Here is a 72,089-nt window from a genome sequence, read left to right as displayed (position 1 = left end):
AAAGATCATTAACAAGCTCCACAAACAAGAAATAAACCCTTTTATGTTTTAAGGATGAGAACGAAAGACAGTCGAAATGTACACAAAGGAAGATAACAATGGCATCAGTTGAGCGCACATGTTCACTACTTCTCCTCTGAAAGATTTGGAGACCCAATCCAGCAAAATTGGTTGATGAGCTAAGAAGTTCCTCTCCCTGCATTGGCTATTATTATAGTTATCCCCTTGGCAAGTCTGCTATTTTATTCAGCAGTGCAAGCAGATTTGTTCCTATCCGTTCATCTTCCTACAATATGCATAACGAACAATTAACATAAGAACAGGAGGTTCAAACTGTGCACTATAGTTGTATCAGCACTCCAGAATAAGCCGTAGATTTATGAATATGTCAGCACTCGAGAATACACCTATGTCTAGCCACAACATTTGTCTCGTCTAGCCACAACAGAATACTCGGCCTCTGATTTAGCTGGATAACAGTAAAATCCTTTAAATTCTTGTACGTCACATGCATTAAACGACAGCTGTAACTTGACAGTAGAGAAGTTGTTGCTAGGTTTGGGATTGTGCAACCCAGATGACCAGTTTTACTTCTGCTCCACTTCACCTCGCACAATAGCTACAATAAAAAAGTCCTACAACAACTACTTTAATGAAGGCAAACGAAATTATCTACATTAATGACAACTCAAACACACAAAACGAAGTCCTACAGAGAAGCCTAGTGGGAAATGTTGATGGTTAATATCTTGGGGAATGTTTAAGCATAAATGGGCTGGAAAAAAATGAATAACAAGAAGGTAGTTACGTAATTCTGAAGAGCAGGAAAAGATAAACGGTAGGAATCAAAACTAGATCCCACAGGCACTATACCATGAGGTTAGAAAGTTAACAATTACAGGGTACAATTCAAAATAAAGCGTAGTTGCTTGGGAAGTGAAGTCCAATGATCATAAAGCATTAAAATGATATACACCCACCATACAACCTAATCTTACTCGTAAAGGCAATCAGAACATAAGTGAATCCAACCACCTATACTGCTTTTACTTTAGCTTACAGCCTTCCAGAACCATACTCTCACACATACACACATGTTCTTCTTGCTAGGTGCAAGAGCAATCTTTGCACAAGGGTAAAATGTATCAGGAAATCTTCACAAAAGACTCCAGAAAAACTAAAGAACCTTAACAAAATAGGAAAATGAAAAAAGAACAACAAGAACTTGAAGTTAATTGGCAAAGTTCCTTTTGAGGAAAAAGGATGAGACCTTTTTTTTATACGTTAGCAAAATAACCAGCTTTATACCAAACAATAAAGCAAATTGGGCGCAGGCATATACATTCTGCTTCAGAAATAATTCAGAAAAGGACGCATCTTTTAGACAAAAATTACACTCCAAGCAAGATAGTTCATGCGTGCATACCCACACAATACCTTTTCTACAGTCTGTAGATTTTGCATAGTGACTATACTCAGGAATCAGGACAACCTAATAGCAAGGGTAAAACATGTAGTGCTGGATATTCTAAGACAGGATAATCATATCGAATTGAGAGTCACAGACATACGAAAAGTTATATTTCTTCATAAAGCTTAGAACTGTCCAAAATACTAAGTCATAAATGTATGAAATGTGAAGAAAAGAAAAATATCTTGTGATGGCAAAACTGCAAGCCTTGTACAGCTTCTGCTTGGAATCTGATAATATATGCATATGACAGAACCTCATAAGCGACATTGCTTTCGACTTACAGCCATGAACCCCACAAGTATTACTGATAACCGCATTCCCGTTGTTCTCTCCAGTTTCTAGAGTACCAACATTATTACTCTTATCCTCATCTTCCTGAAAAACACTCATTCCAAACTTCCAGCAATACTCTTCTATGCTTGAGCTTTACTTCATCCATTAATGACCAGTAACAATCTCTGTATATACGATGGAGTTGCTTTGTCCGTCGATTCCTCCTTTTGAAAACTTCCACTCGATGCAAAAGCTTGGATCGGGACAGAAAAACATCCTCCTCCCATCCGTCAATTTTGATCGGCGTTAAGGCATTCGAAGAAGAGGGACGGCCGACAGCATTCCCAGTTGACCTATACTCCCAAAAATAAATAAAAAATCGTATCAACAAAGAGAAGAATATCAAAACCCTAAAGCTAAATATGAAACCACACGCAAGCAATAAACCCAAAACCCATAAATTTTGACTTTTAAAGATAAATTTTTTACCTGATAAACTCTATTCCAACAAAATCGTTTCAATGTGATGAATCTTCGAGAAATCATCTGCTTAACTGAAGCGTTTGCTATGTTATTGAAGAAAAAATCAAAAAATCATTAGGGATTTCTGAGATGAACAACAAATTTTGAAACCATTCTTCAATTCACTTTGACAAAAATTTGTAGACTATATTCATTGATGAAGCAATACCTGACAAAAATTTGTAGTTTTGCTTTGTGAAAAAAATCAGATTTGGAGCTTCAATGAGTTGAGCTGAGCGTTGTTTCTTCAAAAAATTTCAGATTTGGACCTTGGGATTTTATGTTTTATGACTTATTTTGCTTTCCCAAATAAAAATGTTAGCGGGATCTTGAAAATGTTGGAGGGAATATATTATTTTAGTGAAAAGTTTAAGGTCACACTTGTAATGTGTTGTTTTTACAATTATAAAAATAGCATATTTTAAAAGTGTTGCCATATATGTAAATACTTGTTGCTAATTCTATCATAATGTAACAACGCTTATAAAGTGTAGCTTATACCATTAAAGAGTACGCTTTACAAGTGTTGCCAATATTATCGAAGCCAAAAGTCAAAAACTTTAAAGCGTAGCCAAAAATATTTTAGGCAACACTTTACAAGCGTTGTCCAGAATTAGTGTGGTCGTAAGCCTAAAATGGTGTAGTGACTTCCGCTTTGCCTTTATAAAATGTTTTGGACTTGGACTATTATTTTACTCTTATTGTTCTATTTCTTATGTGATCAAAGTTAAGTGGCTTGTATGGAGTCCGTCGGGCTTCTATAAGGCATGTTACATCTAGGGCTACCCCTGGATCGTGACAATCAATCTATCAATCTATCCATCCATCCATCCATCCATCCATCAATCTATCCATCCATCCATCCATTTTAAAAACATGAACACCATTATCTATCTATCTAACTATTTTAAAAACATGAACACCATAACTTGAATGTTAAATTATTATGGTATCTTCAACTTAAAATATTCAATTTAGTATATCTTTTATATTTTATATCATATTACATTTATTTAAATATTTATATTATAAAATTTATTAAAAGCATACATCTTTTCTAATAAGACACACATGTTCGTACTACCATTGTTGGCTATAAATAGAGGGGCTCCCTCACATTTTTAAACTACTAATTTTAATACCTCATGTAGTACATATTTTATATTTATTTATATTATAATATAAAATATATTAAAAGAAGACACTTATTCAAATTCAAGGATTGTGACTTTTTCAAAGGGTTGTAACTTTTTCAAAGAGTTGTGATTTTTTCGATGGGTTGTTACTTTTCCAAAGAGTTGTGACTTTCTCGAAGGATTGTGACTTTTTCGAAGGATTGTGACTTTTCCAAAGAGTTGTGTCTTTTCTTATAAGACACAATAAGCACTTGTTGATACTACCCTTTGTTGGCTATAAGTAGAAGGGTTCTTTCACATTTTTAAACCATAATTTTTCTAATTTTTCTTTTCTTCATCTTCTTAACACCCAATTTAGTACATATTCTATATTTCATGCTATATTTTTTCTAAGAAGCTTTATGGACTAAAAGATAAAATCTTATAGATTATTGAATAAAACATTAACGTATGTTGTCGGACAAAGTGATGACAGAAGGGAAAAATCCGCAAAAAGAAGTAGGTACAAATCAAAAAATTATCATGGTTAAGATCAATTTTTTAAGAACTAAGCAGTTGAAATAGTTTTTCTTGACATGTTGAATGGAGGACAAAACTATATGGAAATTATAGTTTTGTTTCATTATTTTTTTCCAGTTAAGATCCAAAGTAGACTTCCAAGGAATTGGCGAAATTTCACAAAATTAGAGATGCAATTTGTCACGAAAAAGAAGATACAACAAGGTATGATTTGCCTAGTTTTTATATGTAGTTCTTGAAGAGACGCAACTAAAGGGATACAACAGTCTGAAGAAGCGGGTTTAAAGGTAAAAATAAAATAGGGGTAAAAAATCTAAATGTACAAAGAAAAACATAAAAGTAAATTCATGAATTCTAAAGGTGTCACGTAGGCTGGTTGAGGATTCTCTTTTATACATATATACGAATTCTAAAGGTGTCACGTAGGCTGGTTGAGGATTCTCTTTTATACATATATACGATTAAATAAGATTTACTAGTACAAATATAAAACATAAAATGAATAAATTAAGAAAAATTATTTGAGGGGTATTTTTATTTTTAAATAGATTAATCCCATAGTAATAAATCGTATGTGTTACTAATACCATCAAATGAAAGGTATTAGTAATACATGATATTATACCATGTAAGATAGGGTGCAAATTAGTTATACATAAACCCAAAATTTCTACTAAACATAGTACTAAATAATATCTTACATGATACATGGACTATTTTCCTTAATAATCCCTAGCTAGACCTCAATGCATTATTTTTTGTAACGTAGTCTACCAACTGACTCCTTTAAAATTAACTCGGGGAAATGGCCCGTGTCAGCACATGGGCCCAATATTATAAAAAATAAAATTACTAACTAATATATCTTTATCAAAATAATAATTATCAAAAAAAATATATATGTATAATTTATTTTTGATAACAAATTCATGAATTGTATATTGTCTATTAAGTAGTTAAATTATAAACTCTTAATTACTACTCTCTTCGTTCATATTTATATGTCATTTTTACTAAAAATAGATGGTCCTTAATATTTGTCATTTCACAAAATCAATGCATAAATGACATTATTCTTTCTATTTTATCCTTGAGAATTCTTAGCCTTGAAAGCATGAATTTGACCAACAAAGAAAAACTAAATGATTAATACATATTCAATGGTCAATTTAATTAATCAAAATATATTAATTTATGTTCATTTATTGAAAATTTGACTTCAAAAGATCACTAAATAAGGGTACAAAGGTAAACTTACCAAATTTCTTAAGGAACGCAAAATCTAAAATGGTGACAAATAAATAGGAACGGAGGAAATATTTTAGGACTATAATAAGCATTGATGTTTTTCAACCTTATAGTTAATTTTATCTGGGAGTAAGGGTCAAACCCCTCATTGAAGAAATCTGAATTATTATTTTTGTATGACATCATTTTCATTTATTTTTTTAAAACATTATTATGTTTAAAAATAGTTTTAACTTTAAATATTTTAATCTATCTATATATAATAGGAGAAGAAAAAGTGTCACGTGTCAGCACCACAAAAATAGTTTTTAAATTAATTAAAATTAATGATGTGTAATTAGTTTTAATAATAATCTACTATTTTATTTTTAAAAATTATTTTAAATCAATTCTTACATTTAAATTAGATAAAATTTTAAAACAATTTTAAAATTTAACGTTATGTAACTTTAATTTTTAATAATTAAATCTATTTATAAAATTAACCAAATAGCAAAAAAAAAAAAAAAGTAACCGACCAAATTATCAGTTTTGTGGATAGTTATCAATTTCTTTATATCAAATATTTAAAGTAACTATTTACCGTTACTCCTTCTTTATAATAATAAAAGGACAATGTAAATTGTTAAATAATATTTAATAATAATAATAATTTATCTATATCTATATATCTATATTTATAAAAAAATTTAATCTATATCTAAAATCAACCAAAAAGAAGAAAAAGTAACGAAATAAATAATTCCATGATCAATTTTTTATATATTAAATATTTGAAGTAACTTTTCATCGTTACTCCTTTATAACAAAAATAAAATGTAAATTTTTAAATAATAATAATAATAATAATAATAATAGTAAAATTAATAATATATATATCAGGAAATACAAAATATGCCAGAACCTTAAACTTAAAAATAAATATTTAATTATAAGTTTTTATTCAAGATTAACGTAAGTTGTAAGAAAAATAACCAATTTAAAAAATTATAAAGTTTTAACATTCAGTTATCAAAAAAAAAATTATGAATTATTAAATTAAAAATAAAAATAATCTAAAAACAAAAATAAAAATTGCAATCACTAAAAAAAATTGTGTTTTAACGTGTTTATTGGCTGGCTTTTAGTTTAAAAAAAACAAATTTGAAAGTTGGATTTGAGTTTATTCTTATTGGTTGAGATAAATTTAATTATCTATCTATATATAAAAGGAGAAGAAAAAATGACACATGTCAACACCACAAATTTTCAGAATTTTAAATAATCAATAATTAAATAAATATAGACACATGTCAATAGTTAGATTTAGAACGACACATGTCAACACCACAAATTTTTAAAATTTAACTAATTTTAAATAATTAATAATTAATAAAATAATATAGACACATGTCAATATTTACAATTAGACCCAATTAATTCTACCGTAGTTACACAAAATTTTAAATAAACAATATAAATTATTATTAAATAATGTTAATTAATCAAGAATTAATTAAATATATGGTCACATGGCAATACTTATATTTAGACCCATTTAATTCTACCGTAACTAATTATAGTTTTAAATAATTAATAATAAATCTATTTTCTCTCTCTCTCTCTCTCTCTCTCTATATATATATATATATATAATAGGAGAGGAAACAAGTGTCACGTGTCAGCACCATACAATTCCTAAAATTTATAAATTATAAATTATTAAAATCAATTTAAAATCTGAAAATAATAATAAATTTGCTAACAGTTAAAAAAAATGAAAAATACTAATTAATCGCATGCAACATAAATAATAAACACTTTTGTTGCTGCCCACTAATTTAAAAAAACGGTTATGAAGATATACTCTATTTTAAGAAAAGTAAAAGTGACTTTAAATTTAACTTTTTCAACTCACATAATATTATTATTTTTTATTTTAAAATGGCAAATTAGTTACTTTTTGTATTTGAATTTAAAGTGGTTATCTAAAATTGCTATACCCATTATCTTTTTCTCTCTTGCTATATATATACAATTAAAAAATTAAGAAAATCAAAGACATCAACATTTTTAGAAATACATGCACATTCATAATTTGGCACAATTGAATAAAGATACATTTATTGATATTACTTTTATCTCATTGTTGATTTAATGTTTAGTTTGATCTTCTTCTTTTTTTCAAATTTGTTGAGAACTTGACCATATTTTTACAGATTTTGAGAATTTATTCGATGTACAATTCTACAGTGTGATGATTTCTTTTTCCTTGCATTCTCTCAGCATATATTATGTAATCATTACAATTTTATTTGTTAGTTTGAAATTTAAGATATTTATATGATCTTTACCACAACTATATTTTGATATTTTATTTTAGACTTTCGGTCATTAAACTACATATATATATTCTTGGTCGATATCAACATAACTTCTTTTATGAATTTCAAGTTTTATATTATTGATTTTTATATGAATAACACCTATCAATGCCTTCAAGTATTAATTTAATTATTTTATTTTATTTGGTTGATAGATTTGCAGATTAGAACTTATGGAGTTTGATAATATTAATCACCAGGGGTTATCATAAATGAAGTTTAAATTATTTGTTGTGTTTTCTAAAAAAAAAAATGTTTTCTAACAATGTGTTAGATTTAAGGGAATAACTTAACGTTCAATATTAGTAAGCGGAGATTGAGAACTTGCTATGTTGTTGTTATTCTCAATGGACAATAGACTTTGAAATCAGTGAGTGAACTAAAGGTTAGACTTCTTTGTTTTATCTACTCCTTATTCAATAATATATATTTATGAAATGCTAATTTTTTTTATTAATAATATAAAAAAATACTATTTTTTTAATTTTACAAATGAAATAAATTATAACTATTTATTTTTTAAAAAAAATACACATGACAATGATATACACAAATGCACATTTAAAGTTATTAATGCACTACAAAAATACAGTAACTTTGTTTCCCCATGATGATATTTTGAATGAACATTTAATGTATAATAATTGTAGAATTTAATTAGAATATAATAATATTAATTTTTAAAATTTAACCTTTCTAACTAATTAAACTTCTGAATTTCATATTTGAATTAATATCAAATTGTTTGTAAATAACTTAAATTACAAAAGGGCAAACAAGGAGAGCATGTAGGCCTATGATAAAGTGGTAGGGTCAATCAATTTACATAAACGGATTGTGGAAAAGATGTTTATAGTTATCTATCTAGCTTAAAAATAATTGTAAATAAATTGTCTAAAATGTAAATAATAATAATTATTAATTGAATAAGTAGCGCCTACGTGTCAGCACCACAAAAAATATTTTTTTAAAATAATTAAAAATTATTAATTACATTAAATAGGGTTAAATAATCTTCTACTATATATAATAGGAGAAGTAAAAAGTGTCACATGTCAGCACCACAAAAATTCAACAATTTTAAAATTAAAAAACTAATTTAAAATTCTTTTAATGTAACTTAAATTGACCAAAAATCTTCTACTATATATAATAGGAGAAGTAAAAAGTGTCACATGTCAGCACCACAAAAATTCAACAATTTTAAAATTAAAAAACTAATTTAAAATTCTTTTAATGTAACTTAAATTGACCAAAAAGAAATTTTAAAAAACAACCAACTATATAATTCTACCTTTCTAAATAATTTAAAAATCGTTTGAACATGAATCTTAAATTAACCAAAAATAAAATAAAAAGAGTAATTAACTAAATAATTATATGTTTCTTTTTTTCCTAAAATAAAAAAAATTGTTACTGTGTTTTTAATTTGAATTTTAAAATTTCCTCTTTTGTAATACAATTAATGATTAATGATGATAATAATAATAATATAATATATAATATATAATAATAATGTAATAATAATTTGGATAATAATATATTTGAATTGCAAATCAGTTAAGTTTCCATGAAAACTGTTTTTCAATTTGTATTTTAAATTTTAAAATGGATAAATCCAAACTCACAAAAATGGATATAACTAAAATCGAATCAAGTTTATTTTTACCTTTTTAATAACAATTACAAGATTAGTTTTTCTCTCCTACGATTGTTAAAGTAATTAATTAATTTTTTTATTTGTTATTGTAATTATTTTTAAAAAAATTTAAATTAGTGTGGTTAGTTTTAAATATATGTAAATGCAATTATCTTTTTGAATTTTGAATAACTGGCAATGGTGAATTCCTAAATTTACATCAGAAAATGTTTCATCCAAAAAAATATATCCATTTGTGTATAATTCAAAGGATAGAAAAATGCATTTTCTGTAAGCCAAGTGACAATATATAATAAAAAAATATAAATGCAAATTTATTTGAATTTAAGATGAAACTGTTTTAAAAGTATCATGGTAAAAACTTTTTCAACAAATGCCAATTGACTAAAAAGAAGAAATATAAAATAAGAATGAGTCAGAATTATCAAAAGAAGATAAAGACTCAAAAAATTATCAACTACCCTAAACCACCCCTAAAATTCCGCAACGACTTTCTTTAACTTCTCAGTGTAACTAATTAAAGATCTATTAGTTTTTTGGAAAGAAAGTGCAGTAGAAATGAAACATCATGTGTAATTTCAATAATTACAATTATAAAATAAATATTATTTCAATTTGAATTAAAAATATTTTTTGAATTATAATCAAATAAATTATTTAATGGATACTACATTTTATTTGTTTCCTTTTCGATTTCATAAATAAAATTAGTGTAATTTCAATAATTACAATTATAAAATAAATATAGAAGTGTAACTAATTAAAGATCTATTAGTTTTTTGGAAAGAAAGTGCAGTAGAAATGAAACATCATGTGTAATTTCAATAATTACAATTATAAAATAAATATTATTTCAATTTGAATTAAAAATATTTTTTGAATTATAATCAAATAAATTATTTAATGGATACTACATTTTATTTGTTTCCTTTTCGATTTCATAAATAAAAATATCAAACGGGTTTGTTATTAAGAGACTTAATTATTTTTTAAAATAAAAATCAATCAAACTTAACTTTAAACATTAAAAAGACTAGATTTATTGGTATTATGAAATTAAAAACGATTACATCATATAGCATGTTATTTAAAATTCATGTGGTAATATAGCAACAACAATATCAAATAATAACAATAATAATGATAATATTATAAAAAAATAAATTAAAAGAATAAGATCTATTCAAATTTTTAAAAATTCCTTTTGTGTAAAAGGATCATAAATTATTTTTGTCATTATTATTGATAGAACATTAGAAGAATTATAGTATAAGTATTATTTTTCTATGATTAACCAAAACTAATAATAACTAGAGATTAAACATAGTATTAAAACAATATGTATAAGTACTAAAAATAATGAAAAACCTTATAATAGTCATAAACATAATTTACCCATTATTAACTATATTAGAATACTAAAAAATTGGTAAGTTTCCTCGACATTTAATCATTGTTAAAGATATAAACTATTATTTTCTTCTATGAAAAATTACATATCTGAATTGATAATTTAAAGATTATATAACAAGTAAATAATTCACTATTTATACTTAATTAATTTAATGATTAATAAGAAATTTATATAAATTAATTTTATGTATTGAAATTTGTGTACATGTTTGTATTGTTATTAAATTATTTATATCTACTGTATTTTAAATTATTTTTTAATTATAATTTTACACAAATTTAAGACTTTAAAAAATATTTGAACTTTTTGAATTCGAAAAAAACATATTTAAAATGAATCAGCATGTCGTTAATCTTATGATATTTAATATTTCATGTGGAAAGTAAGAATTGATAAATTGTTAACATGGAGAAAAAGTTAATTTATTAATACATCATAAAAGTAATAAAGGACAAATATGTAAAAATATTTGAACTATTTGATATTTTATGAAATAAAAATAATCATAAATTGAATTTTTCCGCGCAACGCGCGGGTACGTATACTAGTTTAAAAATTCTATAACTGAAAGTTACTGAGTGATAAAGTTAGTAACCGCAAATATTTATCTATCTATAAATAGTAAAAGCATAAACAACTTTTTGGTTCATCCGAATAGATACTTTTTGTTAACCATTTCAGTAAAAGAATTTCAAATTGAGACAACTATTAATGCCATTTTTATAGTAACTTCTTCAACAAAATTTCAATGGAAAAGCCAAAAAAAAATAGTTTATACTATTGCCAAAGTTTTTCACTATATACATCAATCTCAATAACACATATTATAATTATACATGGAATTTGTTGGATTTTTAATAGTGGCTATAAAGCTATGAAGAAGAGATGCAAGAAAAGGGCTGTAAGAGGTATGACCTTCTAATGGCAATTATGAGGGAACAAACATGGATGGTGATAATGAACTTCTGGATGACTCTGAATTCTACGAGCAATTGTTGGATGTGTTCTTAATTTGAGGCAGTAGATCATGCATTATTTGGTAAGATTTTCAACCCCCTCCACCCTCTTCACATGAGTTTTGCCTGCATGCTATCTTCACATGACCTGAGTGTCAAATCTATTGTTTTCATTGCATGTATGCAGCATGTAAAAGTTTCTAAAGATTACAGTTATAGATGAGCTTTTTCTCAGAATAGTATTAGTATGATTATAGTTCCTCTTTTTTGGCTGAGAATGCACTTAAAATAAGTCCATTCAAAAAGTCACAAATGGATATTAAATGTCGAGATAAATATACCAATGTTATTTTTAATATGTATAAAGAAAAACATAAATGTAGGGATAATCAAAAGCAAGACTTTTTATGAATTTAGAGATTAACTTTTGAATTTAGGTTATTGAGAATTCTAAAATTTGCTAATGAAATAACTTGACTGCTGAATTTATGAAATATCTTAAACTATTTGAATGATATAAATGATATATTAAAGTTTACTAATATTTTTTGACATAAAGCTGTCGCTACTAATTATCATGTAATCTATGTGATAAGTTATAAATCTTAATACATAATTTACATGAACTTTCTTTTCTTAGTAAAATAAAGGGATAATATTTTTTTTTATTTGAATAGGAGATAAGGAGTACTTTTTAATTAAAATTACAAAAGCACTATGTGGATTGTGACTGATATAAGTTTTTTTGGGCCTTTTTTTTCTACTGTTAGTTTGTTCAAAATGGATAGGAATTGTTTTAGAGGTCTAAAACTTACAATAGGTTCAGAAAATCATTTCATTTTGGTAATGAAAGAGAATAGTAACACAAAAAAATACATATTTTTGAAAAAAATTCTAACAATAAAAAATATTTGCATTTAATTTATTTTTTAAAAAACATTTGAAAATTTGAATTCTTGGAGATAAGTATAACATTGGAAGATATCAATGAAACTAAAGGTGATAACTCCAAAATAATTTTGCACTTCTCGACTGATTAATTTTGAATATTAATTAAATTACTAGCAATTGAACAATTTTTCTTAGTATTTTTATTAGAACAATTTTATTGGTTACATATGTTGAGCATTCTGATAGTTATTTAGTATGACTATATATCAATTAAATATAAATTTTGGCTTATTTAATTATTTTTTCTATTTTATATTTTATTATATTTATTTGATGGCTGCATTTTACACGTTGTGTTCGGTTTGTGACAAAAGTTCACATGATTACGTAAATAAGAAATTGATTAAAGGAATTGAAAGATACTAAATATCAAATTTTTACAATTACTTTAAATTTTTACATTTTTTTAAAACTCAAATTTTAATATTGTTAACTACATGAGATTTGTGTATGCATTAAATATATATTGATTAATAAATATAGTAAACTGTTAGTTGTGTTGATTTTTTTTAAAAAAAATGTAATGATTTTAAGTTTGTTTGTTTGTTTTTGCAGGTTTTGTGTATGAATTCGCTGGATTTTAATTTTAATTTTTTAGATATTATTAAAGTTGTTATTACTACACATATTTAAAGTGTAGCATTTGTTTGATAATAATGATATCTTATAAAATTATTGATAAAGTTATAACTACACATATTTAAAATTTAACATTTGTTTGGTAACAATGATATCCAAGTGATTATAATTTTTTTTGTTGTATGCTTAGCATTATGATAGGACTTTTCTTAGTTATATTTTGTTTTAATCTAACTATTAATTTTTTTTATATCTTTATTATTCTAACAAGAGGATAATATGGATAGGCAGATAGTCTTTATTATTATAAATATTTTTAAAATTTTTTTATCTATTTATAATAGGATAAGTGAAATAATCTATCTATATATGGTAGCTATTCTAATAAAGCTAATTAAAAAAAACTGTAAACACTAAAATAAGATGCGGTTTTGAAATAAATAAATAAATAAATAAAAATATAAATATAACATAACTACTTCTACGGTCTCCCTTTTTGAATTTATTTTTAAAAATGATAGTTATCCAAATAAATATCCAAACGTATAAGTTTTTGAAATTTGAATAATTACTTAAATTTTAAATTAAATTAAAAAATCATCAATATAATACTAAACGAATTCTTTTTAAAATTGGAAAGTTACCATAGTTAATATAAATCTTCCATATTCTTTTCATTTTAAAAAAAAGTAACGGATTTTATATATGGCTAATATTTATTTTTTGGACTCGTATTTTTATTCTAATTAGAATATTTACTTTTATTCCATGTATTTATGAGTAAGTGGGGTAATGTGGGTAAGTATCGTCTATTTAGTTTTCTTTAACTTATTCTTTTTTTTCTTTTTTTTATTACTGAATAGTATTTGTGAATAAGTGGGGGTAATGGGGTCATACCGTGTATTTTACTTTTCTTTAACTTATTATTTTTTCTTTTTTACTACTGAATATATGAAGCTTTGAATATTTAGTATTAATTATATTTTATTTTTAAAAATATAAAATCAAATCAAACTAATTAACATAAATTAAAACACGAGGAATATATGTTGTTTTAAAAAAAATTGAGGGCATGAATTATGTTGCACTTTGTTTTAAAGAACATATAGAAGTAACCATTGTTTCCCACAAAAAATAGTATTTATCATTAAAATAAAAATATATCTATATATAATATAAGAGAAAAAAATTATCGTGTGTGTGCACGTGTGTGCGCACGCTAAAAGTATCATGTGTCAACACCATAATTTTTTTCAATTTTCTGAACAATCAAAATTAATTATTTGTAATTATAAAATAATAGATTACAATTATAAAAGCAGATTTTAATTTTGTTAAATTACCATGAAAGCAGTTTTAAAAATTATCCATTTATATTTAAAGCAATTTTTACCGCACGTTTTTACACTATACACAACAAAATGCTCCTTATTTACAGCAACTAAAAATAAATATAAATTTTAATCTCCTTTTTCTCTTTATTTTATTAATATTATACTTCTCCAAAATCAAAATCAATATCAAAGTTTCAATTTTTTGTATAACTAAAATTAATTATTTGTAATTATATTATACAAATAAATAAATAAATAAATTACAATCTAAAAAACAAAACAGTTATTTTGAAACTGTTTTAAAATTAACGTGGAAACAGTTTTAAAATTTATCTATTTATAATTTAAAACATTTTAAAACAAAATTTCCTTATTTGTAGCAACTAAATACAAGTTCTTATTTCCTTTTTCACTCTATTTTTAAATTTTTAAATATTGTACTTATCCAAATCTATATCCTAAATAATTGAAGTTTTTGAATTTTATTGATAACGGGTCCACAAATTTAAAATTTGATCATTATCTTAATTGTTGATTTTAAGTGTTCGCTTTGTGTTTGCTTCATGATTTATTTATCTCTTTTATGTTTGTTTTCTATTTTATTTATCTATTTTATGTTTGTTTTCTATTTTATTTATCTGTTTTATGTTTGATTCTTTTAGTGTCTTTATGCTAAATGATTCAGAAAGGAACAATTATTCAGATGAATGAGTTTGTAAGTTAGTTCAAAATTGAATGGAACGAATCCTAATTTTCCTTTACTTCTTTTCAATTTTTTTATTTATATGCCTAATTATAAACTGTGGTGATTTTAAGTGGTTAATTAATGATAGAAAATTCATTGAATTTTTGGACTGCTAATTTTATGGCTGTGAAATATATTTCTTCCTTTTAGTTTTGATTTACACAAACTTTTTATGAACAATATTTTTGAGGTATCCAGAGAGTTGCTTATACGCATCTATATATTTAGTTTTGTTCTTTTATTGTTAGTTTTTTATTTTTCTTATATTTCAAAGTTCATATGCAAGAAACTTTACCACATTAAAATGCAAATAAATTGTTATTCTATTGGTAATGAAACTTTTTTTCTAATTTGTTCAGAAAGATTTTTCGATAAAAATATATTTTACTATTCATTCATAGTTGTGATACAATATGTGACGTTGTTGCTGACAAAATTACACTTATCTACTATTCCAATTTATGTTATGCTTATTTTTTGAGCTTTTACTCTTGAAGAACCTTCTTTTAGTTCTTAATAGCGTATCATAGTAGACAACACATAAGACATGTATAATAAGTGTTTGTTGCATTGTATTTTGATTAAGAGGCTCAATTGCTCTTTCTATTTCTTATTATGACAAACATGTTTAAACGAGTTATACATTTGTATTGGTTACCGTATTTAAATAATCAAATAAGTTATCTTTCAATTACTATTTTCTTATAAAATCAATATGAAATACTCATATTTGGGTATGCCCCATCTTTTTTTGTCATATATTAGTATATTACATAAATGTGTCAATATATTTTCTCAATGAAAAAAATACTTCAACAATTATTCATCAAATGTTGGAATTACAACTTTTTTTTGTCCTTTCGAATTTGATTAAATTGTCTCTAAGAAATATCTATTGTATTGTATTTTAATGGAATGTTATATTTGAATTTTGTGAAGTCTCTCTACGAAATCTCAAAAGATGAGTCTTTTAGTTTGTTTTGTAAGATTTTCTGTTGTAGTGTTGTTCATTCATTTTTTGAGAATTTTTTTATTGTTATTTATGTGTAGATGAGAGAACTCTTTAATTTCCACGCAACACGCGAATACGTATACTAGTTTATCAAAATCATGTAATTATGGACCCAAATATGTTGATATAGAGTTTTTTTCCCAAAGTAAAATTCCATAATATTTCAAAGAGTAAAATAAAGTATATCAATATTTAGTTAAATTACTTCATAAAAGATCAAACAAAAGAAGTATATTTTTGGTTAAATTATACCACATAATTTAAAAGAAAGAAGTTTTTTTTTTTTGCTCTTTCTTCCCATGATGTTATTTTAATAAAACAAAACAATTCGGTATTTTTCAATAAGAAAAACTTCTTATTGGTCTTGCAAAAGTATTGAAAGTTTAGTAAAAAAACTTTTGTTTTTAAAAAAATATTTGCTTGCAAAGAAAAACATGTTATGATTTCTTACCCTTTTATGTTGATAAATTGTGTGTAGAATATACACTCGAATAATTAAATATTGGTGAATTGTATTTACACCTCACAAAGATAAAATTTTATTTGAGTACTTACGTCGAGTTAATAAATATATTCCTGATTTAAATTAATTTGATTTTTTTTAATAAAATATTTATTAGGAGTTTATTTTTTAAAATTAATTATACTTTAAAAATATAAATATGACTATTAATAATCTTATATAGTTATCTAATGATATATATAATATTAAAAAATAAATTATTTTGAATATAAAAGTTAAATAGTAAATTTTCATTAAATTATTTAACTATATTAATTTTAAACAATTTAATATGTACATAATAAAAATGGAAATATATAGAAAAAACTCAGTAAAGTATCATTGCATACATGTCATTGTAAAATTAAATGGACCCTACTATACTCAATATATGGAATGATAGAAGGTATAATTTGTAATTTAGTAGAAAACTGTAGGTTTTTTTCTAAAGATGTTAGAAGGCTCAAACAATAAAGTTGATAGTACAATTTTTTATGCATGTTGAACTTGCAATATCTTTGAAGGACCATAATACCCCTTATCTTTTTACTTAATGTCTAGAAACAGACATGTTGAAAGTGTCTCTTCTACTTACTCAATATACGGAATGATAGAAGGTATAATTTGTAATTTAGTAGAAAAGTGTAGGTTTTTTTCTAAAGATGCTAGAAGGCCCAAACAATAAAGCCGATAGTACATTTTTTTTATGCATGTTGAACTTGCAATATCTTTGAAGGACTATAATACCCCTTATCTTTTTACTTAATGTCTAGAAACATACATGTTGAAAGTGTCTCTTCTACTATATAGGAAAACCTTCTTATTGATCTTGCAAAAGTATTGAAAGTTCAGTAAAAAAAACTTTTGTTTTTTAAAAAATATTTACTTGCAAAGAAAAACATTTTATGATTTCTTACCCTTTTATGTTGATAAATTGTGTGTAGAATATACACTCGAATAATTAAATATTGGCGAATTGTATTTACACCTCACAAAGATAAAATTTTATTTGCGTACTTACGTCGAGTTAATAAATATATTCCTGATTTAAATTAATTTGATGTTTTTTTAAATAAATTATTTATTAGGAGTTTATTTTTTAAAATTAATTATACTTTAAAAATATAAATATACGACTATTATTTAATGATATATATATTATTAAAAAATAAATTATTTTGAATATAAATCTAAATAATAAATTTTTATTAAATTATTTAACTATATTAATTTTAAACAATTTAATACGTAGATAATAAAAATGGAAATATATAGAAAAACCCAATAAAGTATCATTGCATACATGTCATTGTAAAATTAAATGGACCCTACTAAACTCAATATATGGAAGTGTAAATTTCATATATGACATATATTATATTAATATTTTTGAGTTATAGCAGTAGATTTAGACTTTCAAGTTATAACATTAAAAATTTCAGGTTCATACAAATTATAATTTATTTATTTTTAAATAATTGAAAAAAGTTGTTTAAAAAAATAAAAAAATAAAAGAAAAATTAAAAAAAACCCGTAATTGATGGTAAAAAGGTGAAAAAATTGAAATTGTGGTGTTAATTTAATTTGAATTTAGTGTAGATAATTAATAATTGGCATGAAATAAGGGATCCAAACTAATTAAGATTATTTAGTATCATTAATTCACTCAAATTAGTTAAAATCAAATAAAAATCAGATTTTATCTCCTTTTTTTTCAACATTTTCTCTCTTCATTGTTCTGCCAGAAAAAATTCCCAGTATCACGTAATTGAAGTTTTTTTTTATATTTGAAAAAAATTAATTTTGTTGTGATGGACAACAACGTATCAATATTAATTAAACATGGTGGAAGATGGGATCCTTCAGGTTAATATTTATTATTGTTTGTTTTTAAATTACAGTGAAATGAAAAAAAATGATAAAACTGTAAATCGTCAATATATTTAAGGTGATATCACTTTTTGTTAACTGTTGTGAAATATATAGTATTAGTGATTTTTTGTTTTTGTGGTTGTTTTGAATAATGTTTTTTTTTTCTTCTTAAAGTATAAATTAAATGTATATTTCTGAATGAATTTGATAGAATAAATGGAAAGAAATTTGTATGAAAGTGTGTTCAGTAATCTATTAAAAAAGTTATTTAGAATTTTGACGAATTGTATGAAAAGTGATTTAAGTTGATAATGAATTTGATAGAATAAATGAATTGAAATTTGAATGAAAGAGTGTTCAGTAATCTGTAAAAAAAGTTATTTGAAAGTTTGACGGATTATATGACAAATATTTTAAGTTGATATTAAATTTGTAATGTTAGTGTTTATATTAGTTTTGTCATTTCTGTATAAAGTTGTTTGATAGTAATGAAGTTTTTGGTACGAGCGAAATGTATATATTTAGAATGAATGATGATTGTTGTATGAAATGTGTATTAAGTGAGTATGAAATGTGTATTAAGTGAGTTTGAAATGTGTATTTAATGAGTATGAAAAGTGTTTTGTAATGTACCGTCTGAATGATATTTGTATGAAAAAATAAAGACAAGTGGTATAATTTTGTTGTTATTATAATTATTTTTATATATGAACCTATCCCTTGCGAGAGTCCAAAGAGAACGGTAGGAAGACCGCAACTTGAACGCTGGAAGGGGTTTGCTGAGTGAAATTCAAAAGATCTAAAGTTACCTGCAGTAGATGTCGTCAAGTTGGCCATAACAGGAAGACATGTTCAAATTATCATGTGCAAAACTAATGATTGTTTATTTTGTTGGTTATATTAATGTTTTGTTTTGATATGAAACATAATTGGTTTGAAGTGCACTATGGCTTAGTGTTTAATATACTGTTCATTCTTTATACACTGTTCATTCAGTAATCATACAGAATGCATACTGTTACAAATAAAATTTATTCTAGTTTAAACATATTGTATATATTAGTGATAATTATAAGAAGGTAATTATGGAGTTCATTTGGTATCCCTAGTATTTAATGTAAGTTATCATGAATATTAATTTGGTTTCCAACTGGTGGCATATTATAAATAAAATTATAACAAACTGCATGCCAATTGTATTCATGTTTCATTCCAACTCTAGCTTAAGTTATGGTCATACACATATTAATCAAATTTAATTCAGTTTTCATTCGAACAACATGTGTAGAATAGAAAATAATCAAATGTGAAAACACAATTTATAACATTTGTATATAAAAATCATATCACGATTCATACAATATCCAAGATTTAATGTTAAAGTCATAGTCATATACATATAAATTAGATTTCATACACGTTTCATCCAATGAGTGTACAACTTAGAAACACACTGATACTTTAAAATAGTGTATCCGAAATGTACGAAGTCTATATAATACTGGTTACACTACGTATATATAAAGATTGAAAGTTTCGAAGATCTCACCTGAAAGAGCAGTCACTCACTCTAAATCGACCCCGTTGAAAAAATTTCTCGCCTCCTTTTCTTACTATTCTAACTATTTACAGACTAATTATAAAAAAGTAAAAGTGACCCACTATTAATTTTAATGCTATCTTCTATAACCACCAACTAAGTGTATTATTAAAACTACTCCACTAATTTCATAATTGTAGTTATGAATAGTCCAAAATATCCATTTAGAATCTATCGGAAAGTATTTTTTGAAATAAAAATCTCTAGTACTCAAAATGACCAAATGGGTCGTTACAATGTGACATTTTAAAAAAAAAATCACTAGTTTGACAATTGATATCATTTTCATACCAATTTAATCATTCATACCATATGAAGATTCAAAAGAAAATCAGACAAATGTGAAAACACAATTCATAACATTTGTATATAAAATCATATCACGATTCATACAATACCCAACCCCTTATATTAAAATCATAGTCATATACGTATAAATCAATTTTCATACACGTTTCATCCAATGAGTTTACTACTAATTAGAAACACAATGATACTTTAAAATAGTGAATCCAATTTGTATGAAGTTTGTATAATACCAGTATTCTGAAATTATAATAGCCAAATATTAATTCATGTGTAGATGGTATCTGAATAGAAGATAACATATGGTATTATATATTATCAAATACTTAAACAAAAATTTTTTATCCAAAAGTTAAACAGAAAAATTTTATCCAAAAGTTAAAAAAATAAATATATAATTCTTAAAAAGTAGAAGCTCCAATGAACTATTTCAAATTTCTTGTCGGTCTTGGTGTAGGATAATTGGTGGTATCCGGAATATGTTCTTTTGCTATACGAGGTCCACAAAATTTGCTAGCAACCGTACCAGTAGTGATCGCGCCATCCTCATCTTTGTTTTTCCATAATGCCACAGGATTGTGGCATACCTTTCACGATGGTACTTTGCATCGATTTCAACAGCTCCCATGTCAAAAACACCATTGTTGATAATTCATATGTTTATACACAATTAAGATACAATAACATTAATGTTAATACATAATTCATACCATTTTATAGTCAAATCCATAAACATTTTTTTCATAATTCATACAAAATACATCACCCAAATTTTATAGTCAAATCCATAAACATTTTTTTTCATATTTGGAACAAATTTCACACAAACAACTGTTTTGAAAACAATAATAAGAATAATGTGATATAAAAAAATAACTATTTTGAGTAATGTGAAAATAAATTAAATAAAGTACTTACCCTTACAACTTTTTTGGGGTTTTTGTATTTTGGTAATTTCGATTCCTTCTTCTTTGTTTTTCTTCTTGTAGATGGTTTTGATGTTTGAGCAACTTCAACATTTGTTGATTTTTCTTCTTTTTTTCTTTTTTTGTTTGACTAACAAAATCCAAATCGGAATTGGAATCAGAATCATGAGGGGTTTCAACAAGTGTTTTCCCCTTCCTCTTATTCCCCTTTTGATTTGCCGGAATCACACTTTCCTTTGTTTCATTATTTTTATCTTTTTGATTCTTCGATCGAGAGGAACCACCGGTCACCGGAATTTCAATAGTTTTAGGCGGGGGTGTTTGGGATAATATATTGAACGATGGAGCATGAACATCATCAATTGAAGTTCCATCAAATCTGGGACTCTTTCGAGGAGTTTCAATGGGTTTCTTAAACATGATGATGAGTAATCGTGGGGGAGGGGGGTGGACTATGTTGAAGTTAGACTTGATGAGAAACAATGGTGAAAGTGGGATAGTGGGTTGTGGCATATAGGAGTGAATAAGCGTGGGGGAGGGAGGGGGTGGGATTGACGAATGGGGATGGTAACGGTAAACAAGGAAAGAAAACGTGTATGGAGAAAATCCCTAAAATTGGATAACTGAAAATTTTAGTTCTGAAAAAAGGAAGTGAAATCAAATTAATTACCTATTATTAATTAATAATAAAAACCTTTAAATAGATTAATAATTTATTAAATAAATATAATTTGATTTTTAAATAAAATTAAATTTAATTGATATGTCATAACCCGTAAATAATCTGTTATAAGCAAGAATTTTTAAAAGTAGATTTAAAACCCGTAATATTTACTCTTAAATGTGTATATGGGGTGATTTTTCCTATATGGAATGATAGAAGGTATAATTTGTAGTTTAGTAGAAAAGTGTAGGTTTTTTTCTAAAGATGTTAGAAGGCCCAAACAATAAAGTTGATAGTACAATTGTTTATGCATGTTGAACTTGCAATATCTTTGAAGGACCATAATACCCCTTATCTTTTTACTTATTGTCTAGAAACATACATGTTGAAAGTGTCTCTTCTACTGTAACACCCCTCAAAATGAAGTAGGATAAAGTAGAGCCTCACATGGGTTTTATGCATTAATAACTTGTTAAAATAATGAAGAATAGCCTTTTTAGTCAGTTTTAGAGAGTTTGGAAGTCAAACGTCATAGGATGACCAAGACGTTCAGAAACTAGTCTTTTACGTGTTGGTGTGTTCTAGTATGTTGTTCATATTTTTATGTGTTGTTTGGAGTCTAAAATCAGTTGAGGTGACCCTAGTGTCTTAATAAATGTTTTTAGGGTCAAAACGTTCGGGTACGACTCCCCGGGACCACCCTAAGGGTCCCCGAGGAGGACCCTAACCTTGGCCAAGCAAGCTGCCAAGGCAACTTGCAAAAATGCTCATGGAGGGAGCATGTCCGCGTCGCAGACTAGCTCCACCAAGGGCCAAAAGTTTGGTCCGCATCGCGGACATGTCGCAGACTCTACTGTCTCGAAATTTAATTTTCAGAAACTTGTGGGAACACCTCCGCATCGCGGACTTGTTTCCCGACGAAATCTGCAAAAATAATATTCAAGTTTGACTTGTTTAAAAGGTCCAACTAAGTGAGGGGTAGTTTGGGTACTTTGGGGAATTATTATAAACAATTATTCTACCTATTTTAGGATATTTTAAGTGGTTAAAACCCCAAAACCTAGAATTAGACCTCATTATCCAATTGAACCTTCCCTCTCAAATAAATTCTCTCTCTAGAACTCCATGGAAGACATTGATGAAGCTTCAAGCTAGGGGATGGGTTCCTACTGATTTCTCCTTCAAATTCCTAGGAAATTAATCATAAAGGTATGGGGATTTTATCTTTGATTCTCCTTTCAATCAAAGAGCCAAATCAAAGTGATTTCAATGTTTTTCAAAAACACTAAAAACCCCAATTTCAATTCTAAGCTTGGGTTCTTGCATGAAAGTATTTCAAATGATGATTTATGTTAATATTGATGGTTTTAAGATCAAAAACTCCATGAACCCTTGCATATCATGAAATCCTAATTTTGGGTCTAAAGTGGGTCTATTGATTATGAGCTAATAATGTGATATTAATGTGTAAATTGTTATGGGCTATTGATGTATGTATTGTTCTATATTGAATTATGAGGAATTGATGGTCAATTGTTTTATATTGGATGTTGGCCTTGAATGGGCAATTGTGACCTAATGCTTATGATGATGAAGAAGTTGTGAATAGATTATTGATTCTAGTACATATATATGTTGTAGATGTTAGAATTTTGAGGTTTGATCCCTTTGAAAGTGGGAAGGTGTTTACTTTATAAGCATGTTGTGATCATGGCCTTGTAGGCAAAGTTGAATGATTGTTGTTTTGAGTAATGTTGATTATGTGAAGGTAATGTGATATGATGTGAATTTGTGTATGGTTTAAGAGCATGAAATGTGACCTTGTGTAGAGACTTTATGTGTTATGCTTGGTTGTTGTCTTCTTCGAATGACTTATAATGAAGGAGAGGTTAGGATAGACTATGTTTACCTACTCTCACACCTAGTGAAGAATGAATGAAAGAATGTGAGAATGAATGAAAAAAATGGGAGTTAATGCTAATGAATGAAAGTTGGGTCTATTGTAAGAATAGTCTTATAAAGTACTCCTTTAAATGAATGGGGTTCCTAGATGAAAGATTTTCTCATATTTGAATCCAAGAGCTTTCTTAATGAATGAATAAGGGTTAAGATGGGTATTCCTTCGTGAGTTGAGATGTGAATACTTAGTAGCAATCCTTATCCCTAAATGAATGAATGAGGGTTAGGATGGGTATTCCTTCGTGAGTTGAGATGAGAATACTTAGTAGCAATCCTTATCCCTAAATGAATGAATGTTGGGCTAGGATAGGTACTCCTTCGTGAGTTGAGATGAGAGTACTTAGTAGCAATCCTTATCCCTAAATGAATAAATGAAATGAATGTCCAAACTCCGTGGGGGAGTAATGTCTAGCACCGAGAGGATATAAAGATGGGTGGATACTCCTTCGTTAGTTGAGATGTGAGTATTTAGTAGCAACCCTTAAGATGGGTGCTCCTTCGTGAGTTGAGATAAGAGTACCTAGAAGCAATCCTTCTATCTCTTAACTATGTGCCCCACATAGGACTAGCTAGTGCTCTCTACCACGTAAAGGCTAAAAAAATGACCCTACCTTAGGCAAGTAGGGATCCCTCATCCGGTAAAGGTATTATCGGGATTCCATGTCAAGCTCCATGGTCTATGTCGGTTAAAGCTCCTCCCCACATTAATGAATGAATGAACTAGGGTCTCTTAAGGATGTACTACTTAGGATAAGTGGTGGAATGGGACATCATCTAGACATTGTAGACATTTAAGGGAGATCTTGGTGTGTCTTAGTAATGATAATGAATGAATGAGTCTCTTTGGGCTAATTAATGAAAGTGTTGGTGTTTGAGCATGCTAATGTGAATGTAAGTGCTTCTGTTGAATTGAATGTATGTGATGATCTTATGTCATTAGTGAATGAAGTTGTCTAAATGCATTAAGTTGAAAGAATGATTTATGTTGGGATGTGAATGGAGCTTGTCTTGTGTAGCCTTAAGGATCACTTGGGTGTGGTATGGAGAGTAGTATGAGCTGCCTCACCATGTCTTACTTAGGTGAGTCTTGGGATTACATTTGATGAGTGTTCTAGTTTTATGAAATGACTTGTTGGCTTATGTGCTTATATGTCTTATGTGATTAATTGGTGAAGGTTGAGGTACGCATGGTAAGTGCACTTTGTGTGACCTTAAGGTGGTGCCTTAGTGTGGGTGATGGTATGGGACGTTACCCATACATTGCACAAAGGTATTGCTTAAGGGCTACTTAAGGTGGAGGTCCAAGACAAGAAGGTAAAGGTAAATGAGTTATGTATGTTTATGAGGTATTGTGAAGCATATGACTTTGTATTGTTGGTTGTGACTTGTAAGGTGCCTATTATATATATGTTGATGTTCATGAGATTTTATTAAAGTGGCATGAAAGCATAACTTCCGAACAAATGTCCTTTTTAGCATGTTTTGCATATCCTCATACTTAGTACGTGTGTTGTACTAACCCCTTTCTTCTATTTTACTACTAGTGTAGGTTATGGTAACTAGGAGGAGATTGTGCTTGGAGTTTCTTGGATTGCTTCACTCTTCCAAGTCTTTGGTATGTCCTCAAGATTCGAGGGCAATCTTTAGAAGTTTCTTAGTCATTGTAATAGACACTTAAGTTTCATTTCATTTGTAAAGGGCCATGTCCCTTAGTACGTTTTAAGTTCTTGTCTAAGATTGGCTAAAGAGACTTAGTAGTCCGCTTGCGTATTGATGTTTTCAAATATTGATGACTCTTGAAGTCTTATGGTTTTATTGAATAAAAGTTTTAAATTCTTAGTGATTTTTATGATCTATGCGATGAATGAATGCTAAGACTTGTATGAGACCTCCGAGAGGTCGAATACACATGTAACGGCTAGGGGGTGCTCTCGGGTCGTTACATTTACTTACTCAATATACGGAATGATAGAAGGTATAATTTGTAATTTAGTAGAAAAGTGTAGGTTTTTTTCTAAAGATGTTAGAAGGCCCATACAATAAAGCCGATAGTACAATTTTTTTTATGCATGTTGAACTTGCAATATCTTTGAAGGACCATAATACCCCTTATCTTTTTACTTAATGTCTAGAAACATACATGTTGAAAGTGTCTCTTCTACTATATAGGAAAACCTTCTTATTGATCTTGCAAAAGTATTGAAAGTTAAGTAAAAAAAACTTTTTTTTTAAAAAAAATTTACTTGCAAAGAAAAACATGTTATCATTTCTTACCCTTTAATGTTGATAAATTGTGTGTAGAATATACACTCGAATAATTAAATATTGGTGAATTGTATTTACACCTCACAAAGATAAAATTTTATTTGAGTACTTACGTCGAGTTAATAAATATATTCCTAATTTAAATTAATTTGATTTTTTTTAAATAAAATATTTATTAGGAGTTTATTTTTTAAAGTTAATTATACTTTAAAAATATAAATATGACTATTAATAATCTTATATAGTTATTTAATGATATATATAATATTAAAAAATAAATTATTTTGAATATAAAAGTTAAATAGTAAATTTTCATTAAATTATTTAACTTTTAATTTTAAACAATTTAATATGTACATAATAAAAATGGAAATATATAGAAAAACTCAGTAAAGTATCATTGCATACATGTCAGTGTAAGATTAAATGGACCCTACTATACTCAATATACGAAATGATAGAAGGTATAATTTGTAAATTAGTAGAAAAGTGTAGGTTTTTTTGTAAAGATGTTAGAAGGCTCAAACAATAAAGCTGATAGTACAATTTTTTTATGCATGTTGAACTTGCAATATCTTTGAAGGACCATAATACCCCCTTATCTTTTTACTTAATGTCTAGAAACAAACATGTTGTATAAGTGTCTATTATATATATATATATATATATAATAAGCCACAATGCAACTATTATTGTAACTATCTTGTTAGCTTTCAACCAAAAGCTAACAAGATTTTTAGTTACATATTTATTATTTAGTTAAATAATAAATATGTCATTGTATGAGCTATTTATTACTCATTCCTTTTGAATTTGTTAATCTGATTTTGATCTGACACATAATTTCCAAAAGTAAATTAGATTTTGAGAAAAAACATTAAGTGATACTTGAAGTTGTCCCAGATTTTCAAAAAGACACCTTAACTTTGCGTGCGTCCTATTATTCCACAAAACATTCAAAATCACAATAAATACACATTTTTTACACAATATTTTCACTTTGGACAAAAATATCTTTCGAATGTGTAATTTCTTAAAAACAAAAAGTCGGACCCATTATTGATGTATTGAAGGATGCTTTGGTAATTTCCTGTGATGAATTCGTTTTGTTTGTTTCTTTTAAATTTCTTTTACTATACTAAATAATTGTATAAAATATTATGAATCACGATAATTAATTACTTAAATATTTAAAAGATATAAAAATATATAAAAGATCTGATTGACTCTTCAAATTTTACGGGTGACACATAAATTGGGACAAATGAAATAATATATATTATTTGAAAATTTCTTAGAAAGTACTATAAATTACAGTAATTAACAGCTAGAAATATTTCAAAGACAAAAAAATTTGATTGAATCCCAATTTTTTTTTAGTACTACATAAATTGAGAAAGAAGAAATGACCTATATTATTTGAAAGTGGCGTAAAAATATTACAAATCATACAATAAGAATTAACAATTTAAAATTTTAAAAGACTTTAATGCTTTATACTTATTCTATTTCCACTTTGGACAAAAATATCCTCCCAATATGCATATTTTTTTAAACAAAAAGTGGGACCCATTATTGATGTATTCAAGGATGCTTTGGTAATTTTTCTATGATGAATTCGTTTTGTTTGTTGTTTAATTTTTTTTAAATAATTGTATAAAATATTATAAATCACAATAATTATTTACTTAAATATTCAAAAGATATAAAAATATGTAAAAGATTTGATTAACTCTTCAAATTTTATCGGTGACACATAAATTGGACAAATAAAATAATATATATTATTTGAAAATTACTTAGAAAGTACAATAATTTACAGTAATTAACAATTGAATATTTTAAAGACAAAAAAAATTGATTGAATCTCGAAATTTTATTAGTACCACATAAATTGAGAAAGAAGAAATAACCTTTATTATTTCAAAATTGTGTAAAAGATATTACAAATCATACAACAATAATTAGCAATTTAGAATGTTAAAAGACATAATTTTTTTTTACCATAGTTAACAATAATTAAAAATTTAAATTATTTTAAATTAATATTAACGTTTGATTAACTCTTTAATTGTCTTTGTCACATAAATTGAAACAAAAAATGATACATATTGGGCCCGTGTTAACACGGGCTCCGATGTCTAAGTGTATATATATATATATATATATATATAGAAAAGAAATAAAAAGGTTACATTTTATTTTTTATATAAAAAGGTTACATTTGAAGCTAGGAATATATAACTCATTTTTTAATTATTTATTAGTTCAATAAAGGGAAGGAAGAGTGGATAAGCTCATCTGTTTCTCTCTACTAAAAAAAAAATGGAAGCTCTTGGTCATGGGCTCCTACCCCTCGGTGCTGTTAGGACTTGTCAAAAAGAAGGAAGGTGTCAACTTATCGGTCCAATCCATTTTCTTAGCTCTCCAGTCTCATCATCTCTAAAATCGCTAAAGGTTCGTCTATCGCTTTATTTGTTCATTAGTACCATGTATTGACAACTGTGAAATGGGGTTTTGTTTGGTTTGGTTTGGTTTGCTTCAGTATAAGAATAACATAAGGATGCAAGCAGTGCAAGAAGAATATGAGTTGAAGCAAATGAAAGATATGGCTGCGGCTAAAAAGAGATGGGATGCTCTGGTATTTTTCTCCCACTAGTGTTCAATTTTTTTTGATAGTCAAAAAATTGTGTTTGATTTATCTGGAATAGTCTTAAATGACTTCAATTTTACATTTTGGTGAATACAATTTCGTTAAACTAGGGCTTGAGCAGACCACCCATCTAAAGACTTCCATTTTTCAACATTCCATCTCATACATTAGTGCATGGACAAATTTAATTTTTTTTCTTTAGTCTTTCAAAATTTTCAAGGGTGTTACATTGGAAATTCCTAAAGGAATTTAGCACTGTAAACTTTTTATACAATTAAATCAATTGTGTATATTAAAATTTAGAACAAGTAGTATTATATACTTTGGGGGAGAACCTTGTGTTCCAGGTGCTTCCTATGTGGTGAAACATCTGAGACTGTTAACCATCTATTTTTACATTGCAAGTACACCCATCATCTGTGGAGAATATTCCTAAGCCTCAAAGGCATCTCTTGGACAATGCCCAGGAAGGTGGCTGAGGCATTACTATGCTGGGAGGAAGCAGGTGTACATGCTAAGGACAGAGGTAGATGGAGAATTATCCCGGGGGCTATCTGGTGGGCTGTTTGGAAAGAAAGGAATTCAAGATGTTTTGAGAGCATAGAGAACAATGTGCAGAAAGTTAAACTAAACTGCATTTTACTTTTAGTCTTTTGGTGTAATCAATTATACTCTAATGACACTGTCTCTATTATTGATGTGTTAGACTCAATTTAGACGTAGAGAAGTGAAATCAGGAGTACACTTGTATATAAGGTTACAGTACGACCCATGTACTGTTTTGTGATATAATACAAAGTTACCAAGTTCAAAAAATAGTTTGGACCTATAATTTTTTAAATCTAACGATTCAGTCTTAAGAACCTAAATGTCAAACCGATCAAATTTATATATTAAATGCATCTTTTCATAATAGTGCACCCATCCTTCTGAAATTCTTGATACACCTCTGCCGACATCCCTAAGGTTATGTGTCCCAGTAGAAAAGAAAAAAATAGAAACTCTAAATATATCTTACTTTTTGAACTTCCATGGTTCAGATTATAGTTTGTGGTTGTTCATGTCTATAGAGTAATTAACTAGCTCTATGAATAGCATAATAAATGCCCTTCTTTGGATTCAGATGCTCCTGTTTACACACATACATTGTGTGCGCATATGTTGTCATTCTCTAAACCTTCGCCTGGACGGAACTGGCACTCGGTACCTTAACTTGCTCGAGCGAACTAGCTCTACATGACATTCACTTGAGACATGTGGAATGAATGAAATATATTCATAATATACATTCTTCAAAGAATAATACATCCATAAAATATTGTCTTTAACCATGCAAACCGAAGTCCGGTATTTAATTGGAGAAGGGTAGATGGCCCGGCCCATTATCCACCGAGTTTAGAAGGTTGTGATTGGTCCAAAGGGCGGGTCACGAGCAAATTTCTCGATTATCAAAAATAAAATAAAATATTGTCTTTAAATTCAAATCTTTAAAACATAAGAATTCAATAAGTTGGAGTATTTGGCAAAGTTTGCATAATAGAACATCAAGACTCTTCTATCTATGAAGTTTCTAAACATGACATAAATATCAACATTTATTTGGACAAGATCTCGACATATCCGTAAGCTAACAAAGCTGACATAAATAAAGACCACACTTTAAGAGCAAGTGGGGCTCACCAAAAGCTAAATGTGCGGCACCTAGTGTGTAGCCTTGTCGTTCTGTATCAAACTGCATTGTGAAATGCAACACCCCCGACAAATGGGGCGCAAGAACATGGAGTAGTACTTGCATGTAATACGACATAGAATGAAACATAAAGTATACATGAAATGAAAGGAAAACCAAAGTAATGGAATAAGACATGAAAGAGTTAAGTGACTCAATCATTAGGTTGATCTGAATGTTTGCATTATTAATCACACGGTATTCTTTTATGAGAGTTTCTTAAATAATTACATATCCACATATGATTAATCATAAGGTACTATTTCTTAAATAATTGACATATCCACTTATGAGCACATGAAGTCCAATCTTGGTCCAATTGGTTAGGCCATCCCATCACCTTGCGGGGGTGATGAAACATACATAACATATGCTAGCATTTGAATCCATACCATAATCCTCAAGGATGTAACCTAGAGGAATCGACGAATTAACGGTACAAGTTACAACCCGTATCATACGTTGACATCCGTAGTTTCGGGAATTTGTCATTAGGACTCACACCTTCTTGATTAGCAATACTTCTCCCAAAACATTAACATGATAAGGATTAGCTCAAGGGATCATAATCATAATTCACGTTTCATCATCATGTGCATCATGTCGTAAAATCATATTCTTCATGTCCTTGAAGAAAATCATAAGTTAATATTTGTATAGTCATGGTGAAATAAATGAAATTCATATTATGGCAATGTAATGAGAATATAAGGGATTCCTAAAGAGTTCATGATGTTCATAATAAATTTACATGAACTAAGCGTAACATTTCATAATTTACCCCAACTATCTCATAGAGGAGAAATTCATGGGTTTCAAGGAACGCGATGTGGCGAAGAACAATAATTGTCCCTCAAGAGGAGAGTTAGCCCTAGATACCTTAATTGCTCCAAAATAATAAATAAAAATCTGAACTTTGACGAAGAACTCCAAATCTCTACGCTTAATTTTTTGGAATGGTTTTCTTGGAAACCATGTAATCCTAGAGACTAGAGTAGAATCACGTTATGAATTCGTCCACGTACGTTAGAATAACTTAGAAGTACTTAGAATAGACTTACCTTGATATGGAAAGGAGAGGAGAGGAGTCTTAGGACTCGGGAAACGAATGAAATAAAATTTTAGAAAAACTTGTATTGGATCGTATTTATAGGTTGGGGATTGGGCCTGATAGTTAGCGGGTCACGAGCTCCATCGCATTGAACTTCCTAGCGATGGATGTCGCATCCCATACTTAAATGACTTTTCTCTCCCCCTTCCCTTTGGTCGCAACACGACCTCCACTTCGTCCAACATGGGCTTGATGGTTGTCAGGTCAGGTATCGCGTCAAAATGGGTGATGTGCTGCAACCTCCACTGCGCCCAACATGGACGCGATGCCCCATCTCATCGAATACTTAGAATTATGCGACTTTGGTAAAATATGCGTAACTTCTTGTAGTGAGCTCGGATTTACGAATGGTTTGATGCATTGGAAACTAAACACAACCCATCCAAGTTTAACCTTAACTCCCGAGCACAACCATATTCATCGGGTTAAGATCGAATTACTCATTGCCAATTTGTTAACCCTTGGCCCGGAAGTACGAGGCGTAGAGACTTTTGATGCAAGAGTATATTTAAGTACTTATTCGCTCATTCAATTGAATAGCTTATGTCATTCTCGTTCTCATTTTTGCATGTACTGGTTAAGCTTGAATAATGTCTGACATGCAGCTGTCATTAAATAAAGTTCTGCTGCCCATAAAAGCATCACATATGAGCACAAAGAATATTAAGCTATCACACATGTTTGATGACTCCATAATTTGTATTACATGAATGATACTTATTGTGTGTCAAAATGTGGAAGTAAGGACTATGAACATGTTATGTTCTCCTAGGAACTTCTGCTCCAATAACTGCCAACCTAGTGAACTGGATAAGTTACTGCATACGTAGTTGCAAAGATGTTTAATTTGGCATTCTATATACAGAAAGAACAGAGTTTGTTATTGTAATTGAAACATGTTTTCCGAGTCCCATCCTCCTAGGTGATGAGTTATATCACAGTCTCAACTTATTAGAAATCGTATGTCCTGTAATCATTTAATTTGTGCTGTACAGGGACATCTTAAGCCATGATTATCCTTTATTAAATTCTTCACTGTATTACTATGATAATAACATTTGTGTTTCCCTGTTTATTGTAGATCAGGGAGGGGAAAGTTAAGGTTCTTACTCCAAGGGAAGCTGGTTATGCAATTCAACTCTCAAACAAAATGTTGCTTGATGTTCGTCCCTCTATGGAGCGAAAGAAGGTTGATTCAACTGTCTTTCAAATACCACTTCTCTCTACTATCCACATTTGACGAAATACAAGGCAAATCTAAATGGCTCAGCATAATTCCCCCTACAGCTTTCCATCATTTCTCTCTACATGCTTTATACAATCCTCAATTAGTTGTGCTAGTATTTGCTTAACTTTGCATGTCAGTGGCTGTTCTTCTTTCAAAACTCCTTGCTATGGTTCAAGTCTGTTGTCTAAGATTATCAAAGTTTGTGATGCGGGAATACCAAGTTTTGTTGAAAAAAGTTCCTCTAAAAACTCTAGGTTCAGGAATTTTGGGATATGAATTAGATTAAAAGCAGAATACTTCCCTTCTTAAACGATTGTGTTATTTGTTATCCTGGTTATCCTGATTTTTTAACTGTTTTGCAGGCATGGGTAAAAGGCTCCACCTGGATTCCAATTTTTGATGTTGATACTAGTTTAGAACTTCGTACTCTTTCCTTGAAAGCAACAAACTTTTTGATGGGTAACAAACTTCTCTTATGACACACAAATGATTCATTTTTAGTATACTTAATCTTTATAATTACTTGGTGATACACAGACATATAGCTTGACTTTAGTCCAAAGAGATGCACATCTAGTGATAAGAATCAGATCACTTGAATAAATAAGAAATAACGGGGAACCTAAACTATGATGATTAAAGACAAGAATTGAAAGATATGTGAAATTCGAGAATAAAATCCCCAAATTTCAAGATAAAGTGCTAAGAACCCTAATGGATGATAGTATTCAAAATTAGCGGATTAAAACTAATTATGATATTAATAGAGTCAATTCAAGAACTTAGATCAAAAGTGATCTACACCCCTATTTCAAAGAAATACAAGACAACAATAAGTATAAGACTAATTACCTTTTTATTTTGTGATAACTCTCCTTTTTATGAAAGCAGACTGATTTCATATTATTTTAGGAAGGATACAAGAGAGTTTGTTGTTGAGGATTTTGGATATCGCTTTGTTGGAGGTATTACAAAGGCTAACAGAACTGAGATCAGAGAATCTCTGAGGATGGTCAATTTCGGGAATCATTACTAAGCAATTATGGGTAACGGATTTAGGAAGTTAAGAGCCTTGAAAGAAAGCTTCCGCACTCTATGCAGATCAGTGCAAATAATATCCCACAAATTGATAGAAATAGCCACTCAGGCCATCAGGGCCTGGTGCACTATCTTTGTCCTTGTCAGAAATAGCCACTCAGGCCATCAGGCCCTGGTACACTATCTTTGTCCATGTCAAATGCACGATCTCTGATCTCTTGGATTGTAGGGATGGCTGTAAGCATGTTATTGTCATCATCAGTTATGCATTGAGAGGTGCACCATTGCCTTGAACATTTCTCACTGGATTGTAAGGATGGCTATGAACATTTCATGTAAATATCTCACAACTGTTTCTGCAATGCTTTCATTACCTTCAAGCCTCTGATTTTGCTCATCCATGATCTTGTTAATGGCTAATCTTCTTCTCCTCTCCCTTATAATCACTGTGAAAAATAGGCTGTGTTGGCATCCCCTTCCTCAAACGACTTAGCGCTTGCCTTTTTTCTCGTAATATTCTCCTGGATCTTGAGGTACCTTGTAATTCAACTTTGCATTTAGTTCTCTCCTATTTCAAGAGAATTGTCACTCACACAATTGTCCTCAAGGGTTCTCATTTCTGCTTCTGGCCTTTTAGGAACCTCATAGATATCACCATAAGTCCGTCTGAACCGGCAACTAAGAGTTTTACAAACATTCTTGATTTTTTAGTGTAGGATGTAAAGGGGATTCCCAAAAATTTCTTCTTCCCAGGCTTCCTGAACTGTTTTGAGGTAATCTTGATATTCAGTCCTGAAGTTGAAAAACTTGAAATATCTTATGTGAGAGGTCTTATTGCTTATTTTCACAAGCCGCGGGGCGGGCATAATCCGAAGAGCGGCATGATCTGAACATGCTCTGGAGAGATGAGTAACTGACGTGTTTGAATAGAGTCGATCCAGGCATTGTCGTTCACAAGTCTATCCAGTCTCTTCCAGATTGTGGTGGGAGGATCTCTGTTGTCACACCATGTATAAGTAGAACCTGTGAATCCTGCATCTTGAAGACCACATTCATTGAGGAACTCTATGAAATCTGGATTCTCCTCTGGTCTATAGCTTCTGCCTACTTTCTTTTCTTCACCGGAGGTTTTAACATTATAATCACCAATAGCACCCCAAGATCCTTGAATGTTGCTGGCCATATTTATAAGATCTTGCCAAAGTTCTCTTCTTTGTTCTTCGGTGCATTTAGCATAAACAATTGTGAGATGTATACGAGAATTATTGTGATAAGTAGCACTTGTCAAGACATGTTGCTTTCTATCCTTATGATACAAATATCAACTTCTGTAGTTGAGAAGAGCCATATTTGTTTGAGCAGCTGAAAAAGCCCTGGTGCATGCCTAGGTTCCGCTTGTATTTCTCAATCTTCCCTCTATCAACCATTGGCTTGTAAAGGCAGATCAAAGGAATTTGAAACTGCTGTGTGATGGTTTGGAGTCTCTCAAAGACTCGAGATCTTTCAGAGCCCATTCAACGTTAGAGTGGGTTAGAATCCTAGATTGATTGGGGAATGGACGGTTGGTCTGCTTGTATGGATTTGGGCAATCCTTTCCTCACGAGCTAGATTTTGGGGTTGAGTTAGGCCCAGGGGCCATATCTTTACATGGTATCAGAGCTAGGTCCATCTCTGGTTGGGCTCCCGGTCAACGCTCCAGTTGGGCCTGGGGTGTTAGAGTGGGTTAAAAGTCCCACATTGGTTATGGAAATGACCGGTGGTCTGCTTATATGGATTTGGGCAATCCTCCCCTCACGAGCTAGCTTTTGGGTTTGAGTTAGACTCAGGTGCCATATCATTACAATTTACACCCTTATTCCATGATATAGTATCCATCATTGGGAACATTTAGGGTTAGGATCTTATTGATCATCCTTGTTCTTTTCTGTCATCTTGTACTCTTGAATAAACTCCCCACCCTGTGAAAAATTGTTGTAAAAGGTGATGTTTTGCTGAACTGGTGTTCCTTCGGTGTAAATCCATTTCCTGATATTCAGAGTTGATGTTAACTCTAGTGAGCTTATCATCTGATTGGGCGATCCTTTCTTCTCCTCTGTTGATCGTTTCAACTTTAGTTTCCATAAATTTCATATCATGAAAGACTTCATCATATTCATCTCTTGTATCCGCTGGTGGTGGATTCAGATCAGGTTGTTTGTGGATGGAATTGTCAATGTCCTGGTTGCTGTTCTTTTCATGAACACCGGGATCTATGTCTTCTGTTCTATTATCCTTATTGACAATTGTCTTCCCTTGTCCTTCCTAGTGGAGGTTTAATGGAATCATGTGTTATTTTACCTGTTTTCATTCTCTTGACTGCTCTATTCGGGTTTTCTCTATTTGGATCTCGTCTCAATTCTCCCCTTGAATTGTAATATCATTAGGAATAACAACTGTCTTGTCAGATTTCTTCCTCTTGTTTTGCAAACCTTTGATGTCTTTTGGATTTTTGATAATTAAGCTGACTATTTCTCCCTGTAGATCAGTATCAATGTTTCTGGAGTTGGCTATTGTTCTACTTCTGGTACTTGTAATGCTTAGCCCAGCCTGTTGCTTCTTGATTCTTCCACTTTCCTTCTTTTTTTGTGCTTTGTCCCATCTTGTGCTTCTTTCCTGTTGTTGAGTATCCTGAGTATTATTCTATTCTTCCATATTCTCATTGGAGCAGCCTGCAGTGTCCATTACCTCATTTTCAGTCCCTTCCTGTAGTATATTGAAAGAATTGTTAATCTCTGTTCTGATATCCACTTCACCGGAGTTGGCTTGTCAGAACATGTTTCTATACCCATGTTGTCTTTGTCCTGATTTTTCCCTCTTTGTGCACCATTGTGACCTATTCCTTTTCCTCTTCTTCTATCCTATGTTGCGCGGACTCTTCATTTTTGCGGCCGAACCCGTCTCGACGCGACACTGGTGCGGGCGCGGGTGCGGGGTGCGTGTCAGATTCGGTCAATCCGATCCGGATACTTTGACCAAAGCCGAGAAAAATTTGGGGAAGAGATCAATTTCATGGCCGGCGAAAGTTGACGATGACGAAGTTGTCACATCTAGCTGCTCCATGGAAAAGAATAATGAAGAGGCAAAGCTTACAAGAATAGAGAGAGCATACATATCTTTTTTCTTGTACAGAGGAGGCGAAGGGGCTCCATGGGAAAGAATAAATAATTCAAAGTTTTTTTTTCTTGAAAAAGCAGAGAGAGCTTTTTTTCTTGGAAAGGAAAAAAGCAGACTAGGGTTTCTTGGGAGAAGAAAGGGCGTTCTTGGGAGAAGAAAGGGCAGCACACAGAACTTTAATGAATTGTACTACTATCTAATTTAAGTTAGACTCTCTCTCTCTCTCTCTATATATATATATAAATGATTATTTTTTTTTATAATAAATAAAAGGAATTATAATTTTTTAAAAATTAATTAGTAACAAGTAATTAATTTATGCTTTTAAATTTGTATATCTATAATTGATATGCTTTTAAGTATAGCATTTTACAAGATCATCATCATCATTGTATTTTATAATATTGAATAATTTTAGCCGAATCCCCGCACCCGTATCCATACTCGGATTCGCACCTTAAAATTTAAATTTTGCCGAATCCGACTCTCGGATTCGCATCCGTCTCGGATACCCGCACCCGCACCCGAGTCCGAGCAACTTAGCTTCTATCCACATTTTGCCAATTGTCATTCCTGTTGGCTTCAGATTCCGACAATAATTTATATTTGTTTTTCAGATTTTAGGCTACAAAATTCTGATTTCACATAATGTCTTTCGGAGTTGATATTTTGGCTCCAAAAATACGGGAATAGGAAGTTCAAACTATTTAGCTTGGGTTTTCTCAAATCAGTTGTGGTGCAAAGGTCAAAGTGTCCAAGATCACTTAATGAGCAATGCTAGTCAAAAGTGTTTTTGTTGGAGGGAACCTAGTATCATAGAGGAGTAAGAAACAAAGTGTTGTATCGCGATCCAGTGCAAAATCTGAGTATAGAGCTATGTCATAGTCTACGTGTGAGATTATGTGGATACATCATTTGTTATCTGAAATTGGATTGAAGCATCATACACCAACGGAACTCTAGTGTGATAATCAGGCTGCTCTTCATATAGCCTCAGATCTGGTGTATCATGAAAGAACAAAACACATTGAGGTTGATTGTCATTTTATTAGTGAGAAGATTCAGGAAAATTTGATTTCCATTGTCTACACGAAGACGAGAGAACAATTAGCTGATTTGTTCACCAAGGCATTAATGGAACTCGAGTTACTTATCTTTTTGACAAGCTGGGTATGATCATATCTATGCTCCAGCTTAAGGGGGAGTGTTACAGTATATGGTAACAAATCTCAGGGGTGATAGTAGAATATTTAAGACTAATACGAGTGATTGTAAAATATTTTCTTTTGTTTGTTTTGATTGATTTCCTTTTATAGGATTCTTTGTAATTCTATAAGTACCTTGTATATTCAAGAATATAATGATAGCTTCTTCCATTAGATTACATATGCTATTCCCTTGTTTTCTTTATCACTGGGGCTATGATGACATGCATGGCGATTTTGGTTTTGGGGATAGAAATGACGGAGGAGTGTCTCTTTTGGATTGTGCAAAAGCTTTTGCGTTGGTGATATCTAACTCAAGGTTTTAGGAGGAGTACCTGATCACGTTTCATAGTATGGTGACCAGGACTCAAATCAATTAGCTACTCCTTTGGAAGAGAGATAGAACATGTAAGGACTCTTAAGTTATCCCGAGTGAATATCTTACTACCCAACATATGCTCTAGGTAATGGATCTAGAGATTAAAAGTAAGAAGAGGAGGACGAGGGCTTTATATGACCCTTGAGTGTTGAATGATTGATTTCCTAGCTTAATTTTAGGAGTAATTGATATTGTATTGATTATGTAATATTTTTCTTTCCTTATGTTGCGGTAGGACTTAATGTATAAGAACACATTCTCATGGGATGTAAATTCATATAGAAATACAAGAAGCCTTTTCTTTTTTCTAGAAATCTTGAAAAGAAAAGAAGAAAGATTCCATGGTGTTGTCTAAATGGAATAACTTTGTAAATAAAATAGATACACGTCTTTTGATTGTCATAGTACATTCTCTAAGCTTCTGATCACCAATTTATGTATCTTCTTCTTAATAGGAGGTTGGTGGAGTGGTGTCCCTGCTCTTTCTTACAACAAGTATGCTATAAACAGCCCCCTTCTATATAATATTAAATTTGTTTTTCATGTCAGTTCCATATTTTGATTATAAAGGATAAACTAATATCCTCTACAGAGAGTTCTTATCAAATGTTGAGGAGAAATTTGCCAAAGATACAGATCTTATTGTGGCATGCCAGAAGGGATTGAGGTGAATTTATCTGTCTATTAACCACATTTCAGATTCTCTTCTATGAAGTAAAATTCTGCACTCTAGTGGCTGAACACAAGTACTTACGGAACAATCCAGGTGAAGTTTATCAGTACACTTCTGTTGCAAAGGAAGTGGAGGTTCATGTATCTCCATGGTGATCCAAGTTTAGCACTCAAACTAAATTATGAGAATCTGGATTTTTCAATGTTGTCGAACATGAATATTCATGGAGCAACTATCTGATACATCATAAATTGGATCCTTTGTAGCATGACACTTGACTGTTTTCTTGCATATTAGTAGGAACAGTAGAAGAGTTTTAATATATCTAGCTGGCAGAGTATCACTTTCTGAGGTAGTAAGCATCTCATGCTCTTAGTAGGTCCATGGTCAGAGAGATTAGGCACTTAAAAGGTTCTTATGCTCATAATGAACCTGCTGATTTGCTTTCCTCACTGCTTATGCGGAGTCCTTTTCATCAGGCAGGTCCATTGCGGCTTGTGAGGTGCTATACAATGCTGGTTACAACAACATTTTCTGGGTTCAAGGTGGTTTAGTAGCTGCTGAAGAGGAGGTTCGAACACATCTTATTTTGTCTGTTTTGCTTAATAAATATGCATCTTTCCAGAATACAAGTTCATAGAGGCATTTAAATACAATTTGGATTAGGATCTTGAAAGAGAAGGTCCTCAACCATTCAAGTTCGCAGGAATTGGTGGGCTTTCAGAGTTCCTTGGGTGAGTACTTTGTGCTTCTGCCTGTACATCCAGACACCTTTATATTTGATAATGACTTTCTACTTCTGGTGTCTACAATTTTGATGTAAAACAGCTGTTATTTCATCTTTACAGTTTTTAAAACATATGCACCTTATGAAGGTAGACCAGTTTAATCGCAAATGATGTTATCAATTATGCACTCTTAACTGTATATCACAAGTTCTAGTGGCGTACGCATAATTTTTCACAAGTGGTGTTGACATTTAAGGAAGTGAACAAATGAATAAATTGCCTATTTAGGGTGTGAAAATTAACTTATATATGAGGTAATTTTTTAAAATGCTCCCAGGCACGGTAACCAAGGACCTTCTCTCTCCTACTTCCTAGGATAGCAGAAGGCTCACGCCGGTGCCGACCACCATCAACAGACCTTTCTTTCTCAGCCAATCAATACTCACCCACCGTGAGAATTGCTTCAACCTTTTTTCTTTTTTCGTTCGCTCCACAGATCAGGTATTTACTATGGCAGACAACAAAATCTATTTTAACGCAGGCTTCAAGTCCTTCGACATCACAAGATGGAGTTCCGGCAACACAACCTGGTTTGACTGGGTAGAGAGAAGTAGAAAAAGAATGCGAAGGATAACACTGAGCAAAAAGATAATGGAATGGATTTGTTATATCCTCAAGGAAGCCTCTAACGACAATAAGAATTTGGTTAGAAGATGGAGGACAAAAGAACAAATTTCAGAATTTTACGGCACCAGAAAGTACAACGTACATGGAAGGTACATGAGTTTTTTGGCCCTCATAGGAGAAACCAAAGAAGTTATTATTGTTCCTGAACTTGGCATTAATGCGGGATGGAGAGACATAGCATTCAAAATTGAAGGCTTCATTAACACCACTCCACAATGTTTAGTCAAACAGCATTCAAAGCCAACTATTCCGTATGCCAGGGTAGTTGAGAGAAGTAAATGGCAACAACAAAGTCACAAAGAAGCCAATGCTAGCATAGAGGGCCCATTGGGGAGAAGTATTACGGGATTATTCGGAGGATCTGAGAGACCCACTCTGACTGCTGTAAGAAATTGGGCCTCCTCGACCTGGAAGAAAGCATTTGGAGTTAACATCTATGAGATGGCAGGGCACATCTTCCTTTTTGAATTCCCAAACAAGCACATGGCAGAACAAATTCTACAAGGAGAATGGAATTGGAAGAACATGAAGATGAAACTAGAATGGTGGAACCCACTAGTTGGCTGCGTACCATCACAACAAAGACAGGAAAAGATCTGGATCAAAGCAATAGGAGTACCCCTGCATGGCCCAAAGAAGTCTTTAAAAAGAAATAGGTGATAAATGTGGAGGATGGTATAGACTGTAGGAGGAAATAGAACTGAGAAACCATCTCAGATGGGCCCGTATTGAGATTAAGAATGAAGGGCAGAAAATACCCAGAGAGGTCGCCATAACCAAACAAGGATACACCTTCAGGATTCCGATCTGGATCGAGAAAGTTACGACCTTTGAGAAGGCCTCGGGAAAAAACATAGAAAATCAGATTTCCATGGCGGAGACGGCGAAAACTGGGGAAACCCTAGATGAGGGCTTTGCACGGAGGTCTGTTGCATGTCCAATGAAGAGGATGGGTAATACCCAGAGGTTAAAAACATCTTTTGAAGTCATCAAGCAAGTAGCCAGATTGACAGCTGTTGATTGGATGGCACACGTGGGGAGTGGAAATAATTCAAATTTAAATCCACGTGAGGAACACGTGAGGTCTCCAAAGGCGGGAGATGAATAATTTGAGTCATGGGCCGGCCCAAAACCATAAACCACTCCAACAAAAATTAAATACCTCACAAGCCCAACCCAATCTAGAACAACACGTTGAGGAATTCTGGGAGGAGACCACGACAATCAGAACATCTTCTCCAGAGAATTTCAACGCAACAGAAAATCTTGAATTCATTGCCACAACTTCAGATGCAGGATATGTGGGGGAAAATTCAAAGATGAAAGAGACAAGTCTAGAAGAGACAGAGGGGACTGTAATTGTGAGGGAGATAAGGGGGAATGAGAATTGCAAGGAACAATCCATTGTGATGGGCAATTCATGTCTGGAAGTCAGAAATTGGGAAGTGGACGAGGTGATACCCTTAGCTACAGAAGCAGCTAAACAGGTCGTTGACAAGGAAAAGTCCACAACAGTTTGGGTTCGAAAAAATTTAATCAAGCTCGGCAAAATGTTTGGAGCTTACTTTAATTGCCATGAAGAGGAAGCCTTGGAACTTCTTATACAAAGTGATGCGTGCAGGCAGATTAGAAGGATGGAGACATCATCAGAAATCAGAAGAACTAGATTCAAAGGCACCAATGAATTGAAGAATTTAATTACTTTTGATGTTAAGTTCAAAGCTAGTGAGGCCAGGAGCGCGGGGAAAGGAGGTGCACAGCCTGTACCATGAAGTTCAACCTAGTGTCTTGGAATGTTAGGGGAATAAATGATGGGGGGAAAAGAAGAGTGGTGAAGAGTTGTATAGAATTTTGGAAGCCTGACATAGTGGGAGACATTCAAGAGATAGTGAAGCAAATATGGGGAGGGAGATGGGTTAGATATGCTTGCCTTAGAAGCAAGTGGTACCAGGGGAGGGATTATCATGTTATGGGATAGTAGAGTTTGGAAGGGAGAGGTGCAACAAATAGGGGTACATATGCTAACTTGTAGTTTTGACGGCCTGCTCCAAAACTTTAACTATCACATTACAGGGGTGTACGCACCAAATTGCAACGTGGAAAGAAGAGAGGTTTGGGATGAATTAGGTGCGGTCAGAGGTTTAATGGAGGGCCCTTGGGTAGTATGTGGGGACTTCAATGTATGCAGGTTCCCCACAGGGAAGAGAAACTGCCAAAGGAGATCTACTGCCATGGTAGAATTCTCAGACTTCATAGAAGACCTGAAGCTTATTGACTTGCCACTTGAAGGATGAACACATACTTGGTTCAGGGGAGATACAAACAATGTTGCATCAAGGATGGATAGAATCCTATTCACAACCGAGTGGAGTGAACAATTTAGTAAAATGAAGCAGGTTGCTTTACAAAGACTGACATCAGACCATGTGCCTATAGCTTTACACTGTGGACCATGGGATCTGAACAAATCTTATTTCAAGTTTGAAAATTGGTGGCTGAACACAGAGGGATTTATAGATAAAATCAGGTCTTGGTGGAATTCTTTTGCATATACAGGAAACCAGACTACATTTTAGCATGCAAATTGAAAGCACTGAAGGGTAAGCTCAAGGAATGGAGTAAGGAAGAAAAAGGAAATTTGCTTTTGGAAAGATCCATCCTGTTAAACAAGATGGCAACTTTGGACTCTATTATTGATAATAGAGCACTAACAGGGGAAGAGGCTGCATTAAAGGCAATTACTCTCCTGGAGTATGAAGAACTACTCAAGAACGAAGAGACTGCATGGAGGCAAAGATCCAGAATTTTGTGGCTAAAAGAAGGTGACAACAACACTAAGTTCTTTCACAATTCAGCCAATGCACATAAAAGGAGTAGCTGTATTGACCAACTGGAAGTACAAGGTGAGACAGTGAAGGAGCCTGACAAAGTGAAAAAGGAGATCATACAGTTCTATAAGAAGCTGTACACAGAAACAGAGAGATGGAGGCCTGCAGGAAACATGATAAATTGTCCTACAATCTCAAAAGCAGAAAAAGTACAATTACAAGCCAAATTTGAGGAGGAGGAGGTGCTCAACTGCCTGAAAAAGTGTGCTATAGATAAGTCCCCTGGACCTGATGGATACACAATGGGCTTCTTCATCAAATGCTGGGAAGTTCTAAAACATGACATTATGAATGCCTTCCACAACTTCTATGAACATGAGATATTTGAAAGAGCTTCAATGCAACATATATTGCACTGATTGCCAAAAAGAAAGGGGCAAAGGAGTTAAAAGATTTTAGACCAATTAGCTTGATAGACAGTTTCTACAAGCTTTTGTCTAAAGTGTTGACTGAAAGGATCAAAATGGTAATGGATAAATTGGTAGACTCCCAGCAAATGGCTTTCATTCAGGGCAGACAAATTATGGATGCAGTATTGATAGCTAATGAAGCAGTAGACTCAAGAATATCACAAAAGATGCCTGGAATCCTATGCAAATTGGATATAGGAAAATCTTATGATCATGTGAATTGGGGATTTCTAATCAACACTCTCAAGAGAATGGGATTTCGGGAGAAGTGGATCAAGTGGATCAGATTCTGCATCTTAACTGTAAAATTCTCAGTAGTGATAAATGGATCACCCGAAGGTTTTTTTGCAGCTCAAAGGGGAATAAGACAAAGGGGAATAAGACAAGGGGACCCTCTGTCCCCTTTTCTGTTCATCCTAGCCGTGGAGGGTCTCAATAATATGATTAAGACAACAAAGGTCAATGGCTGGTTATCTGGTTTTGAAGTGGCTAAAAACAATGGAGAAAGTCTAGAGGTGACACATCTACAATATGCAGATGATATCATAGGGAATTCTTGAGGTTCATAAGCAATCAATAAGAATAAGACAGAAGATTTTTATCATAAGCTCAATTAATTCTGGAAGGAAAGCTCATAGATATGGAGAACATAGTGTGGGAAAGAACAACGATATTTCCGCACGTAGAGGATAATCTTAAATACCTTAACCACTCCAAAATACTTGGGGAGGAATTCTAATTTTGAAGAACTTCAGGAAATCTGTTCTTGAACCTTGAGATAGGTTTTTTTGAAAACCTTAGAATTGTAGGTTAGAATCAATGTTGTTAGAGGTGAACTTATGGCCTGAAGTGAAGCTCAAAACGCATTGAGCGCTTCGCCTCGCTCTATGTGCGCTTTAGTGTTGTCATCAAGGCTCTAAGACATACTTTTCCTTGTGAATGAACACTTCATTTTATTGTAAAAACGATCAATTTCTTTGTCCATATATTTGTTATTCATGCTTATATAATTAGATTTGGACTATATATATATATATATATATATATATAAAACGGAATATATAACGGAATATATATATACGGAATATATCTATCTGCGCGTGCGCGCGCGTATGTGTGTGTATATGTATGTACGTTTTCTCCGTTTGCACCTTTTCTTAGTAAATCCCACACTTTATTTGCACTTAAAGCTCCAACGAACCTTAGAGTTTTTTTTGCGCTTTTCGCTTTTGATAACACTAGGTAGAATCTTGTTAAAAATCATAAATATTGATTAGAATCGGTTAAAAATACTTAGGAATACATGGGAGGGACTTATCTTGATAGAGGAGGTTGAGGAGAGGAGAGAAAACCAACCTAGGACTTGGAAGAATGAGAGAAGAACAAAAAAAATCAGAGAAAATGACTTTTTAATGAATCTCATTGAGTCATATGCGTTTGTATATGCTGGGGCATATTGTGATATGTTGTAGCATTTCCAAACACAGACCCAAAACAGAATGCCTGACATATGCGTTTGTATATGCTGGGGCATATTGTGATATGTTGTAGCATTTCCAAACACAGACCCAAAACAGAATGCCTGACATTTTTGGGTTGATATGCAGCCAAAATGCGTCCATCATATTGTATATGCGACTGCATATTGGTGTAGTCCACTTCAGTACGACCCTTTAGTAAAATGATCATATATCCTTGTAGAAAATTCCAAATGACAAATGGTTTGTTGCATTGGAAACTAGATCCATATATCTTTAATTTGATAGATAATGAACCACGTAACTCTTCATATTCTAGGAGAAATGATTGTTTGAAGTTGACCCTTGCATGACCTTATACAAAAACTTAGTTGGTAGTGAAGCTTTCAACTCAGCTTTGTGCTAGAGTTCCCTAACGATATTAATTAACATCCAACACACTTCCCACACTTAATACTTGATCCTTACACCTAGGTACAATCAAATTCTCCAAGTTAGGGTCTACATTCATAGTGTTTCAAACCATAGTCTGAAGGTACAAGGTGTTACAATTATGTTTAGAAATAGAAACTCATACCTAATGACAAGGAGCCAGAAGAATAAAAAAGTTATATGTGGTCGTCTCATTTATTAAAATGAGAAGTGTTTATACTAGTTATTTTCTTGTATGATATTTTCTGTCTCGTACATTTAACCCCACCCCAATTTTCTCTTTTTTTTCCTGAAAAGAATGAGGGATTATTCCCCAATTTCGAATAGTTAAAGGGAAAGATTGGCCCATTTTTTCTTATTTTGGAGTAACTGTTAGAAAGGTATTTTTCAGCTATTTTGATAGTTGGAGTTTATTTCTGAAATAAAAACGTAATGGTAAGGGTACTTTGATCCAAAACATAACAAATGATAAAACTGACCCATTTTTAGTAGTTCAGGGGCTTATTTGACCCGTTTCCCTACATAAAAATATAAATGGCCTTGACAAGTTGGCTGGTTTCACCGCACATGCAAGTATACATGGTTAACAAGTAATATAATAGTAAGTAGAGTATCGTTCCCAGGAGGACTTACTCAATTAACTCTTCAAATATGCTTTTGGTAAATCAGTAGGAGATATTCTAGGGTTATGGGTAGACATCAATCCTATTGAGCATTTGCTTTAGCTAACAAATTCGATTATTTGATGTACCAGTCACAGAGTTAATTTTGTTCCTAAGAATCTTCAGAGTTCTTAAATCTTACTCGCCTATTCAAATTATTCCAACACCTATATTCCTAGTCACTGGTGCGCAATTAATTATATGTGTCAGTGATCTCGATGAAACTTTGTATGGGCTGCTGTGTGTGTTAGTGTGGTTTACCCATATACTGGCCCTAGGACTGGATCTGCTGCACCATATTCTATTTCAGCTCGAAATGACATGCGGTAGTAGGCTTGACAAAAACCTAAGTTATATTCTCTATATTAGGCTTAGCCGCCTCTATCACCACCTTCTCCTCATTTTGTGTTATCACTTCAAGCGCTCGCTTGTCAACAACTACTAGGGGAACACCATTCGGGTTTACTTCTGCCAGTTTAGCAGCCTCTAGCCTTTTGGGCTGCTATGTTTTTCCTCAATTTCTTGAGTTGTGTCTATTAAGGTTCGTCGTCTTGCTCAATCACCTGTTTCTTATATGGAGAGGTTACCCCCAACATTCCATCAAGGACCTAATGTTAATCACACAGTGAAGAGAAAAAGTTATAAGCTTGAACAAATACTCTCTCTGTCCCAATTTATGTGGTATCATTTGAAGGTGCAACATTTACGAAAGAAATGAATACCTAGAAATTTGTGGTCTAAAACAAAACGTTATTCAATTTTGTGGTTATAAATCATGTCATTAAGGATTAAAGGAGCACTTTTAAAGTTGAGTTGCTTCTCATTATACAAAGATGACATTCTTTTAGGGATAAACTAAAATGGAAAGTATACCACATAAGTTGAGATAGGAGTAACAATACAATCTAATCTAACAGAAAAGTGAATGCTGAAATCCCTGGGAACGACGCCAATGAACTTGCCGGTTGCACCACACACGCAAGTCATAGGTTGACAAGTAATATAATAGTAAGTAGAGGATCGTTTCCGCCAGGACTTATTGGATTAATTCTTCAAGTTAGATCAAATAGTCACAAAATATTTATCCAAGAAGTTTCTCAACATCTGAGTTATTATCTAAAATAGAATTTGTAACTTAAACTAATACACTTTTGAGTTAAAATTAGTAGGAGGAGATATTTTAGGATTACGGGTAGAATATCAATCCGGTTGAGCGTCCTCTTTAGCTGACTAATTCGATTATTTGGTTTCCTAGTCACATAGTTAATTTTGTTCGTAAGAATCTTTAGAGTCCTTACTCGCCTATTCAAGTTATTCTAATGCCTATATTCTTATAGAATCAACAATAATAAGAACACATTTATATTCCCTGGATAATAACTAAGCAAGGCAAGCTGGTGACCCAGTGTTATCAAAGGCGAAAAGCGCAAAAAGGCTCTAAGGTCCGTGGGGGCTTTAAGTGCAAAGCGCAAATAAAGTGTGGGCTTTAATGAAAAAAGGCGCAAAGGGAGAAAAAATACAAATATATATGTTTAGTCCAAGACTAATAATTATAAACATGAATGACAAATATATGACCAAAGAAATTAAAAAAAAGTGAAATATCAATTGTTTAGTGTCACTTCTTCATAAGAGGCTCATTGGCAAGGAAATGTATGTCTTAGAACCTTGATGAAGACACTGAAGCGCACATAAAGCGAGGCGAAGCGCTCAACATATTTTGAGCCTCGCTTCAGGGCTTAAGCGCGCCTTTGATAACACTGGCTGGTGTATCTCTTTCCTAAATTCAAATCTTTCTTTTGAGGTCCGAGTTCAAGAACAATCCTGTATGCAATTTATGATTTCCTCTCTTGAGTTCATTCATAGATAGATAGTATTCAATTGGTGATCAAGCAATCAAGTAATGAAGAACAAGATTGAATAAATAAACCAATAACGATAATCAAAATCTTAACCAAGACTTCTACTACAACATTTATGAATATCCCGCAATCGTAGAACAAAGGTACCACTACTGACAAGATTCTTTTAGTAGGTAATGGAGATATTATAAGCATTTCATTAGTTATATATTAAGGTTCCAATAAAAATAATTGTAAGCATCAAAAACTCCTGGTTCCACGGGGTAAGTGCATTAAAAAAAGGAGAAGTAGCCACTCATGCTCGTGGCAAAAACACAAGTCATAGCTAACATTTGACTTCAAGAATAGAAGAATGAAAGAAATGAACTGTATGAATCTCCACTCCGTGGTGCTCTAGCCCACCTTGTGATCTTTGTAGGTCAAAAGTTCTCTAAAATGTGTTTGAGATGTATTTATACAGTGTTGGAATGACCCCGCACCAAAACACCCTTAATGATCCAAAAGGAACTCGAATTGGCAAAAGATTGGTTTAGGACGGCGCCACTGGCGTCGCACCAAGCCAGATCTTCAAAGAGTTTGTTCTGTGCAGAAAGGCCCTGAAAATGTGTTAGAGCGGCTCATGGCACAGCGCCACTGGCTCATTTCGGGCGGGTTTTCATTTTTTTCATCTTTTCATCTTGTGGACTTGATTCGGGTCTTTTAGACTTGATCTCGTTCCTTGCTATGGTATTCTACTCAGACTTCCAAGCTCATTTTTCATCCCTTTAGCATTGAGTTGTCACTATTTTCGCCAAATATCTGCTATACATTTAAACAAAAATATTATAAAGTGAACGAAATGAACTTACACACAAAAAAAACAGTCAAAATATGAGGCGGAATATAGTTAAAATATATACTTCTAGTCGTTGATCTCAAGTTTACAGACTTCTTATTTGAAGCAGTCATGCTGGTTGTAATGCCAAAGTGAAGTGGCAAGTTCGAATTTAATGATACATGATTCTAGGATTTCAAGATTTTAAAAACAAATTAGTCCCAAAATGTCGGTATCTTAAGGCTCATTTATGAAAAGAACATGCAAACCTAACAGATGCACGTTGGAATTTCAAACATGTGACTTTCTTGAACAGAGAATCAAACCAACCACTAAATCAAAGTTGTATTTTTATTAGCAGTGACATTCGATATAGTATATAATTATTTTTATTTTTCACATATCAATTATATATGTTTTGAGATTAATTTTTTTGAAACCGCTTCATTGAAGGTGCATCCGCCCCTGGCAAGTTCTTTGTATCACTTTGAATAAACGACACAATGTATGTCGGTACTCATCCACTAAGTTGCTACTTAACTTTTGGAGATGGTCTTCTGATTGTATTTAAGCTTGCTTTCTAAATAGGATGGAATTTTTATCTCTTCTTTACTAATGTGGTTCCATTCCTTTGATGCAATAGATTTACTAGCTATATGGGTAGCACATACCTCAAGTAAGGTCTCATAAGTTACTCATTCATTTCCTCTCGTTAAGAAATATTCACCATATATTCAACTTGATTGTTTTCCAATTAGAAGCTCATTTTACCGTTATGAGTAGGTGCGTGGGAGAAAGGCTTAGATCAAAGACTTGTATTAATAGCCATATAGTTTCTAGTCCCATTAATTTTTATCAGAGTAGTTTGCGTTGCAGTCACTTACAATTCTTTGGATATTGTCAGTTGGACTGACCAACAGAGAGATGCTGCTGCTAAAGAGGGTTGGGGTTACCGATTGACTTTTTCTGCCCGGCTGGTAATTGGTTTTATTTTCCTTGGTGAATTGAACAATGTTGCGATTCTTTAGTGAAGTAATGTTTTATGTCACAGGTTGGATTAGTTCTTGGTGCTGATGCCTTGTTTATTGGAGCACAAAAAGTAGGACAATATCTTCAGGTGTTAAAGTCTCACTGAGATCGGTTATTGGAGCTTGAAGTTACATGCTGTGCAGCCACAAGGAAACGGTTTTTTCTGAATTCAGGACATGTGTAAAGCGACTTCCCTAACATCCATTTTCTGAAGCTAGAGAAGTGAGATGAAAATCCATTCTAAGGAGTATCTCAGGGCCCGGATTCCTTAAATGTCTTGTATTTCATGGAAACATTTTTAAAGTGAGGCCATATTATGCAGCGATTACCTGTTGATATGACTTCAAAAGTTGATGATTCTAAATCTGCATTACTATATAGCTAGATCCGGGGACAACATCGAATTAAACCACTAACTTTCAAGTGAGTTTTCTTGCCCCCTATTTTGCATGATGAATATTTATTTGGATTATTGAATTTGAGTTTGCGTAATTTACAAATATGCGGCTTAGCATGCAAGGTTTGTGAAGTACCCATGTTCATACATGATTCTTGAAAAGCAAGGAATTATATGCCCTTGGTACTGTGTTCTTTACTTTTTGACTAATTAATGAATCAACCAAGTTTTTCTATTACAGGTCCTCTACATGTAAACTTCTGGATGATGATTTCAAATAGTTGGTTTTCTCTATTTATAAGTATGAGGAGTCATGTCTTCTCTTGTTTCATGCCATCACACTCATCAGAAATGTTGGAAATAGAAGAGTAAAAGGAGTAGCAAAGCTATGAAAGACTTTACAGCTTAATTCCAGGCTGCAATCAGGCTGTTTGCATAGGCTTACAACGTAATAAATAAAGCTAAATATAGCAACTAAAGGTAGTGGTGAAACATTGAAAACGTACCCCACTAATAAAGCTAAAAACATTAAACTGAAAATAAAGAAATTGATTAAGTAAAACTTAGTTGCACTAATACTAAAAAATAGGAGATTCTACACGTGGATGATTCTTGAAGAATTAGTCAACACTCTCCCTTTCTTCAAAATCACATACTCCCATCTGTAGCTTGAAGAGGTCATGCTTGTTGTGCGGATGTGATTGTAAGAACATCAACAACTTGATTAATTCTGCCACAAAATTTATTATTGCAGCAATTACAAGATTGTGGATGAAGTGATAACAACAGTCGATGTGCTTGGTTCTATTAGGACAAGCAGGATTCTTTGTCATAGCAGTCACTGCCTTGTTGTCGCACCAAATTTCAGTCGGACGAATCTGCATTGTTGAAGATCCACTAACAATTTCCTTAACCAGATAGCTTGACAACTCTCTGAAGTTGTACCCATTTATTCTGCCTTCGAAGATGACGAAGTTACTGTATCTTGTTTCTTCAAGCTCCACAACCAAGATTAAAAACATTTGTGCTCCTTTGATTTTCCAAGATACCTGTCCAATCACTATCACTAAAACCAATTAATCAGACTTTTAAGTACCAAATTCTATAACTTGTTGTGCCATTAACAACATATCACAAGATCCTTTTGGTTGCAGCTAGGTGTTGCTTTTAAGGACTATGCATGAACATTGTAATCAAAGTGACAAACAATGTTATATCGGGCCTTTTGTGTGATAAATAGTTTAAATCACCCACCAAGCTTCTAAAATACGAAGCATTTGTTACACATGTACCATCATCAAGTGCCAACTTCTCATTCATATTTATGGGCGTGGGAGATGGACTAAAATTCAACATGTTGCACCTCTGTTAAAGTTTAGTAGCATATTTTCTTGCGAAATAAAAATTCCATCCTAACCTTGTCTCACCTCAAGCTCAAGAAAATAATGCAGGATACCGAAGTCATACATCTCAAATTTGCTCATTATGCAACTCTTAAATTCAGAAACAATAGATTCACAAGAGCCTAGGTATATAACATCATCGACATAAAGACAAACAACCAACAAATTACCATTACCTCGCTTCTTCACATAAAGTGTAGCTTTATTCTCACTTTTTATGTACTAATGCTCTTGAAAAAAGGAATGAATTTTACTATACCATGCTCGTGGACCTTGCTTTTAACTGTACAATGCCTTCTTCAATATGTATACTTTGTTCTTCCCTTCAAGAGAGATGAAGCCTTCAGGTTGGGTGACATATACTTCTTCATGTAAGTGACCATTTATGAAGGCAGACTTAAGATCAAATTGGTACACAACCCAACCAAGTTGAGCAACTAAGGCTAGAGTAGTTCTAACCGTTTCAAAGCGAGCTATTGGTGGAAATGTATCTTCAAAGTCGATCCTTGGTTGCTGGAAATATCCTTTTGCAACAAGTCGAGATTTATTCCCTTTGACACTTTCATGAGCATTTTACTTCATTTTGAAAATTCAATTTAGCCTGAAAACATTCTTCCCTTTAAGAAAACCAACCAACTTCTAGGTTAGGTTTTCCTCAATGGCCTGAATCTCTTCAATCATTCCATTCTTCCACTCAGGTTTCTTGATAGCTTCTTCATAACATGTTTGTACAACAACTAATAAGGAAAAACTGCAAGATGCATAAACATCATTCAATGATCGAAACTATGTTGGTGGTGTTTTGCTGGATGAAGCCAAAGATGCAGAATGAGAGCTTGCTGGATTAGAATTGTTGTTGTTGCTGCCATAAGAAGAAAGATTACTATCACTGTTGGAAGGAGAGGAAGGGTCAAAACCTGTTGATTGAAGAATCACAATATGCTCTCCTTCTGATTGAACCGAAATATGAACTACTAAATCTTCTTTTTCACCATTCCACTCCTAGATTGCTTCTTCGTTAAATATAACATTTCTGTTGATTATTATTTTGCCATATGGTAGCATGATATAGTCTATATGCTTTGGATTGAAGACTATAATCTGAAAATGCATTTCTCTAATTTTTCATCTAGTTTAAAACGTATATTAACAAAAGCATAAGCTATACAACCAAAGGACTTTCAAGTGGCTTACTCGTGGTTTCCGTCCCGTCCATGCGTCATATGGAAATTGATTCAAATCAACATTTGTTGGAGAAATATTCAAGAGGTACACAACTGCCTCCACTGCTTCTCTTCAAAAGTGAACAAGAAATCCCTTCCCATTAAGTAGGCTTCTGGCCATCTCAACCACGGTGTGATTTTTATGCTCGGCGACTCCATTTTGATATGGAGAGTCTCATCACAAAATGAATTAAAATAATTATATGAAACTTCACCACCACGATCCGTGCAAAGAGATTTTATGTTGCAGTCGTTTGCTTCTCTATGAGGAACTTGAATTTTCTGAATTTCCAAAACGCTTTAGATTTAAGCTTCAAAAAGTAAGCCTTGCTCATACATCTATAGTCATCAGTTAATAAAAGAAAATACGGACTCCCACCAAGTGACTTAGTCTTCATTGGTTCACACAAGTCAGCATGTATAAGCTCAAGACAACTGCTAGCCCTCCAAGATTTTTCTACAGGGAAATATCTTCTTTATTTTCCGAATATGTATCCGTCACGTAACTCATGCTCACCCACTTTGGGTAAATCAACCACCATGTTCCTTATAGTCAACAACTATAGCCCATTTATGTTCAAAATACCATAGCAAATATGTCAAAGTTGAGTTTCATTAACACCTTTAGCAACTAAGTATTTTTAACAATATCTAAAGCATTAAGGGGAAACATATTGTTATGAATCATAGGCACAACTGCAACTGTTTGATCATATTTCTTGTCACTATCGATGTATGAGTCATTATCAAACAGAACAGAGTAACCATTAATCATCAAATGTGCAACATTTAGAAAATTGTAAGCCAAACTAAGAATGAATTGGATATCACAGATAAATTTTAAATTACCTTACGTTGTTTTGATGGCTATGATGCCTCTGTCTTCAACAACTCATACTTTCTTGTCATCACTAAGTCGAACTTTACTCTTTATTGAATCATCAAGATCTCTAAATAGAGACTTTCTACTAGACACATGATTCGAGCACCCACTATCAATAATCTAAGCACCATCTGAGTTGCCAGTAATTGGAGAATGAGCCATGAACAACTTACTTTCATCCTCACCTTTCTATAAGAAATTGACATGCTTCTTCTCATCTATTTGCTTGGTCCAACAATATGTTTCAATGTGGCCGGAATTCATGCAATACCAATATTGCAAGCTACTCTTGATATAATGTGACTCATTGAATTTTTCTCTACCTTTTCCGCGACCTCGTTCTCTACCACAAAATACACCTTTACCTTTATCAGAAAAAATTGAGGATTTTTCTTTGGAGAAAGATGATTCATCTTACACCAGGAAGGACTTTTCTTCAACCTTCTCATCAGACCTGTTTAGCCTATCTTCATGAGCTAGAAAAGAACCCATTAATTTATGAAATGTATAATAAGATAATTCCTCGATAGCAGTAACCATGATAACGCTCAAATCACTCCTCACAACTAATTAAAAGAGTGAGCGGTCGTTGTCAATAAAAATACCTAACTAAGAGTCGGAGTCGAATCCCACAAGGAACAATGTAACGACAATTGAAAAGATAAAGTCTAACTAGACACTAGTTTCAATCCAAACATATAAGGTACAAAAATATCAAATAAAAGGCAATTTCTAATTAAACTACGAATGCGGGCAAAGACGATATCAAGCAAGGGATATATGGGAATTGGGAAAACTTGAGATTCAATCAACACTCAACGATCCATTTCAATTCAATTCAAGATCAATCACTAATGGGTAGGCTAGGTCATCTTTAGTTATGCTAATCATCTTTTGATCTCAAAGCATTTATACATAGAATCTCCTTTCGATCTCATCTACATGCCAAACTAAACAACCTGATACCATCAATTAGACCTCTCCTTCGAAGAAGCCTTGCACCCAACAATGAAATCCTAAACTTTCATATTTTGATCTCAAATTCAAAAGTTAAAGTCAAGCTACAATTATCAATCTAATTCTCCACTTCACGAGCTCTATTTTCAAGCAACCAACAAGATCGGAAGCTAAGGTTGAATGTGCACTCTCAACCCATAAACTTAAACATGAAAACAAGATTAAACCTATATCATGAAATCAAACATGGAAACAAGTAATTATAAAAGCACTAAAGCAATAAATCAAACACCCAAATAACTTTATCTATTTCTTCCACAAAAAACCCCAATTTCACACAAGTCATTACGCTCACATTTCTAGCAATTAAGAACAAGGAAATGAAGAAAGGTAAAAGATATTACTAAAGTATAACACAAACTTCAAATCCACAATTGAATTGCCAGGCAACTTGCCTTCAATTTCTCAACCCCTAGATCAGGAACACTAAGAGATCTACTTTTTGAATGTGTTTTTCTATCTACAATATTCTCTCTCTATCAATTATTGGATACCTTTTTTCCAATCTTTCAATCAAACCTTATTTTCTAAACTTTCGGTCCAAAGCTTGAGAATTTCCCATTCTGCCTTTGTCTGAAAAGGCGGACTTTGCAAAAGCGGTAGGAGGTTCGTAAAAGCGAACTCCACCTTTTTAGCCCAGTTTGCAGAAGTGAACCCCATGTCATCGCTTAAGCAAACAGTTGATCTAGTTGACTAGTTCGGTTAAGCGAACAGTCTTCCGCATGTGCGATATCTGGGATTTGTTTTTTGTCAGGTTTTGCTCTTTTTCATCTTCTATTCCACTTTTGTTCATCGTTTCCTTTCTCAATCATGAAAACACTTGAAACAACAACATTCAAAGGATAATTAGCCTCTTTATTTACTTGAGTGCCACAAAATCGCAAGAAAAGTGCCTCAAATGAGTGAAAATATACCACTCATCAAACCACATGCTCAAACTTATTAGTTAAAGACCTCAAAACCTCTGCTATAACAATTTTATCTTTATTTTTTTCTCCATAAGACTTCATAAGATTAACAATTGGAGTGACTATAGACATATAGTTTTGCATTGATTTACCATTTTTAATACTCAAAGTTTTAAAATCACGATGCAAACTTTGCAATTTAACTACAATTACCTTTTTATCTCCCACATACTCTTTTTACAAAAATTCTCAAGCTTCATTGGATGTCTCCGCTGCTGAAATTCTAGGGAAGATATCATCATAAAGGGCTTGTTTAATCAGGATTAGTGCCTTCAAATCCTTCCTGCAATAATCTTGGAACTGTTGTGCGTGGCGGGGTCTAGAAACTCATTCTCAACCAAGTCCCATAGTTCTAAGACTTAAAAAGAATTTTCATCTTTAAGACTCCATAAATGATAAATCACCCCTTTAAAATTTGAAAGAGGCTGAGAATTTGAATAGGTATTCAATGTCATTTTTTTGGATTTCTCTTGCGCATTAGTCTCTCTTTCTCAGTCTCTCCTTGAATCCTCGGTGATTAAATGTCACGCCCCAAACCTACACCTTGGATGTGGCCGACACTCAGAAAACCCTTGGCTTGGCTGACTACTTAGTGGAAAATTAGAACATGTATACAAAAGCTTAAAATTAATGTGCAATTAAATAATATACTGATTCTCGAAGATGTCTGAAAATACTGAGTATAAATGACAAAAATTCAATTAAAACATCTTAAAAGAAGACCTAAATGCCTCTCTAACTCCGTTAAACACTACTACTAAACAATAAAACTGGAGTCCTTTAAAAGCAATGAGGCCTCACCAAAAGCTGACGAGTGGATGATGTGATCACAACGAAGTGCCTGTTGATGATCTGGAATACCTGTATCTACATCATAGAACAATGCAACTTTGAATGACGTCAGCACATGGAATGTACAATATGTAATAAAGCTAAAGGAAAAAGATAGGTGAACTGAATAAAAGACTAAAAATAAGTCAACTTAAGTAAATCATGAATATGAATGAAATCAGTAAAAAGATTTACAATAGACATGTAATGATAACAAATACTGAAATATTATACTTTACTTTTTTGTGGGAGTGTAATACCTCATAGTTTAGTAGGCCAACTAGGGCTAAGTGTGAGGGCAACATGAGCCAAGGCAAGGGGTAAGAGCCAAGGCCAAGGGGCAAGGCCCAAGCCAAGGGCCAAGGCTTCATAGCATGATCCTACTTCACGACCACCACCACGGCTCGTGGTAGCTAAGGCAGTAGCTACCTTTAAGCTGCCTCAAAGTGGCTCACTTTCACGAGCCACTTCACGGCTAGTGGTGAAGACCACGACTCGTGGGAAGGCTCGTGAAGAAGCCTTAGCCTTAGTTTTGTGAAGGACAAAGCCTATTAGCCAAACCACTACCCAAGGACCATGGGCAGGACCACGACTCGTGGTCAGGACACATGGCTGCTTAATGAGGGCTAATTTAAGGAATTCCTTTTTAAGTTAGAATTAAGTGAGGTTGTTTTGCCTTTGTTTTATATGCCTATATAAGTCATTTTTAGTCAAAATACACCCATTCACCCCATTATTTCTAAAACCCCAAAAGTTCATTTTCTCTAAAAAATTCTCTCTCTAGAAAACAAAAGGAAGAAGAAGAAAAAGAGGGTCAAGCTAAGTCAAGTCTCCATTGTTTCAAGATTCTGGGCCTTATAATCAAGGTATGATGGCTTATTCATCCATGGATTCTTCCATCCATGGAGCCTCCTAGAATTCCCCCAATTGTGAAGATGAACCCAAATTCTAGTTAGGGTTTCTTCCTATATTGTGGGTATTGTTAAATGTTGATCCAATTGAGTGGATATTGGTTGTTTATGATTGAATTAGTAGTGAATCATGTTATTATGATGAAATTACATGCTAACATGCCTAACCCTAGTCTAATTGATGAAATTGAAGTAATGCGGGTTTATGCCTTGAAAGGTGAAATTGAGGATTTAGAGACAATCTTCTAGGGTTGATGGTATGTATAGTAATTATTCAAGAATAAAAGCATGTAGACATGAATTGAACTAGAATAATGTATATGTGATGGATCATGACTAGTAAGGCTTGAGATTGAACCTTTATGATGATATATGACTGGAATTGCTTAAGAATGAAGCATGCGATTAGAATGCCTTGTAATATAGGTTCATAGGATGCTTTTAAGAAGTAAATCTATTAAGAGTAAAGATTCATAGTTATAAATGTTGATTTCTAGGGTTTGAAGGTAAAGATAATATGATGAATTATGTATGTTAAGGCTTTAAGAGGGAAGTTGACATGATGAGGGTGACTATTGGATAGAATTGTTGTGGAAGGACTTTACCCACCTAATCTACCTCATGAATTTTTGAATGCATAAAGTGATAGAATCACATGAGTTAGGATTATACCCATGTCTAATGTAGTCATTCTAGATGTGTTGATTTGATATGAGCTTTGACCCTTGAAAGGGAAATATATGATATTATGCATGTTTTATGAAGTTTAGTACATGCTTTAAGAACACTTTGAGAGTAAAGTGAATATGCTCATGATCTAGTTGTTGTGTTGTTGAAAGGTTATTCTCATATACACACTTATGCATGAATATGATATGATGTGATAGGTTTGTCACATGTAGTGACTCTAAGGTTGAAAGACTAGTCTCACCTATTGAATCTATATATGAAGACATGGACGGTGAAATGTTATTCTCATGCATGATATAATGATCTATCTTATGAGTTATGTTGGATTGAGTGTCAAGACATTCTTCCATAAATATGAACTTAAGTCAAGACTTAATATGAACTCCATGGGAATTGATGCCTAGCATCGAGTGGATATTGAATATGAGATGGAAGCTTTTACGCTAGTTGAGTCCGGCTTCCCAATGAAAGCTTTTGCACTAGTTGAGTCCGGCTTTCCAAATGGGTTCCTTCTACGCTAGTTGATTCTGGGTTCCTAAATTATGTATCTCATGAGACTGAAACCTTCTACCTTAGTTGAGTCGGGGTTTCTAGTAGCAATATCCTTATCCCATAAACTACGCGCCACCGTAGGTTACTCAGCTATTGTATCCACCTAAGCTAAGAGTATGGTTCTACCTTAGGCAAGTAGAGAAACCCCTTTTCGATGTGGGGTAGATACTGGATTCCATGTTAATCTCACATGGTCTATGTCGGTTAAGGCTTATTCCCACAATAAGAAGATGAATTATGAACTATGGTTTCTTAAGAAGCTTTACTTAGTATGGGTGAGAGTATGGGATCTTATTCATGCATTGCACAAGTATGCTTTCAGGGTATCTATGGTATGTTCCTTTTATGTTATGTTGATCTTTGTATTGATTATGCTTATTATGTATGCTTAGTTTGGATTGTAGTTTGGAAGGCATTTCCAATACATGTGTGACTAAAGGTGAGTGTTCCCTTGTAAAGTTGATAAGTAGGCTAAGGATGAGATCAAAAGATAATATGTATAAAGGAGAACCTAAAGAGACTTGCTAACATGGGTGGGATTATGGGGTATTATCCATGTATTGCACAATCTTGTCTTGAGGTGACTTATGAAGTGTTTCTTTGACATTATGTTGTAATAAATGCATTAACTATGCCTATGACTATGATGTTATCTCTTATGCTCACATGTTATGATTATTGTCTATTATGCTATAGCCTATGTTTTATGATGACGTCTCTTATGCTCATGACTTATGTTATTGTCTCTTATGATTATGGTATATGTCTTATGTTGACTAATGCCTATTATATGCTAATGTTGATGATTTATGCTAGCCGTCATATTTAGTACATTATTGTACTAACACATACTTTTGCCTACGTTCTTATAAAATATAGGGTTCGGTGATATTGACTTCTATCCTCGTGGCTAGGTTCATAGTAGATCAAGAAGAGAAGTTTTGGTGAGTCCTCATAGCATCGAGGACTTGATCACCCTTTATTTTTATGTCTTTATTTTATGTTCAGAACTTTTGTATGGGCTGTGTCCCTAAGACTTTCATGTATTAGATGGTTTGAGACAACGTATAAGACTTCCTCTTCGTTTTATGAGACTTCGATTGTTATGAAAAATATTTTAAATTTCTGTACTTTTATGTTATCTTATGTTATGATATGCTAAGGGGATTGTATGAGACCCCTTTGGGGTCAAGTACGCCTTGTTTAATCTAGGAGCTACCCCTGGGTCGTGACAAACTTAGTAATCAGAGCACAAGGTTTAGAATGGTTCTAGGATGTCTCAAACCACGTCTAGTAGAGTCTTGTTCATAAATGTGAAGCGCGCCACATTTATGAATAGTAGGCTATGGATGTTTAGGAAACTCCACTTCTTCATTCTCTAAGTCGTGCCATAGAGTTTGGCTCTAGTAGGTCTTTCTCCTAATCTGTGCCTGTTAGTTTTTAGGATATGACTACTGCAAGGGCTAGCTTTAGAAGGGATGAGGAAGACATGGTGGATCAAGAAGTTCCTCCTCAAGCTCCAATTGACCTTTTGGAAGAGAAAGTAACAAATGAGAAGCTTAGGTTTGGTTTTTAACTGTTGACTCAGGCCGGGATAGAAACTCCGAAATTTTATGGGTCAAAGATGGAGGAAGATCCTCAAGAGTTTATAGAAGAGGTCTCTAGGGTTTTGAACTTTGTGGGAGTGCCTTCGGTAGAGAAGGCGGAACTAGCCACTTACCAATTGAGGGATGTTGCACAAATATGGTATGATCAATGGAAAGAGGCCAGACCGGTAGGAATGGGTCGCATAGAGTAGGAGAAGTTCAAGAATGATTTTTTTTGATAGGTTCTTCCCTTCAGAGATGAGATAAACTTTAGTGCTTGAGTTCATTAACCTTAGGCAAGGTTATATGAGTGTTAAGGAATATGGATTGAAGTTTACCCAATTGTCTAAATACGCTCCAATTATAGTGTCCGATCCTAGGTCGAGAATGAGTAGGTTTGTGTCAGGAGTGTCCAATTTAGTAGTGAAAGAATGTCGTACGACCATGCTTGATCATGATATGAATATTTTTCGCCTTATGATTTATGCTCAACAAATTGAGGAAAAGAAACTTAAAGGACAGTTGAGGGAAAAAGAGGTTTAAGATTGGTGATGATAATTCTCATCTTGAAAGGTTCTTCGAACAAGGATCTTCTAAGATTCCCCAGAAAATGAACGAAGAAAGGGTGTCTAACCCTAAGCCTCAAAGAGGGAGTAATAGTAAGTCTTTGTTTCTTAAACCTACTTGTGCTAGGTGTGGAAAGAGATACGAGGGTATATGTTTAGCCGGTATGGAGGGGGTGTTATGGTTGTGGTAGGAGTGCTCACAAGATGAGAGATTGCCCGGTACTTAAGGCTAGAGGAAGAGAGCGTAAGAAAGTTTCTCCTAGTGGTTTGGGTATAGATGCCCCAAAGAAGAATAGGTCATATGCCCTCAAAGCTAGAGGTGAACAAGAGTGTCCTCCGAATGTTGCTCCTGGTATGTTCTATATGCTTATTTAGATTCCGGTGTTGTTTGTATTTTATGACTTGATAGACCTTGATGTTGTTTTTAGTATGAGTGGATTGCATTATGGTTATGTCTATTTGATGGTAGAACCCGACTAAGTCATGATGAGTTTTAGGGGTATGTTGATAGATTTGACGAATAGGGTATTTAAGTAATGCCTAGATGGGTTGAGTGAATAGACTCTTCTAAGAGGGGTAGAAGTGTAATTCACCAAGGTCTAGAATCATCTTGTATAATGGATGTGAAAGCTTAGTGATGAATTGCTCCAACCTTAGAGTTGAAATAAATGATGCTTAGAAGAGTCCGTATAGGCTTACTCCCAAGGGGGAGATGATGTGCTTGGATAGCAAGGTCGTGAGTGTCTTTAATGTTCATGATTTGGGTTGACTTGAGATTCTCACCTTGAGGTGTAGTGAGTTTGGGAAGTTTAGTCCCGGTTTTGGTAGGCTCATATGAGATCTTGAGTAGAGTTGGTAAGGTTGCTTGTGAACTAGAGTTGCTTAATGAGTAGTATCGGCGTATCCGATTTTCCATGTATCTTGGATATAGAAGGGTGTGGAGATCTGATTGAATAACGTTATCAAGGATACTTCATCTTATTCTAAGCTTCAACGATCATTATCAGTATATAACCCAACTAAATTAGTTGGGGTCGAATCCCACAGGGAGGGTACGTGTTTGAGAATCAATCAAAAAGTATGAATATGATCAAATCAGTCATAGGAATAGACATTATCGAATAAAAACATAATTCGAATCAGGGGATGACACGAATGTCAAATAATATGGGGGTTTTGGTTTGAAATTATCAACTACAGCAGCAACAAACAAAAATAACAATAATGAGACGGGTTCTTGGGATGTGATTCAATTATTGGCTAGTATAGTTAAATGGGTAATTGCAACTATTAGACAACGACTGTATATCAGTGAATAAGCTAGACTATAGAGTGGATAAACTTTCTCTTGAACAATCTATCCCGAATCAAGTTGATTTCTCTCGAACACCAACAAGCAGCAAAATGAGAACAACCTACACTTTAGTCCATTCACTCTCTCGAGTTGAATGTGTGGAAAAGGATTTAGGATTCACTCTCTCGAGCTGAACCCTTGACAACCAAATACCCACATACCATCAATCAACAATCTTGGTTTTAAAACTTCTCTCTCGAGCAAGCCAAAAACACGAAGGTAGAATTACATTTGCAACTACAATCCTTTAAATTAAACCACAATTACTGATTGAAATAATTTCTAAACAACATTTAGACTAACAATTAGCAATACCCATAAATTAAATCAGCCCATGATCACATAATCACACCCCAAGAATTGGGGTTTTAGCTAAACTTCATAAAAAGATAAAAATCGTTACCAAATTATGTTTCCATCAACTGGGCAATATTAATTTCACCCTTACAATGCTCCAAGTTGAAGAATCTCAAAGACCCACTTCCAATTTCTTGAAAATGGAAAAATTCAATTCTTCGAAGCTAAGGAAAAACTAGTCTCAATATTCAATGTTCAATGTCAAAAACTCAAAAATAATTCTTAAGATAAAAATCTGCTCTTAACTTAATGTTTGAAAATGTATTTATAGTCGCCCAAAATGTGTTGTGAAGGACCACTGAGCGTAGTAAGTCGGGCTCGCCGATCAGCTCGGCAATCCACCTTTTGGTCAATGTTCTTGTCTTTCTGCCTTGGCCTTCCTCAGGTTCTGTAACTTTGGGAGATCCAACACTACATCACGGAACCACTCGGCGACTGCTCCTTTTTCTCGTCAACTTGGTTTTCTCCTTCATGGCTTAGCACACTGGAACTTTAGGCGGTCAAGAGGCCGTTCGCGACTCACCAAAGGGACTTGGTGATCATGAGGCCTTCATTTCTTTGTTCTTTCAGCTCTCTTTGTTTGCTTTCTTAGTAACCATGCTTTGTTCCTCAATCTATATACCTAGAAATCAAGGGTTTTTCATCAGTTATTGGCACAAAATAAGCATTTGAGGACACCAAATCATTGTAAGTAATGCCCTAAATGAGTCTAAATCTAGGACTCATCAACACCCCCAACTTAAACTTTTGCTTGTCGTCAAGTAAAACACAAGTCCAACAATTCAAAAAGGATGCCTCAAACAGTGCTACACAAGACTCAATCATGAATGCACACAAAAAGACTCAACTTACTCATGCAAGGATCAATTGTACACTCAAAGGTTCAAGTTGTGACTCACCATTTACCAAAGATTCTCAAACTCACAATACTTGCTTTAAATGCAAGTTCAAGCTCAATAAAGGTGCTCAAAGGCCCTCACACAAAGAATGATTCCATATTCACACACTATTCTTAAACAATTTTAAGCTCCGGAATCATAATCAACACTCACACTCAACAAAGATGAACACAATGTATGACTTCACCCATAGGTTTGCCCTTATTTTCCAATCAACATTTTCTTCAGCTCACTCAAGATCAAAAAGGTCTTTTCAAGGCTTGTAACGGGGTTGAGTGTAAATGTATGGCCATTTAGTCTCAGTGGCTGCTATCCTCATGAAATACGGTGTGAACAACACTTTCTTCCCTTTTCATCAACAACTTCATTCATGCTCAAAATTCACCCCATTATCACTTTCCATGGAATGCCGGAAACCCAATATCTTTTGCAACTTTATTTCACAACTTTTTCATTCTTTTTCTTTTTCTTTCTTCTTTTATTTTTTTTTGTATGGAGGGGTTCCATCATTTTCAAAATCATGGGTAAAGGGGAATTTCTTCACATTTCTTGATTTACCTTCTCTTTTCTCCACACCCCCAACTTAGGCTTTTCGCCTAAGTTGACTATTTCAACAAAACACATCTCATGAGGATTAAGGGTGAAGGGATAAAGAAAGATCACAGTTGTATCATGTTTCTTCCAAGAAAAGGGTAAGGCTCAAAGGGTGTTCAAGCAAAGTTCACACACTTGCAAGGTTGGCCACAAAACATGTATAATGTCAAATTGTTTCACTCTTCAATAGTTGCCTAAGATCATTTCAAGAGATTGCATCACTTAGTAAACCGGACCAACGGGGCAAATTCTAGGTGTCATCACACAAGGTTCACGATAAGCTCATCACACAAGGCATTGACACCAATATCAAACAAGACTCTACACTTTTGCTAGTGTGCAATGTGCATCACAAGAGTCTCTATTCAATAACCGGCTAGTCACAACGAGATTTATAAAGTTCACATATTGTCAATGCAATTTCACTTGGCCTCATCGTAGCCACACATTCATTTTTATTTGATTATTAGCACTATTCAAGTCATCGGTATTGATCAAGACAGATACTCAAATTTACAAAAGAACAACCACATGCAAACACAATCAAGAGGTGGCACAAATTTTTCAAAAGGTTTCAAAAACCAATATCATTAAAAACACTGAGCCACAAGCTCAAACATCCAGAAAAACAGTGCCAAACACAATATATATATATATATATATATATATATTACAAAACCCAATGTAACAAAACAATAATCACAAAAGGTAGGCCTCACCCCACCACAAAACAAAAGCAATTTGTCCTCAAATGCATGAAAATATCCACAAAGTAAATAAAAAGGGAGAGAGGGAGGTAAAGAAGATCTTGTCTAAATAGTCGCTCCATCTGTCGGGGCATTAGTTCCCAGTGTCACAACAGTCTGATCATGGGCATCAATGCCTAAAGTCACAGCAGTAGTAATACCAGCTCTACTAGGGCCTGCCATGGACGTATCTGTCAGCGATATCTGAATTACCGACTGTACAATCGTCTCCTCCAGATTTGGCAGGTCTCTATATATGCTCTCTGCCCTTACCTCTATCTGCTCCTATCGGTCTTTGACTCCGACCCATCAACTTCCACATCATCCCTCGGCACGTTTTCGGTGGTAACCGGAGGAATCTCAAAACTGGGCTGGGCATCCACATCATCCGCTGCCTCTAATAATGAAGTGAAGTCGGTAGACTTGAGATAGTCTACATCCTTCCTCAGATCTGCCACTTCAGCTTTCAAAGCCGTCACCTCAGAAGACTCCCCCTAATGCTGCTCACAAGTCTTGACTCTCACAGTCAAATCATCAATAGAAGTCCTATGGGGGGTCAGGGCAGCAAGGATGGCACTCTCAATCATCAATGGGAGTGCAACCTCTAATCGGGTAGCCCTCACATCAGTAGAATGGTCCAGGTGCCCCATCTTCAGGATCATAGCCTGAGTAATCCGATTGGGCTGGGCAGTGACAGAAGTACCAGGAATCGGGAAGGAAGAGGTGGGAGCAGATGTACCTAAATACCTGGAAGCCGGAGTAGCTGGGGATGTATCTACTGGGGCTGCTCTCCTCCTGTCAGCCTTCTCTCGAGTGTACTCGGCCTTTATACGCCGTATGTCTGTGGATGATGTGGGGGTGATCTCAATATCCCTCGTCTCATCACGAGGTACTCCAGCATGCCTACACAGCTCTATAATTAGCACCGGGAATGGTAGGGAGGTCTGACTCTGCTTGGCCATCATAGCTATCTCCTGCTATATGAGGAGTCCCAGGTTGATGCTCCTCCTGGATATGATTGACCCAAGGCAGACGACCTAAGGGTGGCGGAGGATGGAATCGTTCTAGGACGGCATGATGGTGTTGCTGATAAAGCTAAACCAGAATCGAGTAACAATATTCAAGTCCCTCTTCTCGATGGGGGCCTTTGCCTCGATCCACCTCGGGGTGGTATCGGAAATCAGGGGATGACATGAATGTCAAATAACGGGGGGGGGGGGGTTTGGTTTGAAATTATCATTTATAGCAGCAACAAACAACACAAAAATAATAATAATGAGACAGGTTCTTGGGATGTGATTCGATTATAGGCTAGTATAGATAGATGGGTAATTGGAACTATTAAACAATGGCAATATATCAGTGAATAAGCTAGACTATAGAGGGATAAACTTTCTCTTGAACAATCTATCCTGAATCAAGTCGGTTTCTCTCAAACACCAACAAGCAGCAAAATAAGAACAACCTGCGCTTTAGTCCATTCACTCTCTCGAGCTGAATGTGTGGAAAAGGATTTAGGATTCACTCTCTCAAGTTGAACCCTTGACAACCCAATACCCACAGACCATCAATCAACAATCTTGGTTTTAAAACCTCTCTCTCGAGCAAGCCAAAATACGAAGGTAGAATTGCATTTGCAACTATAATCCTTTAAATTAAACCATAATTACTGATTGAAATCACTTCTAAACAACATTTAAACTAACAATTAGCAATACCCATAAACTAAATCAGCCCATAATCACATAATCACACCCCAAGAATTGAGGTTTTAGCTAAATATCATGAAAAGACAAAATCGTTACCAAATTGTGTTTCCATCAACTGGGTAAGATTAATTTTGCCCTTACAATGCTCCAAGTTGAAGAATCTCAAAGACCCACTTCCAATTTCTCGAAAATGGAAAAATTCAATTCATTAAAGCTAAGGAAAAACTATCCTTAATACTCAATGTTCAATGTCAAAAACTCAAAAATAATTCTTAAGATACAAATCTGCTCTCAACTTAATGTTTGAAAATGTATTTATAGTCGCCAAAAATGTGTTGCGAAGGACCATTCGGCGCAGTAAATCAGGCTCGCCGATCAGCCCTTTGCTCAATGTTCTCACCTTTCTGCCTTGGCCTTCAACTTCCTCATGTTCTGTAACTTTGGGTGATCCAAAACTGCATCGTGGAACCACTCGGTGACTCGCCGACTGCTCTTTTCTCCCGCCAACTTCATTTTCTCCTTCAGGGCTTGGTACATTGGTACTTTAGGCGATCAAGAGGCCGTTCGGCGACTCACCAAAGGGACTTGGCGATCACCAGACCTTCATTTCTTTGTTCTTTCAACTCGCTTTGTTTCTTTTTGTAATTTAGTATCCATGCTTTGTTCCTCAATCCATATACCTGGAAATCAAGGGGTTTTCATCAATTATTGGCACAAAATAAGCATTTGAGGACACTAAATCATTGTAAATAAAGCCCTAAATGAGTCCAAATCTAGGACTCATCAAGATCCGACATTCATAAATTCTTTAAGAAGAGTTGGGAGTTAATGTGAATCTAGCTAAATTAGAAATACCGGTAGGGGTCTTAGGCAGGCAAGTTGAGAAATAGAAGAACAAGGAAGTTGCTTCCATGAAAGTGTTAAATGAGTGATCTTTTAGTGAGGGTTTTATGTGAGGGTGTTATTTGGGAGGCCAAGGGACAATGAGATGTCCCGATGTCCTCATCCTTTTCCTTCTATGCCTCGTTTAGCTTGAGATGATAAGTTCCTCTTAGTTGTATTACGTTTTGGAGTCATGTGTGTTTTAGATGTTTCCATGATTTCCTTATGATTATGCATGTTCTTGAGAAAGCCATGTTTAGTAAGTAAATGAGTTTGCATGATTTATGTTCCTTATGTTGTTGTTCATATTAGTATGAGTTACATATTTGACTTCATGAGATGAATAGATGAACATGTCTTAGTATGCTATTGAGAGTAAATTGAATCTTAGCTCCATGATGTTTGTTTGAGCATGATTTAGTTCGGAGATGGTAGTTCCTCCTTGAATATGAGTAGATGATGAATCTCATGTATTTTGGGTTGTTAGATGTAGTTCCTACTTCCTTACGTTGCATTGAAAATGTTTAGCTAGGAGAACAAGTTTTCTTCCTTGGTTGGGTGCATTTAGATGTGTTGCATGCATGATAGGCTGCTAGTCTAGAGTCGTTTCCTTAAGAGGTGTTTAGAACCGTCATTTGAGGATGGATTTTCCCAAGGAGGAGATGTTGTAACACCCCATAGTTTAGTAGACCAAATAGGGACAAGTGTGAGGGCAACATGAACCAAGGCAAGGGGAAAGAGCCAAGGCCAAGGGGGAAGGCCCAAGCCAAGGGCCAAGGCTGCCTAGCACTGCCCCACTTCACGACCACCACCACGACTCGTGGTGGCTAAGGCAGTAGCTACCTTTAAGCTACCTCAAAGTGGCTTACCTTCACGAGCCACTTCACACCAGTGGTGAAGACCACAATTAGTGGGAAGGCTCGTGAAGAAGCCTTAGTTTTGTGGAGGCCAAAGCCTCTTAGCCAAGCCACTGCCCAAGGACCGCGGGCAGGGCCACGACTAGTGGTTAGGACCACAGCTCGTGGTTAGGACCACAGCTCGTGGTTAGGACCACAACTCATGGAGCCTGCCGTGGTGCCTGTCACATGGCTGCTTAGTGAGGGCTAATTTAGGGAATTCCTTTTTAAGTTAAAATTAAGCGAGGTAGTTTTGCCTTAGTTTTATACACCTATATAAGTCATTTTTAGTCAAAATACATCCATTCACCCCATTATTTCCAAAACCCCTAATCAAATCCCAAAAGTTCATCTTCTCTAAAAAAATTCTCTACCGAGAAAACTCAACGAAGAAGAAGAAGAAGAAGAAGAAGAGGGTCAAGCTAGGTCAAGTCTCCATTGTTTCAAGCTTGATAGGATTTATAATCAAGGTATGATGACTTATTCATCCATGGATTCTTCCATCCATGGATCCCCCTAGCATTCCCCCAATTGTGAAGTTGAACCCAAATTCTAGTTAGGGTTTCTTCCTATATTGTGGGTATTGTTGAATGTTGATCCTATTGAGTGGATATCGGTTGTTTATGATTGAATTAGTAGTGAATCATATTATTATGATGAAATTACATGTTTACATGCCTAACCCGAGTCTAATTAATGTAATTGAAGAAATATGGGTGTATGCCTTGGAAGGTGAAATTGAGGATTTAGAGATAATCTTCTAGGGTTGATGGTATGTATAGTAATTGTTCAAGAATAAAATCATGTAGACATGAATTGAGCTAGAATAATGTTTATGTGATGGATCATGACTAGTAAGGCTTGAGATTGAACCTTTATGATGATATATGACTAGAATTGCTTAAGAATGAAGCAAGTGATTAGAATGCCTTGTAATCTAGGTTTATAAGATGCTTTTAAGAAGTAAGGCCATTAAGAGTAAAGACTCATAGTTATAAATGTTGACTTCTAGGGTTTGAAGGTAAATCTAATATGATGAATTATGTATGTTAAGGCCCTAAGAGGGAAGTTGACATGATGAGGGTAGACTATTGGATAGAATAGTTGTGGAAGGACTTTACCTAACTAATCTACCTCATGAATGTTTGAATGCATAAAGTGATAGAATCACATGAGTTAGGATTGTACCCATGTCTAATGTAGTCATTCTAGATGTGTTGATTTGATATGAGCTTTGACCCTTGAAAGGGCAATATACGATATTATGCATGTTTTATGAAGTTTAGTACATGCTTTAAGAACACTTTGAGAGTAAAGTGAATATGCTCATGATCTAGTTGTTGTGCTGTTGAAAGTTTATTCTCATATACACACTTATGCATGAATATCATATGATGTGAAAGGTTTCTCACATGTAGTGATTCTAAGGTTGGAAGGCTAGTCTCACCTATTGAATCTATATGAAGACATGGATGGTGAAAGGTTATTCTCACGCATGATCTAATGAGCTATATCTTATGAGATATGTTGGATTGAGTGTCAAGACATTCTTCCATAAATATGAACTTAAGTCAAGACTTAATATGAACTCCATGGGAATTGATGCCTAGCACCGAGTGGATATTGAATATGAGATGGAAGCTTTTACGCTAGTTGAGTCCGGCTTCCCAATGAAAGCTTTTACACTAGTTGAGTCTGGCTTTCCAAATGGGTTCCTTCTACGCTTGTTGAGTTCGGGTTCCCAAAGTATGTATCTCATGAGATGGAAACCTTCTACCTTAGTTGAGTCGGGGTTTCTAGTAGCAATCTCCTTATCCCATAAACTACGTGCCCTCGTAGTTTACTTATCTATTGGATCCACCTAAGCTAAGAGTATGGTTCTACCTTAGGCAAGTAGAGCAACCCCTTTTCGGTGTGAGTTAGATACCAGATTCCATGTTAAGTTCACATGGTCTATGTCAGTTAAGGCTTATTCCCACAATAAGAATATGAATTATGAACTATGGTTACTTAAGAAGCTTTACTTAGTATTGGTAAGAGTATGAGATCTTATTCATGCATTGCACAAGTGTGCTTTGAGGTTATCTATAATATGTTCCTTTTATGTTATGATGATCTATGTAATGATTATGCTTATGATCTATGCTTATGACGTATGCTTAGTTTGGACTGTAGCTTGGAAGGCCTTTCCAATGCATGTGTGACTAAAGGTGAGTGTTCCCTTGTCTTTGATAAGTAGGCTAAGGATGAGATCAAAAGATGATAAGTATGAAGGAGAACCTAAAGAGACTTGCTAACATGGGTGGGATTATGGGGTCTTATCCATGTATTACACAAGCTTGTCTTGAGGTGACTTATGAAGTGTTTCTTTGACATTATGTTGTAATAAATGCATTAACTATGCCTATGACTATGATGTTATCTCTTATGCTCACATGTTATGATTATTGTCTTTCATGCTATAGCCTATGTCTTATGATGATGTATCTTATGCTCATGACTTATGTTATTGTCTTTTATGATTATGGTATATGTCTTATGTTGACAAATGCCTCTTATATGCTCATGTTGATGATTTATGCTATCCATCATATTTAGTACATTATTGTACTAATACATACTTTTGCCCACATTCTTATCAAATGTAGGGTTCAGCGACATTGACTTCCATCCTCGTGGCTAGGTTCATAGTCGATCAAGAAGAGAAGTTTTGGTGAGTCCTCATAGCATCGAGGACCTGATCACCCTTTCTTTTATGTTTAGAACTTTTGTATGGGTTGTGTCCCTAAGACTTTCATGTATTAGATGGTTTAAGACAATGAATAATGTTTTCACTTCGTTTTAAGTGATTCCGATTGTTATGAAAAATATTTTAAATTTCCATACTTTTTTATTATCTTATGTTATGATATGCTAAGGGGCTTGTATGAGACCCCATTAGGGTTACGTACGCCTTGTTACATCTAGGGGGTGTCTCTGGGTCGTGACATCAATGCAACACAAGGAAGTAGGAACTACATCTAACAACCTATTATAGATGAAGTTTCAACGTTTCTCATATTCATAGGAGGAACTATCTTCTACAACTAAAAGCATGCTCAACACACTCTCATGAAACCATTAGGCCATTTACTCAAGTAAAACATATACATATAGAGCATGTTCATCAATTCATCTCATGAAGTC

At 33.2% G+C, this 72,089-nt stretch overlaps 1 protein-coding gene across 1 annotated transcript; it reads left to right on the top strand.

The window, feature by feature from the left end:
• Window positions 1-28,602: 28,602 nt before the first annotated feature.
• On the top strand, window positions 28,603-51,071 carry LOC125835180 (rhodanese-like domain-containing protein 11, chloroplastic). The gene is made up of 10 exons (XM_049514307.1): window positions 28,603-28,737; window positions 28,826-28,921; window positions 32,855-32,962; window positions 33,364-33,460; window positions 39,232-39,271; window positions 39,369-39,443; window positions 39,933-40,020; window positions 40,116-40,183; window positions 50,315-50,387; window positions 50,462-51,071. The coding sequence occupies exons 1-10, from the start codon at window positions 28,606-28,608 to the stop codon at window positions 50,543-50,545; spliced, it is 861 nt and encodes a 286-aa protein (XP_049370264.1). The 5' UTR covers window positions 28,603-28,605; the 3' UTR covers window positions 50,546-51,071.
• Window positions 51,072-72,089: the final 21,018 nt, after the last annotated feature.

This window comes from Solanum verrucosum, unplaced genomic scaffold (genome assembly GCF_900185275.1).
Source record: "Solanum verrucosum unplaced genomic scaffold, falcon-dt-bn FXZP01000123.1, whole genome shotgun sequence".
NCBI classification, from domain to species: domain Eukaryota; kingdom Viridiplantae; phylum Streptophyta; class Magnoliopsida; order Solanales; family Solanaceae; genus Solanum; species Solanum verrucosum.
The sequence above is the reverse complement of the archived record's forward strand: the minus strand, read 5'-3'. Positions and strand labels throughout refer to the sequence as shown.

Excerpts from the sequence above, each read along its gene's own strand:
- LOC125835180 (XM_049514307.1), top strand. The coding sequence starts at position 28,606 with ATGGAAGCTCTTGGTCATGGGCTCCTACCCCTCGGTGCTGTTAGGACT. Across the intron at positions 40,184-50,314 it reads GGGCTTTCAGAGTTCCTTGG|TTGGACTGACCAACAGAGAG; the intron begins GTGAGTACTTTG and ends GGATATTGTCAG. Across the intron at positions 50,388-50,461 it reads TGACTTTTTCTGCCCGGCTG|GTTGGATTAGTTCTTGGTGC; the intron begins GTAATTGGTTTT and ends TTTATGTCACAG.